General features: G+C 52.5%; 2 protein-coding genes across 8 annotated transcripts; both read left to right on the forward strand.

Annotated features, from left to right (window-relative positions):
• Positions 1-25,476: 25,476 nt before the first annotated feature.
• On the forward strand, positions 25,477-25,740 carry LOC124967585 (mitochondrial import receptor subunit TOM5 homolog). The gene has a single exon (XM_047530027.1). It carries the CDS (start codon positions 25,477-25,479, stop codon positions 25,630-25,632), a length of 156 nt encoding a protein of 51 aa, XP_047385983.1. The 3' UTR covers positions 25,633-25,740.
• Positions 25,741-32,261: 6,521 nt separating this feature from the next.
• Positions 32,262-44,744, forward strand: LOC124967313 (zinc finger protein 211-like). Of its 7 annotated transcripts, none has more exons than XM_047529473.1 (3): positions 32,262-32,735; positions 33,770-33,911; positions 40,289-44,744. In XM_047529473.1, exons 1-3 carry the CDS (start codon positions 32,457-32,459, stop codon positions 41,761-41,763), a joined length of 1,896 nt encoding a protein of 631 aa, XP_047385429.1. In that variant the 5' UTR covers positions 32,262-32,456; the 3' UTR covers positions 41,764-44,744. The 7 variants fall into 7 exon arrangements, with proteins under 7 accessions (XP_047385429.1, XP_047385425.1, XP_047385427.1 ...); XM_047529469.1 differs by having other exon boundaries at positions 32,442-32,735; positions 33,785-33,911; XM_047529471.1 differs by having other exon boundaries at positions 32,522-32,735; positions 33,790-33,911.
• The last annotated feature ends 18,325 nt before the right edge of the window (positions 44,745-63,069 follow it).

Consider the following 63,069-nt stretch of genomic DNA (forward strand, 5'->3'; position numbering starts at 1 on the left):
CTGGCAGAATGCTCCAGCCTTTTCTTCAGTTCGCAGAATGCTCACATGGCAGAATGCTCCTTCCTGTCTTCACATGACAGAATGCTCTTCCCTATTCTTCACATTCCAGAATGCTCCTCGATCCTCCATACCTGGCACAATTCTCCTCCTTTTGCTTCACATGGCAGAATGCTCCTCCCTGTTTTTTACCTGGCAGATTGCTCCTCCCTGTTCTTTACCTGGTAGAACGCTCCTCCGTGTTCTTCACCATGCATAATGCTCCTCCCCGTGCTTCACCTGGCAGAATGTTTCTCTCTCTTCTTCACCTGGCAGAATGCTCCTTCCTGTGCTTCACATGGAGGAAGCTCCTCCCTGTTCTTCACATGGCAGAATGCTCCATCCTGTTTTTCACATGGAAGAATGCTCCACCCTGTCCTTCACATGGCACAATGCTCTTCCCTGTTCTTCACCTTGCAGAATGCTCCTCCCTGTACTTCAACTGGCAGAATGCTCCTCCCTGTTCTTCACACGGCAGAATGCTCTTCCCTGCACTGCACATGGCACAGTGCTCCTCCTTCTTCTTCACATGGCAGAATACTCCTTTCTGGGTTTCAAAATGCAGAAAGCTCCTTCTGTACTTCACCTGGCAGAATTCTCCTCCCTTTTCTTCACCTGGCAGAATGCTCCTCACTGTTGTTCACAATGCAGAATGCTCCTCTCGGTTCTTCTTCTGGCAGAATGCACCTCCCTGCTCTTCACCTGGCAAAATGTTCCTCACTATTGTTCACATGGCAGAATGTTCCTCCCGGATCTTCACATGGCAGTATGCTCCTCCCTGTTCTTCACATGGAAGAATGCTCCTACCTGTTCTTCACATGGCAGAACGTTCCTCCCAGTTCTTCACATGCAGAAAGCTCCTCCCAGATCTTCACATGGCAGAATGCGCCTCCCTGTTCTCCACATGGCTGAAAGCACCTCCCTGTTCCTCACCTTGCAAAATGCTCCTCCCTCTACTTTACATGGCAGAATGTTCCTCCCTGTGCTGCACCTGGCAGATAGCTCCTCCCTGTTCATCACATCAGAATGCTCCTCCCTGTTCTTCACCTGGCAGTATGCTCCTCCTGGTTCTACACATGGCAGAATGCTCTTCCTTTTCTTCACATGGCAGAATGCTCCTCCCTGTTCTTCACATGGAAGAATGCTCCTCCCTCTTCTTCCCTTGGAAAAATGCTCCTCCCTATTCTTTCCCAGGCAGAATGCTCCTACCTCTTCTTCACATGGCAGAATGCTCCTCCCTCTTCTTCCCTTGGAAAAATGCTCCTCCCTGTTCTTCTCATGATAGAATGCTCATCCATATTCTTCACATGGCAGAATACTCCACCCTGTGCTGCACCTAGCAGAATTCTACTCCCTGTGCTTCACATGACAGAATGCTCCTCCCTGTTTTCAAAAGGCAAAATGCACCTTCCTGTTCTTCATCTGGCAGAATGCTCCCCCTGTTCTTCACATGGCACAATGCTCCTCCCTGTGCTGCACCTGGCAGAATGATCCTCTCTGTTCTTCACCAGGCAGCATGCTCCTCCCTTTTCTTTATATGGCAGAATGCGCCTCCCGGTTCTCCACATGGCAGAATGCACATCCCTGTTCTTAACATGGCAGAACGCTCCTCCCTGTTCTACACCTGGCAGAATGCTCCTCCCTGTTCTTCATATGGCAGAATGTTCCGCCTGTGCTTTGCATGACAGAATGCTCCTCCCTGCTCCTCACATGGCAGAATTCTCCTCCCTCTTCTTCACATTGAAAAAATACTCCTCCCTATTCTTAACATGGTTGAACGCTCTTCCCTGTCTTCACCTGGCAGAATGCTCCTCCCTGTTCCTCATATAGCAGATTGCTCCTCCCATTTCTTCACCTGCCAAATTGTTCATCCCCGTTCTTCACTTGGCAGAAAGATCCTCCCTGTGTTTAACATGGCAGAATGTTCCACCCTATTTTCACATGGCAGAATGCACCTCCCTGTTCTTCACCTGGCAGAATGTTCCCCCCCGTTCTTCACATGGAAGAATAATCCTTGCTGTTCTTCACAAGGCAGAATGCTCCTCCCTGTGCTTCACAGGCAGATGTTCCTCCCTGTGTTTCACATGGCAGAATGACCCTCCCTCTGCTTCACATGGCAGGATGCTCCTCCCTGTTCTTCACCTCGCAGAGGTTCTTCAAATGGTAGAATGCTCCCCCCTGTGCTTCACATTGCAGAATGCACCTCCCTGTTCTTCACAAAATGGAATGTTCCTCCCTGTTCTAAACCTGGCAGAATGCTCCTCCCTGTTCTTCACCTGGCCCAATGCTCCTCCATTTTTTCCCATTGAAGAATGCTCCTCCCTGTTTTTCAAATGGCAGAATGTTCCTCACTATACTTCACATGGCAGAATGCTCCTCCCTGTTCTTCACCGGGCAGAATGCTGCTCCCTGTTCTTTACAAGGCAAAATGATCCTCCCTGTTCTTCACAAAACAGAATGCTCCTCCCTGTTCTGAACCTGGCAGAATGCTCCTCCCTGTTCTTCACTGGCAGAAAGCTCCTCACTGTTCTTCACTGGCAGAATGCTCCTCCCTGTGCTTCACAATGCACAATGCTCCTCCCTGTTCTTCACATGGCAGAATGCTGCTTCCTGTTCTTCACCTGGGAGAATGCTCCTTGCAGTTCTTCACAAAACAGAATGCTCCTCCCTTTTCTTCACCTGGAAGAATGCTCCTCCCTGTTCTTCACCTGGCTGAATGCTGCTCCCTGTTATTTACAAGGCAGAATGAACCTCCCTGTGCTTCACATTGCAGAATGCTCCTCCCTGTTCTAAACCTGGCAGAATGCTCCTCCCTGTTCTTCACCTGGCCCAAAGCTCCTCCATTTTTTTCCCATTGCAGAATGCTCCTCCCTGTTCTTCACATGGCAGAATGCTCGTACCTGTGCTTCACAATGCAGAATGCTCCTCCCGGTGTTTCTCATGGCAGAATGTTCCTCCCTGTTCTTTACCTGCCTGAATGCTCCTCCCTATTCCTTACATGGCCGAATATTCCTCCCTGTGCTTCACATGGCAGAATGCTTCTCCCTCTTCTTTACATGGCAGAATGCTCCTCCCTGTTCCTCACATGGCAGAATGCTCCCTGTGTTTCTCATGGCAGAATGTTCCTCCCTGTTCTTTACCTGCCTGAATGCTCCTCCCTGTTCCTCACATGGCAGAATGCTCCTCCCTGTGCTTCACATGGCAGAATGCTTCTCCCTGTGCTTCACATGGCAGAATGCTTCTCCCTGTTCCTCACATGGCAGAATGCTCCTCCCTGTGCTTCACATGGGAGAAGCTCCACCTCTTTCTTCACTTGTCAGAATGCTCCTCCCACTTCTTCGCATGGCTGAATGCTCCTCCCTGTGTTTCACTTGGCAGAATGCTCCTCCCTGTACTTCACCAGGCAGAATGCTCCTCCCTGTGCTTCACAAGGCAGAAGGCTCCTCCTTCTACTTCGCATGGCAGAATGCTCCTCCTTGTTCTTAACAACTTAGGAAGCTCCTCCCTGCGCTTCAAATGCCAGAATGATCCTACTGTTTTTCTTATGGCAGAATGCTCCTCCCTGTTCTTCACCTAGCAGAATGCTACTCCGTATGCTACACCTGGCAAAATGTGCCTCCCTGTTCTTCACATGGCAGAATGCTTCTCAGTGTGCTTCACAAGGCAGAATGCTCCTCCCTGTTCTTCCCCTGGCAGAATGCTCCCCCCTCTCATCACAAGGCAGAATGTTCCTCCCTATCTTCGCATAACAGAATTCTTCTTCCTGTTCTTCACATGGCAGAACGCTCCTCCCTTTTCTTCACCTGACAGAATGCTCCTTCCTGTTCTCAAATGGCAGAATACTCCTCCCTGCTCTTCACCTGCCAGAATGCTCCTCCCTGTCCTTCACATTGCAGAATGCTCCTCCCTGTTCTTCAGATGGCAGAATGCTCCTCCCAGTGCTTCACCTGGCAGAATGCTCCCCCCTGTTTTTCACATGGAAGAATGCTCCTCTCTGTTCTTCGCATGGAGAATGCTCCTCCATGTTTTGCACCTCACAGAATGCTCTCCCTGTTCTTCACGTGGCAGAATGCTCCATCTTTACTTCCCCTGGCTGCAAGTGCCTCCCTGTTCTTCACCTGGCAGAATGCTCCTCCCGTGCTGAACCTGGTGGAATGCTCCTCCCTCTTCATCACAAAGCAGAATGCACCTTCCTGTTCTTCACATGGCAGAATACTCCTCCCGTTTCTCCACATGGCAGAATACTCCTCCCTATGCTATACCTGGAAGAATGCTCCTCCATGTCCTTCACCTGGCAGAATGCTCCTCTCTGCTCTTCACATGGAAGAATACTCCTCCCGGTTCTCCACATGGCAGGATGCTCCTCCCTGTTCCTCACATGGCAGAATGCTCCTCCCTGTTCTTCACATGTCAGAATGCTACTCACTGTAATTCACCTGGCAGAATGCTCCTCCCTGTGATTCACATGGCAGAATGCTCCTCTCTCTGCCCATTCCTGACTGAATATTCCTTCATGTGCCCACACCTGTGAGAATTCTCCTCCCTATTTCTACACCTGGGAAAATTCTTCTTTCTGTGCCCACATGTGGCATAAGGCTCACCCCTCTTCTACACCAGTCAGAATGCTCCTCCCTGTGCTGCACCTGGGTGGATGCTCCTCCCTTTTCCCACATCTGGCAGAATGCTCCTCCCTCTGCTGCACCTGCCAGATTGCTCCTCCCTCTTATGAACTTTTCCAAATGCTCCTCCGTGTACCCACATATGGCAGATCGCTCCAACCTGTGCACACACCTGGCAGAATGCTTCCGTCTGTGCTGCACATGGCAGAATGCTCCTCCCCATGCCTACACTTTGCAGAACGCTCCTCTCTGTGCCCACACCTTGCAGAATGCTCCTCCCTATGACCGCACCTGAGAGAATGTTTGTCCCTGTGCTTCAAATGCCAAAATGCTTCTCCCTGAGTCTGCACTTGGCAGAATGTTTGTCCCTCTTTTGCACATGGCAGAATGCTCCTCCCTGTACCCTCACATGTATGCATGCTCCTCCTTCTACCACAGCTGGAAGAATACACCCTGGTTTGTGCACCTGGCTGCATGCTCCTCTGTGTGCTGCATGTGGGAGAAAACTTTTCCCAGTGCCTGCTCCTGGCAGAATGCTTTCCCTGTGCTGCACCAGTCAGAATGCTCATCTCTGTGAACACATCTGGCAGAATGCTCCTACCTGTGCTGCACCTGGCAAAATGCTCCTCCCTTTGCCCCCACCTAGCAGAATGCCCTATCCTGTGACCACACCTGGCAGAATGCTTCGCCATGCCACACATGGCTGAATGCTACTTTCTGTGCCCACATCTGGGAGAATGCTCCTCGCTGCGCTGGCACCTGGCAGAATGCTCCTTCCTGTGACTGTACCTGGCAGAATGTTCCTCCTTGTGCACACACCTGGCACAATGCTCCTCCCTGTGCTGCACTTGGCAGAATCCTTTTCCCTTTGCTACTCCTGGCAGAGTACTCCATGTTCCCACAAATAGCAGAATGCTCCTCCCTCTGCTGCACAAGGCAGAATGCTCCTCCATGTACCTGCACCTGGCTGAATGCTCCTCCCTGAGCTGCATCTGGCAGAATTCTCCTTCCTGTCTGCACTTGGCAGAATGCCCCTCCCTGAGGTGCACTTGGCAGAATGCTCCTCCCTGTGCTGCACCTGTAGGTATGCTGCTCCCTGACCCCACACCTGGCAGAATTCTCCTATCTGTGCTGCACCTCTCAGAATATTTTTCCCTGTGCCTGCATCTGGCAGAATGTTCCTCCATGTGATTGCACCTGGAAGAGTGCTCCTCCCTTTGCTGAACCTGCCTGAATATTTCTCCCTGTGCTGCACATTGCAGAATTCTCCTCCCTGTGCTCAGCATGGCTGCATGCTCCTCCATGTGGTGCACCTGGCAGAATACTCCTCCCTGTGCTACATCTTGCATAATGTTCCTCCCTGTGATGCACATGGCAGAATGCTCCTCCTGTGCCCACATCTGGCAGAATGCTCCTTCTTGTGTCTGCACGTGGCTGCACACACCTCCTTGTACCCACACGTGGCTGCATGTACCTCCCTGTGTCTTCACCTGACTGCGTGCACGTCCTGCTTGAACAAGACGTGTACCACCTGGTACCTTGCTTTTATATATTTGGTCTGTTTCCCTCAACAGGAATCAAATTCCATGGAAAACATTGCTCCCATGTCTCCTGAATCCCAGCTGCTCAGAATAGTGCCTCACCTGCTGGGAGAGTGAGGGGACATTGAAGCACTCTTGGAGCAGTAAAAGGATATGTCCTTGTGTCACTCTGCCCACTTAAACCATTCTGGTTTCTCTTTCCACTAAATTCACATGCTGTCCACTGTTCATTTGGGCATCCTAGAAGTCCCCAGGGATTTGAGCAATCATACTTTGAAGCCCAAGTTTTCCACGAGGCTGAAATCCAGCCAGAGCCTTGTGCTCCATGTCCCCTCTCAGTAGGCAGGTCCCCGTGTGCTCTGATCAGCCTCCCCTGGGACCTCTGCTTATGACAATATGAAGCCTGTCCCACCTGCTTCTGCCCTTGAGGGGCTTCTCATGGGGAAGGGCTTGCAGAGACATGCACTGTCCTCGCCTCGTGTTCCCCAGATGACCTCCAGTCCCCATGCAGGTGCTGTCACTGCACCTCAGGTGAAAGGACAGACACTTCCCAGCAAGGTGGTGAGGTCATGGAGTCCCTGACCTTTATCACCTGCCCTGCCCACACCTGCACAATGCTGCCTGAGAACACTGACAGACATCATCATTCAGCTAAGTGTCCATGCCTTCATATCACTCCCAGATTCTGAGAAGGAGTCTTCCCCAAATGCAGTATCAGACACAGAAGCATGGATCCAGAGGGGGTTGGACATGAAACAATGACAGTGCTCTCTCCCTCTCCCTCTCCCTCTGCCTCTCCCTCTCCCTCTCACCCTCCCTCTCCCTCTCCCTCTCTTCTCCCCATCTCACTCTCCGCCCCCCACACACATTCACAACAGCTCTTTCAGGAAACAATTCATCTCTCCTTCCTGCTCTGATGTCCCTCTGAGATGTCCTCGCTGGTCCCTGACTAACACTCTCTGCTCATTCTGCAGGCTTTGCTCTGCAGACCCAGGTGAGCTTAAAGAAGGTGAGTCCCCAGTGGACCCTGGCATCCAGGTGAAGGTGTGGTTATGGGCATGGGCTCTTACTTTCCTTCCTTCTGATCCCAGGGAGAGGAGGCAGAGCCCAGGGAGACCATACTGCTAAGTCTAAAACTACTCTCCTTGGTAGAAGAACAACAAACAGTTGGTTAGAGAAAAGTTAAAACAGTTGTTTCCTGTGTCAAGGATGAAAAGGCAATTGGGGAAATGTGTGTGAACTGTGATGGGGACAGAGGGAGGGAGAGGTCAGCCGGACCCTTTAGTGCCCGAATCTGGCTGTAATACCACTGGGTGCTCCAGCCTGTAGACAGATTGTGAAGTGATATGCTGTTTTTCATCCCACTGTTAATCTGTTACTCTGAATAACCCCACACACATCTTCATATGAAAGAGGAAATCACACCCACTCTCACCAGGGAAGCTGTGGTTGGGCAGTTGGGTGCCCTTCCCTGAGGGCTCAGGGCATCTATTTAGATCCCATGTATCCACACATCCCTAGCATTGTTGGAAACTTCAAGCCATACTGTCCCTGTCAATTTCTGCAGCTATTTATCAGACAGAATGTTGAAAACAAACCACAGCCTCACGGGCCCAGGCTCCTGTTAGGGACCTGACTTCATGCCAGCCTGAAGACTCCTGCTGCAGCCTGACCCCCTGCTCCCTCGGATACACTGCAGGCCTGGTCTCTCAGCCATCCCTATGTTCTCCCTTCTGCTGTGCTCACTCTGCCTCACAGTTTCAGCCCTATCATGGGGCTGTAGTTCACTGATGAGTTTAAACTGCCTTCTGTCTTGCAGATGCTGTAAAGTGATCAGTTGTGACACTCTGCACAAACCCCCAAGCCCACGGTTGACGTGAGTGTATGTTCCGACTGCACTTCCCACCCCAGCGCTCCCAAGGCCAGCGTTTCTGGTGAGGCTCCTTCCAGATACCTTTTCCTCCATCTCAGACCTAGAGTAAGGTGTCTCCTGACTCACCCCTGCCTGACCAAGTAAGCAACATAATTTATTCCCCTCTGTCCCTTTGAAAGCAACCAGCAGCCCTGCAAGGAATAGGGCCAGACAGAAGGTGGGTCTCCTCTGCCCACCTCCAAGTTCCATTCCACACTGAGCAGCCCTTACCCAAGACTCCAATGCATTTGTTCAGTGTTCACATGTGAGTGTGAAGAGAAAAATGTTTTCTTGATGATCCTAAATTTAACATTTATTAAAGCATACCATTATGCTTAAATGACTATTGTGATAAAATGGGTGATAAAGCAAGCATGCCGGATTAGTGGGTTACAATGTCTAGATGTCTCACTGAAGAGAAATAGAAAATACAGATGTGTTCAAAACTTATGCACTGCCTGCACTAACTCCTCCAAAGTTATGTGGTTTTGAGTTACTTAAATTTTTATTCACATATTCTTGAAATATACTGAAAGGGTTGGTTGTCAGTTCTGTAAATAGACTTTATATATTTCAAATGAATAATGATAACACATTTGTAAACATGATTGTGGACCACAGCCTAATCTTCCTCTTCCAGGGCTATTGTTTTTATATATGTTTCTGTGTTTTATTTATCTGAAGCCTGGCATGGTGGCACCTTCCCATAATCCTGGCTACTTGAGAAACTGAGGCAGGAGGTTCACAAGTTTGAGGATGCCTAGGAAACCTACCCATACTCTGCCTCAAGTAAAAATATTAAGAGTGGTGGATGGGGTCCTGCCGTCCCCATGGCACTGCTGTTCCTAGTGGCTCTGCTGTCCCCAGCTAAAGGAAAAAAATCATTATTTGCACTATTTCTGGTAAGTATAAATGGAACACAGTGATAATCGAATGATTTTTTTCTTTAACTTTGAAAATGATTGATTTTGATATTGAAAGTGGTTACTATTTTTAAAGACTCATGGGAAATTACTTATGGTTGTTCTATTAAACACATATCAGATCACTTTAAGAAGTCAACATTTCTACCCTTCCACCATGGCTGGTCTCTGTTGAACATTGCTCTCTTTATATTTTAAATAAAATATGCTGTACATGACGGTGTCTTGTCACTGCCTGTAGAATATATGCTTGAGAACAACCCACGTAACCCACAGGGCTCTGCCTACTCTCCCTGCAGAGACAACTGCTTGGCACCCTCCCCCATGAAGGTGCACCCATGTCCCTGTATAGACCTCTGCCTCCTCTCCCTGAAGAGACACCTGCTAGGCACCCTCCAACCTGAAGATGACCCATGTCCCTGCACAGGACTCCCCCTCCTATTCCTGGAGAGACACCTGCTGGGCACCCTCCACCATGAAGGTGCACCCATGTCCCTGCACAGAGCTCTCCCTCACTCTCACGTTCACCTTGGAGTTGCAGACAGAGGCTTTGTGCAACTCAGGATTTAATTGTTTTTTTTTGGGGGGGGCAGTTTTTTTTTTTTTTTTGGCAGAAAGTCATTGTCTGTTCCATGTGAGGGTATTTAGTTTATGATAAGGGTTACATTGGGGCTCGTACTGATGGTGACACATTTACTCTCATTTGTTTATCCCCTCATAAACAAATGTCAAAATCTGCTCGTGTTTGAAGCTCTCTCAGGTCAGACTATCTGATCCTATGTCACATGAGGTGGCCATGTCTCCTCTAGCCTCAGTCCTAAGCCAGACTAACCATGAACATTGTGTACACAATTAAACAGGGATCCGTCCCTGTTTCCAATTAGTGAAGTTTAGGATATTTTAAAATAGTGTATTAGAAGAAACTGTTGAGTTTAAAGGCCAGGAAATTCTTTCCTTTAGGGCCTTGTGAAAACTCACTGAAGGTTTTTTGTCATTTTCTTTATAGTGTTTTAGTATCATTTCTTTTTAAATTAATTCTTTTCCCTTGGCAAATAATTATGTATATTTTGGGAAACAATGGGATGTTCTGATCTCTGTACACTTTGTATAAAGATTCAGTTACCTACGTGTCCAACATCTCAATAGCATCATTTATTTCTTGTGAGGATATTAAAAATCTATTGTTTCAAAAATCTTGAAATACACATTCCGTTATTATTTACTATGGTCATAAATCATTTTCCAAAGAATTTTTGAGCTCCACATTTTTGGCAGAGGGAAATAAACTGCATGATGGGTGAGAGGAAGTCAGGTGCAGCTCACTGGGTGGGCTGATTCTCTTGAACTTGGAGTGTAGACAGATGGAGTGAACAGGAGTAGAGGGGAAGGAAGATTCTGGGCCATCACTTAGGATAGCCAAGAAAATCTGAGTGGCTGTTTAAGGTGACAGACAGTGCAGGGATCCAATCCACATGCTGCAAATACCAGACCTCCTCACCTAGCAGTACTCACTATGCTGTGTGGTGGGCAGACCTGTAATTCCAGCCATCCTGACCAGCCATCCAAGTGCCAGTTCCAGGTCAGGCTGGGCAACTCAGCCAGACCCTGTATCCAAATGAAAATTAAAAGGGCTGGGGAAGCAGCTCAGTGGTAGAGCACCCTGGTTTTACAAAATTAAATAATTGAATTATAATTAAAATAGTTTCACGTGTTTCTACTAACAACACTGATAGTCTTGAAGACTAGGGTTTTATTCAAGTGCAGCGTGTGTTAGTTAGTCCTTAAAAGCATGATCAGTTTCTAATGGATAACATTGAGTCTCTGAACTCTTACAAAATGGCTCTTGCCTATTTTCACCCACATGAGAATTCTCATGCACAAAATTCCATAGAATAAACGCTGCTGTTTAAAGGTCTATCTGAAGAAGAGCAATCTCCTCTCTGCTAAAAAAAGAAAAAGAAAAACACTTATTTAATATTTTATCATCTGAAACTCTATTTTACTTCTTTTTAAATTTATGAACAAACATCTATAAATACAGTAATTAAAGTTCCAGTAGCATTTATTTAGTTAGTATAAAAATTATGAGCTTTCATATTTTACAACATCATCACACCCATTTTTATGCATCGCTCATTTTTTAAATAAAAACACATATTCTGTGACTATTTCTTGTTTACTTTAAAGGAACAGCGTATGAGGGAAATTGTCATTCACGTTACCCTATTTTACCAGATTTAAACTTGGTATATAGTTTATTGCTTTGCATCTCACATTTCTGAAGGTCAGACAAGGACCTGCATTGAAGGAGGACACATCAGTGACCCTCGCCTGAGGCTCCCCAACCCAGGGCCAGGACCTCCCTTCCACGCCACCCCCTTGCTGGTATTAGAGGAGTAAACTTCCTGGTGTAAACCGCAAGTGCCTGTGGAGAAGCAATGACATCCCGAGGGGCCTGCACAGGGACCCCAGTTCAGACCAGCAGTAACCAAAGGGAAGACTCCACACCTATCATGGGTATCTAAAACCCTGGAAGAAGTTTTGACCATGCACAATCAGCACTATGGGCAAGTCCAGGGACTTCCATCACCCTCACTCTGTCTAAGCCCCTCTGCACCAAGCTCACCCAGGTGGGGCTCAGAAGTGTCTGGGGGACACCTTGGTCTGTCCACTGCACCCTGCAGCACGTATGGCCAGTACCACGCCTTCCCTGCTTCTCCTCACCTGGTGTTCCTCTCCTGGCACAATGGGACATTGCCCTGTCACCCAGGTCCCACGACACTGAGTGTTCATCTGAGGGGAGACTCCTCTTGTCTGGTCTGTTTGTCTTGGTCATTTCCTTTCTAATCCAGCATTCCTGAACACTGTGTTGATCCTTCAGAAGGGATTCTGTCTGCACTTACAACTAAACCCTTTTCCACCTTCAGTTCAGTACATACTTCTTGAAAAGCATTTTATAAATTGCTTCAGGAATCCCGCAACCCCCAGGACACTGTTCCTTCCTCTGGGTGGGTTTATGTCCTCTCTGGAAAGTTTCAGGCTTCATGTCCTTCCTTACACAGGTGCCACTACCAACAGGGGGCCAGTGAGCCTGGTAGCCCCATTCGGTCCTCAGCACTTGGTTTTTCCTGTTCCTGCAATATTTTGTTGGCACTCCAAGAGGAGCATTGCAGCCTTGCTGTAGTCCCTGACCTCCTGCACCTTCCACACACTCCACATCTGATGCACCAGGTGGTCAGAGTGGGAAGGGGAAGCCCAGGCCAAACTCCTTAGTGGGGATTCCATAGGAGAGGCAGAGTAAGGGTTGGGATCCAATGGTGTGGTTTCCTGGGCTCTGGGGTTGGAGGTTGTCTCTGGTTGTCTGACAGTGTGCTGAGTCAGAGCAGGACCATATTGGATGTACGGAGGCATGACATGGATTCCCAGCCAGCACCTGAAAGGCAGCTCCTTGCAGGGGACAGGGAAATCATCAACTGTGGTTGTTTCCTATGGTTAATGGGCACCAACAGCAGAATCTAAAAACAGCACACAGGAAACTACTGGTGTCATGGTTATTTGGCATCATTTGGGGAAATTTTGAGGCGATGACTGTGGAGATTTTAAAGAGCAGGATGTAATTTCCCAGCAGCAGAGAGAATAGTTTGCTTCTCAGGGGAAGGTAGAAGCACAAAAGAAATAGAAGGAGTCCTTGAAATCCATTGTGCAAATGACTTTTCAAATTATAGAGCATAAGCCAGGAAAATAGAGCTGAAAAGTGGGGACCTGCAACAGTGGAGGATGGCAGAATTACAAAGGTGCTAAAGTATGGGTTCAGGTGGCCATGCTGTGATCCCAGTCACTCAGGAGGCTGAGCAGGACCCATTTCAAGACATGCCTAACACTTTACAAAACTAAAAAATATAAGTACTGTAGAAGCTGGGGATGTAACTCAGTGGTAGAGCATCCCTGAGTTCAATCCCCAGTACCAAAATAAAAAGTAAGAAGAAGAAGAAAGAAAGAGTCTGTAGACAGTTAATATCTACAGAGGAAATAGATGGGTTGATGAGTTGACCAATGATGGAGACAGAAGTGTGATTTTGCAGTGATTGCTGGTTTCTTGGGTCAGGCACAGGCCCACACATGTGTCCTGGGTCAAGTTTCTGCAACAATTCGTGGTATTTGTGTATAACCAAGAGGATGCAGAGGTCCTGGTTGGTTGTGGAACTCAAGAGTTTGTGATGGACATCTGAAAGCCACCAGGGAGTGAGTGGTCACCCCCTGGAGACTGAGAGGCTGACACTATGAGCAGGCATCTCTGGAAGCAGAGTTGTACCTCTAATGCACTTGCCTTTCATCCTGGGAGAGAGGGAGTAAGCCTCTGGCAGGGAGCCCATCAGGATCCTGGGAAAAGCAGATGAGACCTAAAACCGATATCTCCTCAGTCTCAAAGGAAGAAAGTCAGAGCCTCATTCAGTACATCAGGGACATGGAGGGGGGGGATGGGTTTATCTGGAGTAGAGTCATCTGCTGTGGGAAAATCTTGCACTGGGGAGTGGTCCTCTGGGTGCCGGACTCAGAGCATCTCTCCCATGTGAACATATATCCAGTCGGTGGGCCCAGGGCTCAAGGTATGTGGGTCTCAGGACTCACCTGGAAGAAGTTACCTGGCCTCTCAGATCCTCAGTCACCTTCCCTGTAAACCAGGAACAACACAGATTTGTTTTGAAGGAGTCCACCAGCTCTTGAATTTTAAAGTATCTCCTGAGCCCAGTGCTGAGGCCGGTATCAGTCTCCTTGCCAGAGGTTTGGACCTCTGGATTAGAAGACAATTAAAAACTCCCCAAACAACATGGCAGGACTAACTGGAGCCATAATGTATGCAGTTGCACTTGGTCTGTGTGGTGGTCTTAACTTTCTTCTGGATATTTAGGCTCAAACCAGTCCCATGTCAGATGAGTAGCTATTTGGTCCATAGGACAACCACTTTCATTGATCCCAGGACTCTAGAGTTCCTACTTCTTCAGTCCTTAGAAGGTAGGGGCACAATAGAAAATGTATTAAGTTGAAAGCTGGGGAAAGCAGAGACTCATTTAGAGAGGCATTGTCAGGTTGGATTTTTCAGGGGCATGATATTGGGGATTGAACCCAGGGGGCACTTTACCACTGAGCCACATCCCCTGTCCCTTTTGATTTTTTGGGACAGCATCTTGCTGAGTTGCTGAGGCTGGCTTTGAAGCTTCAATCCTACTACCTCAGCCTCCCAAGCCAATGGGGTTGGAGGTGTGCATACCCACACCTGGGTCAGGTTGGAATTTTGAAAGGACTTGTTGGAGGAGACCATGATATACCTCAGTTGCACAGGCTGTTTGGGACCTTTTGGAAAGGTAAGATGTGTGCTGGATTATTAGAATTGTCCACAATGGTCAAGGGGAGAAGGACAACCCTGGGGTGTTCTGGTCATGTAGTCTCTGCAGATGAGACATGTGTGTCTCCATGTGTATTTTTGTGTCTGTGAGGAAAGACTCCCACAGTACTTTTACTTATTGGGGGTATTTCAGGTGATGTCCCATCAGTTTATAATAAAGAAGAAGATTGGTCTACTTTTTGACTGGATTCCAAGCTTTCAAGAAATTTCAAGAATAGCACAAGAGATCCTTATACCCAGCTCCTGCCCAACCCCAGCCCCAGCCCAGCCCAATCCAGCCCAGCCCAGCCCAGCCCCGGCCCCAACCCAACCCAGCTCCACCCCCAGCCCAGCCCCAACCCAGCCCCAGCCCAGCCCAGCTCCAGCCCCAGCCCAGCCCCAGCCCAGCTCCAGCCCAGCCCCAGCCCAGCCCCAGCCCAACCCAGCTCCAGCCCAGCCCCAGCCCAGCCCCAGCCCAGCCCCAGCCCAGCCCAGCCCCAGCCCAGCCCCAACCCAGCCCAGCTCCAGCCCAGCCCCAGCCCAGCCCCAGCCCTAGCCCCAGTCCAGCCCCAGCCCAGCCCAGCTCCAGCCCAGCCCAGTCCCATCCAAGCCCCAGCCCAACCCAGCTCCACCCCTAGCCCAGCCCCAGCCCCAGCCCAGTCCCAGCCCAGTCCAGTTCCAGCCCAGCCCAGTCCCATCCCAGCCCCAGGGCAGTCCCAGCCCAACCCAGCTCCACTCCCAGCCCAGCCCCAGCCCCAGCCCAGTCCCAGCCCAATCCCAGCCCAGCCCCAGCCCAGCCCCAGCCCAACCCAGCTCCACCCCCAGCCCAGCCCCAGCCCAAGCCCAGTCCCAGTTCAGTCCCAGCCCCAGCTTAGCCCCAGCCCAGCCCCAGCCCCAGGCCCAACCCTGTCCCAACCCCAGCCTCTGGAGCCATTTCCATAGGCCTTTATTATACACAGGCCAGACAAAGAAGGCACAGTGTGACAGGTGACATCAGTGGATTCATGACACAAGATGTTTATGATCCTGAGTACACAGGCTGACTCAGCCAATTTATGACCTTGGCTGCATACCAGAAAGAGATGGAAGGAAGCCTCATGAGGGTCCTACCTGCAGCATCTGCCCTGCACCACCACAAGGGTCACACTACACTGATGACAGAAAGCAAGTTTTCACTCACCCAGAATTACACCAGGAGACCTTACACTGAAGTACACTAGACAAGGGACAAGGGACAAGGGACAGTTGTAAATATTAACATCAAGAAAACCTCCTTTAAACAGGTACCCAGTCACTCACCCATCTCTCATGGAGTTGCATTTACAAGATAATGTGAGTGTTCAACTTCACTGATTGCTGTATTTCTAACATTACTAAATGTTTTCATTAATTGCACATCAATAACCAAATGATGAATCAAAAATATTCTAACACTGACAAACATTATCACTAGAACTTTTTCAATAAAAACAAAAATTTGAAGTGCAAGGAAGTATCTTCGTGTGATTAATCCAAAGCTTCTGATGAGAATATCATAACATGTTTACATAAATGGGAGTGGGAGAAGGGAGAGAGATTTTGAGGAGTTGGAAAGTCCATGTGCTACAGGGTGGTCAGGCAGCTGTGGACACAAGAAGAGTCAGAGATCCCAGTGGTGGCAGCATCTGCCCAGGGTTCCCAAGTCTCCTTCTGAGGTCAGACATGAAGCACCTCTGGCCACCAGATACTCCTTCTGCTGGAGGCACCAATTTGCTTCATGTCTGACCTCATGCTGGCCCCTGTCGTGGGCCCACAACCCTCTGCTGCTGCTCCACTCCACACCCAGCCTCGCCTGAACCCCTCTTCCCCAGGACTGGGTCTGAAGTCTCCCAGCACTTCCAGTCTGACTACTTTCTCCCCTTCAACTCTGACCATTTTTAGCTCATAGTTGTCCTAAGTATGACCCAGAAGAGTCATTCCATCCTGACACAGTGTACTTCTGACTGAGGTCTGCCTGGCCTCTGGGATGGAGGAATGCAGTCTCTCATCTGACAGTAAATCCCCTGCAGCATACAACACTGGCATGGCTTCAGGCTTCCTAGGCCACTCTGTTCCTTCCACATCATCTCCAGTCCCACTTATTCCTGATTCCTGTGGGGCCTGGCAGTCCGTCCCACCTCTAGGACACTGATCTAGTTGCAGGCCCATTCTGGTTAACCTGTGTCTACAGAGGAGACCTTTGGTGGACACCCCAGCCCGTGGAATCTCACCACAACTGCTACCATCCATGTAGCCCCAGAGCTTGGATCTCTAGCACTGTGATGTTCATTCTCCAAGGAGACCATGGAGAGAAATTGCATCAGTGTCTGCATTATGACTCAGGCACTGCCAGGATCCCAGACTCCTTCACAACCAGTGATGGATGGGACCTTCTGCAATGGGCACATGTCCTGAGGAGCTCTTGCTGGGAATATGACACCATCCATCAACCAGAAGAAACAGGAAATTGAAGGAGGTCAGGAAGCATAACCCTTAGAGCTCTCTGACTGTGCCTGGGCAGCTTGTCAACTGACAGCAGCATCCAGAGTAGAGCCTGGAAACTGAGGTGTAGTGACTAAGGAGCAGAAAGGGACAGAAGGCTGGGAAACATGTGGCCATTGCCACATTGGTGTGGACCAACCACCTCGTGGCTCCATCCAGGAGAGCCATGTATGTGGTCAAGATGGCGGAGGTCGAGTACGAGACAACAAAGCTGCTCACCAGGGCAAAGATGCTGTGGGTGGCCCTGCTCTCATGGACAGACCTGGAAGGCAAGGACCTGTGGATGTGCTGGACCCTCTTCTTATGCCTGGACAGGACAAACACCATGGAGCCACTGGCCCACATCATGAGTCCCAAACACAGGATATCAGTGGAGGGCAACAGGGCTGAATATAATGTAGCAAATTGTCTCCTGGGACTGCTGACAGCACAATAACCAAAATCCCTCATCCCAGTGATATTTCTCCCGCCCCTTGTGTCCATCACGTTGATGGGAATGAGGATGTTCACCAGAATGTGCAGGACCCAGCACAGGCACAGGGAGGGCCGAATGACCTTAGGGGCTCTGACCTTGAGCTGCGCCCACTTGGAGTTACTGGGGCTGATGGTGATGGCCTGAAAGATACTCAAGAGGCATGTGGAGCCAAGAGATACCCCCCCTGGCCACTCTGTGGAAATAGAAGACAAGTTTACAAGCGATGTCATCTAGGGAATGATCCAGGTCGAAGGCCGCCATTGTCTGAGGGACTCTTTTACAGAGGAGAGTCATGAAGTTGGCCCAGGCCAGGTTCCTGAGAATCAGATCTGTGGGTTTCACCCTGTTCCCAGTGAGGTCACTGAGCACAGCACAGCAGAGGAAGGTAGAGTTGCCCAGGATGCCCACTGCAGTCTGGGACAGGAAGAAGAGTCCCACGACCACTTCTCTGGAAGCCATCTGTCACGTTCCTGAGGAACATCCCTCACAGCCAGGGTCAGAGGACCCCTGACACACTCACAGTCTGGTTTTCTCAGTTGTGTGTGCAGCACTGTGCTCCCCAACAGCCAAGGCCTCCCAGTCACCATGTGGCCTGTCTTTCCCACAAGTTGCCTGGCCCAGAGTGCCCTGCTGTGGGGATACACCTGGCTCAGGGGCCACTGTGGTGAAAGCCCTTCTTACTGGGAGCTGGCACTTCCCCCAGGGCTGCTGGGACAGCCCCTGATTTGAATCTCATGGAAGCCCTAAATAAGAGGCCCAGCTGGTGAGACCTCCTTCAGGTGAACGTCCCTGTGTCCCCAGATGCTAAAGAATCCCCAGTCCCAGTGCTGGTCAGAAGCCAGGACTTGGCAGAGCCCAGGCTGTCCAACTCAAGGAGCACAGTTACCCCTGCGCACATGAGGGCAGGTGACAGCCCCCCTGCACATCCTTTTCTCAGCATGTGGCAAACATGTCCATCTTGCCATTTTTCTCTGCAGTCTATTTTCTGTTCTGTTAATTTTCTGTTAATCCTGTTAAAAGTTCTATAGGCCTATATTAATTATGCACAAAATGCAAATAGCATCTAAAAACAAAAAAAAAAGAAGAAACTTACCTTAATATTGAAATACTGGATGATCTAGTTGTGCCGTGTTAGGATGGCATTAGAAGACCCTTAACCAATTTGTCATGAAATAAAGTATAATTATTAATATCTAGAAAATAGTCAACAATATTGCATCTGTCTGAACATGCCAGGCACAGAGTGGAGCTCACGTGAATCCTTGTAAGTAGCATGCTTCATTTGGAGGTAATGTAATCTATGCTGTACTACTGTTTGCTAACTGACAGGCCAACAATGGAAGGGACAATTCTGTCAGATACCCAGTCTCCAGGTGAGCCCAGAGGGACCTGGGAGAAATGGGCTTTCTCTTCTGTGCAAATGCAGCAGCAGGGATGTGGGTGAAGTCTGGGAGATATTAGAGAGACCTCATTAAGGCCTCCTTAATTGGAACTACAGGTATCTGATCCTTCTGTGTTTGATGCACATAATTATGAGAAACACCTCCTATTACTCCTGCTGTCTAAGAAAGGAAAACAGCCTCTCACTAGCCACTGGTGCACCGAGACAGAAACTCTCACCTCCCTCTGAACCCAGAGTCACAGTGTGAATATGCACATCATGAGAATGTCCCTCAGCTCTGTAGATATTGCCCTCAAGATTCCCTACATTCTGGGATAAGTGACAGCTTCCCACTGAGCAGCCTGAGTTTGCGGTGGGAGGGGGGAATGGAGAGCTGTTGAATTCTGAGATGGTCAGGGGCTTGCTGGGAGGGAACCACAGTCAGCTGTGGGCAAGAGCCCAGGAAGGGGGGCTCAGGCAGCCTCTCACCACAGGCACCCTCCAGCCTTCCCCAGCCTCAGCAAGGGTCCTCCCCCTGTGTGCACTCAGCCCCTGCTGCTCCTGGGCCCTGGAAGGGAGGAGACCCCTGAAGACTGCAACCTGGCCCAGATGGTGGGACACAATCCTGCCCTCTGCATTCTGTGGACCTGCAAGAAAGGAACTCACCTGTACAGACAGTTCCCCTGTGTGACGCTGGCCCCCAGGCAGTGCATGGTCAGAGGGACAGAGGACAGGCCCACAGGTCAGAGGAAAGCACAACCTGAGGGGAAGTCTTGATATCCTCCCACCTCACCCCACAAGAGAGCAGACTGAGCCTGCTCAGGATCTGGGCTGACAGGATCTGCTCAGGGAGTTGAGGTCATCCCTGAAAAGCACTTGCTCCTGTCAGCTAGCAGGACAGATTTGTAACTGAGTCTGAGCCTCCCCAGAGGGCCAGGCTGGAAGCGTGGAGTGCTCCCCTCTCCTGGGAAGTGTGGCCGAGTGGAGCCCAGGGACAGGCATAGGAGCCCTGGGGTTCTGAGGAGAGGGGCTGAGAGCAGAAGGCAGCTGCTGCACTGCCTTCCTCAGAATCCCCAAGGTTCAGCTGAGGATCTTTCCACACTTCCTGATAGATGCACATGCTGGGAAGGAAGGGGAGGGGAGGGAGACAGCCATTCTGTGGTATCCTGCAGAACCCACCCCTGCCTGGAGGGTCTGAAAGTGACCACGGCTGCCTTGTCCAGGGCACGTGTGATGGGGTGTACTGGCACTGCAGAGTGGGAAGAGGAGTGATGGAGCCAGCCAGTCAGCTCTACAGCAGGGCTGGGGTGGTCAGCCTGCTTACTCAGGGTCCTCCCTCCCTCTGCCTTTGAGCACTGCTGAGTGGTGCAGCTGCACAGTCTGACTCCTCTGAGGCCCCTAGGGTACACAGGCAGTCTGGCCTCAGGCCTCCTGAGTCCTAACAGACCTGCCTTTAGTGCCTCAAGTGACTTCACCTTTGTGTGCCTCAGTCTCCCCTGCAGCAGTACTGGCAAGTGACCCAGGTGTGGGAGCCCAGGGTCCACTCCTGGCACAGAGCAAGTTCTCTGAACATGCAGTGGCTTTCAGCTGGGAGGAGCGTGCAGGTCCAGAGCTTGCTGAGCTGGACTATGTGGGTGATGGTATGGAGCACCAATTAAGAACAGACCGATCACCACTGAGAAGTTCAAATTTGAGTCTTTATTAAGCTGGCCGACTGACTGTTTCACACAATGCCCCAAAAATGGCTATTGGGAGAACAGCCTCCATCAAGGGTTGTAGGGTCTTATACAAAAAATCACATTAATCATAAGTATCTGTTGCTATGATTTGAAATTACAAACTAATATCATGAGATCATCAGCAGAGGGGGAAGTGGGTCAGAATGACCCTTACCTAGGTACAAACTAAAGAATGGTTGCTAACATCCACACAATCACTGTTCACATGGTACATTGTTTAGGAGCAATAGAGATCAAAAGAGAGCAATTTTTCTTTTCAAAGGAATTGCCATTTTGTATTGTTAAACATGTCACACTAAGTAACTGATGATGGGGACAGAGGCGGGTGTTCCCATGGGAGAAGCTTATTTCCTACATAACATGGAGTCTCAGAGCAAACTGGAGTCTGTTTAGAGTCTGTTTAGTCATTTCCCTTAGAGTCTGGCCTGTAACATTCTCATGGAGCCAGATCTGTAAGCCCATCACATTCCCCACTGGTTTTACATAATCAAATCAATTCATTAGTACATGGGTGATTATAGTGAGTGTGCAACACCATAAGCTTAACAGACTGGATTCTATCTCTAACATATTTAGTTGAACAGTTTATCATGCATGGCCAGATTACAAGTCCCAACATACTTAGGATGAGAGGGTTCACCATTGTGGTTATTAGAGTAGTTAACCAGGGGGAGCATGAGAACAGATTTGGGTATCAATTTTTCTCAGGTTTTTAGCTTTTTCTCACTTTTTTTTTTTTTTTCGCCTTTTCCTAATCAAAGATACACTATTACGAATTACACCTGAGTATAATTATAGTGGTTATTATAGAAACAATAGGTCTCCCCTAAGGCCATACATAATTTTTTTATTTTAAAAACAGTAAATTTAACCCTCTTTTGTTTTGTAAAACTACCTCAGCAGGTGAATTTTTAATTGGCTTACAGAGTTTTTTTTTTTTTTTTTTTTTTTTAAGCTTAGATCTCTTTGTCTACTTAAGGTTTTGAAATTTTGGTGTCTTGTATTGAGTGTAGTGGTCCCTACAGCTGTGGAGCTGGCTTAGGGGAGGAACTAAGACAGGGGCCACTCATTTAGATCAATGCGTGAGTCCCATATGTTTCCTTTTTTCCTCCCCATCATAATAGTACACCTGGGGAAAGATGTGAACAGTAACACAGAATTCATCCCATTTTGTAATCTCAAAAAGTTGAAGGACCAAGCATGAAGTTATTCCTGACATAGTTCAAGCAAGAGAAAAAACATGATTAACACTTTTTGAGTCTTATCTTTAGATGATGGTTGAGGTTTCTCAGGGCTGTCCATTTTTCTGTTGCCATAACTCAGATGTGATGAGTCCATGTTGTGAGTAAGGTCCCCTCCATGGGAATTTGCCTTTTGGAGTCATTTGATGTAGACATAGCCTTTTGACTGAAATAGGCGTTGACTGAAATGGTCTCTTGGGGCTGGTTCTCTCATAAGTTGAACCTGTTGGAGAGACTTAACAACAGGTTGAAACAGGAGTAGGTTCTTGGTAAGGGTGGAGGAAGGGCTCTGGAAGCATTAGCTCTACCTCTGAGAGGACTCTGGACCACATGAGCTCCCAATCAGGGAAATTGATTAGAGCACTAGAGGATAAAAGGCCAATCAGTGCACCTGTTGCAGAGAAGGGTCCTTGGAAAAGGGAGATATCCCTAATTCTCTCAGAGGTCATTTGCCTCCAACTTTCTGGACCCAAACTGGCCCTTATTTTTGTAATTTAACCCAATTACCTGTCTATATTGACTGTCTTTAAAATATTTATTATTATCCCTCAATTTTAGGGACTTTTTACTGCTGTAAGGAAAAAGGGTGATGACTGCTCTTGCAGCTTCCAGGTGAGAAGGGATGATGTGGGGTGGGGCAAGCAGTTAAAAATTCCATTTAGAAATCAGGTCTTTTTAGGGGTAAAAGTCTTGTTCTATGAAAAAAACAAAAACCATGAGTACAAAATAACATGGAACATGTCATTGAATATCATGAAAATGATAGAAATTAATAATCTCTACCAGGAGGTAGAAGAGCTCAGACATTGTTCACATAAAAAGGCGCAACAAAGTCTAACAAGGCTGGAGAGAATAAGGACTTAATTGTAAACCTTTAACATTGTTGGAGTTATCAGGAATGTAAACACAACATTTAATTAAGTTACCTAATGCCATATGATTTTTGTAAAATATCTTTTTATTGGCATAATCTCTTTGTTTAGTAGAGATCCCTATATTTTTGTACTTAGGGCTAGAGAATCATACTAGCAAACATTGATTAAGTCTACCTGTATCGGAGGTTAGAAAGATCTGTAGGCCTTAAACTGATTAAAAACTTATAACTCTAGCAGTTTTTCTTGATAGTTATCAGGCATTTTTGTCTAAGAATCTTCTTTGTCACCTCCAGTTTTACTTATTTTGGGGCTAACACAAGTGTACATCTTCAGTTACATTAAAATAACTACTGTTTTGTTTTTAAAATGTCCAGGAATGACTGTGTTTTGGTTTTAACTGTTTGCTAGGTGTTTAAGATCAAGCTGGTCAAATTGACCTTGTTTCTATCTGTTGTTAAGAGTCAGCTGAGTTCCCACAGGGGTCACTCTTGGGGAACTTGAGAGCAGCTTCTTCGCTCCTTTAGTGCCATTCACTAGGTGGGGTCTCCTTGACAAGGTGTCTTCCTTTGGAAGAATTAGGGATATCTCCCTTTTCCAAGGACCCTCCTCTGCAACAGATGCACTGATTGGCCTTTTATCCTCTAGTGCTCTAATCAATTTCCCTGATTGGGAGCTCATGTGGTCCAGAGTTGCAAACTCCTTAGAGAAGTTCTCTTGTTCCCTGAGTTAGGCTGACTCTGAGGGCAAGAGCCAAATACTGATTTTCTTGGTCCCTTTATTTTAATTACAATCTTTACATCTTGATCTTAAACATCTAGCAAGTCAGTCTCCCCAGTCATACAGTAAGAGTACTGGGTTTTATGTCTATGACATATGGGTTTTATGTCTATGACATTATAGTCATTACCCATTTTTATTTAATTAGGGTCTATATTATCTGTCCTATAGATGACAGCTTATTATCTCATTAATTAATTTAGATTGTTCTTGAAGCAGTACCTCTGTAAAACATTAATCAGTCAACAGTTACAGAGTTTACAAGGAAAATACAAAATGGAATCAACAACAGTGAAAGCATATTTCGTTGTGTAATAGCTATCTTGAATTTTGGCTGAGTTATGTATTATATCCCATTTGAGATCACAGTAATTTTATCCCATTTGAGATCACAGTAATTTTATCCCATTTGAGATCACAGTAATTTTATCCCATTTGAGATCACAGTAATTTTATCCCATTTGAGATCACAGTAATTTTATCCCATTTGAGATCACAGTAATTTTATCCCATTTGAGATCACAGTAATTTTACAACCAAAAAAAAAAAAAAAACAATCTTTTGAATGTAACTTTAAATGAGTTGAAGTCTGGCTTATTCTGGAGCCACTGTAACATATAGTAAGGTGGGAGGCAGGGCCTTAACTCATGTAAAGGGGGCTCTTCATAAATCTTAGGTAAAGTGGTCAAGTTCTGAAAGCTGGTCTTTATCTTCTTTTTAAATACCATTTTATAAATTTTTCATATATTGTTTCCTAAGTCTATATGAATGTTAGTTAACACAATATGATATTACATCTAAAAAGCTGAGAGTTTTAACTTTCCTTTTGTGTAATAAAGTGGTAAAATGTTTCATGATATTAACATCTAAACATATCAGGCTCTCATTATCTATTAGAAATACATTTACATTTTTGTCCCAGTGTAGAAGGTAACATAAGGTTCAGGTCCAATTAGAATCATAATTGCCTTGATGTTTTTATATTAACCATATTTAACTTTTAAATAAAATTTAGACTTTGTAATGTAGTACAACACTCTAAAATAACAGTTGCTGTTTAACCAGAATTGTACAAACCCCCATTTTTTAAGACTAGTTACTCTAGAGAATAAAACTTAACAGACACAATGTTAAGAGTTAATGTTTTAAGAATTACTGATCATTTTGGCATATATACTGAATTTTGGGTTATATCAGTACATTAATATTTGACCTTAGGAAAAAAAGACCTTGAATAGTTTTAACTGCTATGTTATTTATATATACAAATAAACCTTTTAAAATTTACCTTTAATTTACACTTCTTTAATCTCTTAATTAGACCCTCTTGCTATTTACTTAGATGTATTACAACTTTATTTTATAATATAAAGACATTTTTACCTAGAAATGTTTTTTACTAAATATATTTTATATCTAAAACTTTGTAATGTTTTAATCTGCTGATCCCCTTCTTAAAATTTATATTCTGAAACAACAAAAAAAATTAAATTTCTGAATTTATATAAATTACTCCATTTTAATCCAATGAAATACTTTGTTACTTATAGAACTCTATTTAAATACAGTTGAAACTTTTGGACACTTTATATAGAATAATACCTGTTAAGACATTTAGTAATAATGTTTTAGTGGTAACACAAAGTAAATTTAAATCCTCTTTTTATTTACCAATTTATAAAAACACCAAAAATGTTTTAAGTATGTTACCCTGTGGATTTTAAGGAGTTAAGAATACTTGATGTTATATTTGACAGTTACCATTTTAGCTCTATAAACCAATCAGATGTCTCTAACAAACACATCCATGATCAATCCCCTATATGTTAAATCTAATTTAGTTATTTTTAAATTATCAGTGTATTGGGGCATATCAGTCATTTCTTTCCTGTTGAAGAAAAACCTAGAAACAATGGATATTAGACATTTTATAAAATTAACAATTTTTTTGACCACCTGGAAACAAAACTGTGTTAGTAACTTGAAAGCCGCATTTTTGAGTAAGGAGGGGAGAGCCGAATGCTGCGGCTGGAAGCTGGTGAGGCAAAGCGACGATGTTCCGGATGGAGGGCCTCCCGCCGAAGCTGGACCCGGAGGAGATGAAGCAGAACATGCGTGAGGACGTGATCTCTTCCATATGGAACTTCCTCATCTACGTGGCCCTGTTGCAAGTCACTCCATTTATCTTAAAGAAATTGGACAGCATATGAAGATTGGACATCACGTACATATGCATGATACAAAGAACCTGGTTACAGTTTCTCTCCTCCTTCCTGCAAATGAATGGGCCCCGAATGGCATAAGAGACTCTTTCATTGAATGGACATAAAAATTCTACTTGTTAAAAACAAGTCGGGCTATGGTAACTGACCTTCACAGCTAAAATATACAACTATTTGGAAAGTATGAAAAGACATCTTGTAATTATAGTGTGCCCTTATGCTTATGATACTTGGCCTCTGTGAATGTTGGTATGATTGTAAATAGTGTCAGACTCCATTTTATTAATTATAAGGGGATTATGTTTGAAATGGCACTGTCTTGTCAGTCATTTCTGTTTACATTTTTACTTCTGTCCAGAGTGTATTTGCGAAGAATCCCTTACAATTATGTTTATGAAGTCAGCACCCACAATGACATTTTATCACAGAAGTATTAGTCTGTATTTTTAATAAACATAGCAATTAAGAAAATTTAAAAAAAAAGAAAGCCGCATTTTTGTTTACCCAATTTAAAAACCTTTTAAATCATGTAAATCAAAAGCATTTAGATCCATTTTTTTATTTTAATTTTTGAGCTCACATGTCAATTTGGTACCAAATATATGTAGACATGATAATACACCAGTGTACATATACATAAAATAAACAGATGGACAAAGACCTTGTAGTCATTTTTTAAAACCCATTACATTGAGAGTTAACCCTTGTAAACTGGCCTATGAATGAAACAAAGCATTAAGAAAACTTTATAGTTGGAAAAAATAGGTCTGATCAAAAATTAACATAGGCACACCAGATCAAAATGATGAACTCAAAAAAAACTAGAATTTTAAGTCTTTTTGGCCTGATGTGGTCCCGCTCATCAGAGATAAAAAGAACTAAGAGAACATAGACAAGGTTGTGCCCTATCCCTCCCTGAAGGAGATTCCTGAGGAGACAGCAAGGGAGCTGCTTCCACTGGTCTCCTGGGAGAGCCCCTCAGGGTGGGGTCTTGTTCTACCCGGTTTTCCTGGTCTCTTGGATGGCAGCCATCAAAATGTTAGCCTGGCACTTTGGTTGACCAACTGCAATAGTTGGAAGTTTCTATTGGCAGCAGTTTACATTTTAATGTAAGCTTTAGTGAACATGGTTAAAAACCTTTCTTAACCTTTTATTTTTTTCCAAATTTGACTATAAAACATTTGATCAGGATGTCCAGGCTGCCCAAAGACAATTTGGTGGTCCCCCGAGGAGGCCATCTGACCTCGAAAGCTGGCCACTCTCTCTCACAGAATTGAGGGACAGAAAAGATGTCACAGCGGGTCCTGTGGACTCGGCCCTTCTCTGGAATTCTTAGAAATTGGTCAATATGCGTTGAAGGGTGTGTAGGACCAACACGAGGGAGACCGACCCATGTCCACACTCAAGGCAACAAAAAACAGAAAAAGACAAACACAGAACAGGTAAGACGCCAAAGACAATTGTAAGTGCCCACTCCTGATTCCTGCCCAGAGGGCCTGGGCAACGTCTTGCCAGTCCCAGACTCGGGAAGTAATGCTGCGTCCAGCCTTCCTCAGAGTCCCCAGATGCGGGTCCACCAGAAACAGACTGATTGGTCCCGGGGGGGCAGAAACAGGTGACTCTCTTGAAGAATTTAGTCCAGTCCTGGGACAGGGTTCCACACACCATGCAGCCTGGGGCTGAGGAACGTCTCTCAGAGACCTTCCCCTAGGAGCACCGCTGTGGCCTCTCCCCTCCGCAGGAGTTCCCAGGTCAGGGGTGGGCAGTGGTTGGCCACCAGGCAGCGAGGATCTTGCTGGGGCCTCCAAATGTTATGGGGTCAACTTAAGAACAGACCGATCACCACTGAGAAGTCCAAATTTGAGAGTCTTTGTTAAGCCGGCCAGCTGACTGTCTCACAAGATGCCCCCCAAAATGGCTATCAGGAGAACAGCCCTGACCACAAGGTTTTAGAGGTTCTTACACCAAAAACCACATCAATCATAAGTGTCTGTTGCTGTGATTCAACATTACAAACTAATATCATGAGATCATCAGCAGAGGGGGAAGTGGGTCAAAATGACCCTTACCTAGGTACAAACTAAAGAATGGTTGCTAACATCCACACAATCACTGTTCACATGGAACATTGTTTAGGAGAAATAGGAATCAAGAGAGCAATTTTTCTTTTCAAAGGAATTGTCATTCTGTATTGTTAAACATGTCACACTAAGTAACTGATGATGGGCACAGAGGCGGGTGTTCCCATGGGAGAAGCTTATTTCCTACATAACATGGAGTCTCAGAGCAACATGGAGTCTGTTTAGTCATTTCCCTTAGAGTCTGGCCTTTAACTTTCTCATGGAGCCAGTCCTGTCAACCCATCACAGGTGAGTCCCCCACCTTCCATGGCCTAGTGAGGTGGACGGTGTTACTTACCCTTGCTGGGTCCCAGGCATCCTCTTCAAAACAGGAAACGGAAACAAGTGGCATAGAGAGGCACTCAGATTTAGTACCTACAGCACTTAGGTCAAGCCTGCCCATGGTAGGTACCGACCACCGTCTCTGAAGACAGACAACACCAAGTACATTCCTGAGAAACAGCCACTCCCACACATACTGGCACCAGCTTCCCCAACCCTGCCCTGCCTACTGTAGATTGGTTGCCAGGGGCAGCCCTAAGTGCCCAGAAAGGGTAGCCAGGATAGTGACTGTTAAATGATACCAATTCTCTCTACCCAGCCTGATGCTGAAAAGGAAGCAGACCCCTGCCTCCAGAAGGGGAGGGAAGCGCTTAGTGAATTTGGATCCCCCTGGGAGCAGGAGTGGACATTCCCTCTGGGTCAGTAGCCAGGCAGGAGTCACAGTTGCTCATGGGAGATGCCCACAGGAGAACTCCCCAGAGACCACCTCAACCTGGTGCAGCTGCTCAATGGGCCTGCCTTTCTTATACCGATCAATAGGGGCTGAGCCCGGGGTGCTCTACCACTGAGCCACACCCCAGCCCTTTTTATTTTATATTTTGAGATGGGGCCCAAGTAAATAGCTCAGGGCCTCACTAAGTTGCTGAGGCTGGCTTTGAAGCTGTGATCCTCCTGCCTCCGCCTCCTGAGCTGCTGGGATTCCAGATGTGCTCCACCATTCCCAGCAGATGATATATTTATTTCAAACTCCATAATCCATGCACCTGACCCCATTTCAAGGAAAACCACTGACAGTGTTTGTTGCCAGTGATAAGATGTCGGGGTTTCTGAGACCCCCAGCCTTAGGCATGGTCAAGATGGCGCCTGACGCTGAGCCAAAAGCGGCCAGCTATATAGTAAACAACCAGCGAATTCCAATGATTGGCTAGTTAACGATGTGACTAGAGCATGCCCCCCTCGTGTACCCATCCTATGCTTGCAGCTGTCCGCGTTTATCTCGTGTACTCTCCCCTGATTGGTTGAAGTGTATATAAGCCTGGTGGGTGGGAGAGTAGGGAGAAGCTGAGGAAGAGGCAGAAGCGGCGGGGGCTGAAGAAGAGGGAGAAGCGGAAGAAGCGGCGAAGGCGGAGGTTGAAGCCAAGCTGGAAGCTGGGAGTACGCGGGAGCTGGAAGAAGCTGGGAGAAGGGAAGCTGGGAGTGCGCAGAAGCTAGGAGTAAGAGAAGCGTAGGAGAGGGACTGTGCACAATAAACTTCCAAAGCTTCAGACATTTGTCGTGTCTCTCTCTGCGGCCAGAGGGGACGCGATAATAAGACTTGAACTTTTCCCTCAGAAATTAGAATTTTGGAAAATTTACATTCACCACCATGAACGTGACAATTCCCCGATACTTAAAGACTTTTTAGTTAGAAAATTTTCTTAGAAAGCAATCATGAATGTTAGATCCACTTGAAGTGCAAGAAAGACCAAGGGGCTTCACTGAATTTAGGGAGCTGGAGCTGGAGTAGGGTGGGCATCTGGGTCTCTGTGAAGGACTGCACTGTGTGAATGAGCCAAAATCGCCCGAGTTTGGCTCTTCCCATGCAGGTTGATACTTTAGCTCAAAAGCCAGCATCAAAGTGCAGCTTTACACATTGCACTGTTTCACACATAGCCCAATGGAGCAGGTTCTTATCCACGTATGGCTTGCATGCTTTGTGCAAACCCTTAGAAACTCACCCAACTCTTGCTGCCCCTTGATAAGCCATGCCCTGTGGTTGTAAGACTCCTATTGCTGCTGACTCTTGGGGCTCTCAGACCCAGAGACTGCTTGCCCTGTTGCTAAAAAATCTCCTCTCAGATCCCCTAGGCTCCTGGGAGTTCCCTTGTCCTCCTCTCTGGAGGACGGCTCCCTGGATTCTCAAGCTCGTTGGTGTGCTCTGAGCATCCCCTGGTCGTATCATTTTCCTTGATCGGCACCGAAACCCCGGGATAACTCCAGGATGAATAGAACAGTGGCTCTCAGATGAGAGAGTTACTAACCCCGAGTTACTCTATTTTATACAGAGTGGTTTGCTTTGAGCACCTCCATTCTGTGTACAAGCGCCAAGGTAGAATGCGTACCTTGTTTGTACAAGTGAACAACCACAATCTGCCAGGCATAAACATAGGCATTAACTGATAAATTAAACTAATAAAAATAACCACCTGTGAACTTAATCAGAAGCACATGGATCACAGGAGAATCAAATTCATGTCAGACAAACCAGACCCATGAGCTTACTGAATGCACCAGACCACCAAATGAAGCAGCCCCCACATTTGAGGCCCATTAAAGGAAGACTGGACACAGCAGTACACTGACCTGAGTCACCTGGTCACTCATCACAGGCCTTACCCAGGAAAGTCACCACAGAGATGAACTGCAGAATCTCCCCCTCAGAATTTCCCCAGGCTCCAGCAGAGCCCAGTTTCCCCTGCCCATGATGGCCAAGCTGACACTCGAAACGCAGTGCACCTGGACCCTGGCCTAGAGTAGGGTCCTGGGCTGTGCAGCAGCTCTGAGCCCTGACACCAGTTCCTGGGCTGATTTGTAATCTAACCAACTGCAGTGGCCCTTTGCACATGTACCTGCTGAGGGATCCCGGGACTCGGTGCCCAGGCAGCGCCACCGGCGAGAAGATGGAGGTGATACCGAAAGCTCAGCCCCTGCCCCGGTTGCTGATCTGACGAGAACGAGGCTTTGAGAACAAGGAGCTTCATTGCTTCCTAACAAAGGAGAAAGGCCAGGGACTCAGCTCCAGCACAGGGCTGCCATTCTCTGCCAGCGGATCAGGGCGCTTTCAAGGGGATAGGGGGCTGTTTTCCAGAAAGTGTTAGTAGATACAATTAATGTTCAACTCTGTCCTTAGAGAGTTTTTCCCAATCCCGGGCCGGAGTTTCTCTGCTTAGTGGGCAGTAAGCGGAAGGACTGGTAACCGGCGGAGTCAACCAACCTCTTTCCTCCGCTGTTGGGGAGCAGAGGAGCGAGAAAAGGAAAGGAAAAACAGTTTAAAAATAAGCCTCCAGTGTTCCAACAGCAAGGGTTATGATCAAATCATAAAGGGACCCCGTTACACGAAAGGGACCTAATACAGACGCGATCGGGTACGACCTGGCGTGTGGAAGGGCCCGTCCAACCCAGGCCTGCGTTGGCACCGAAGCCGCGGCCTACCGGCCGCTCGCGGGGAAGCCCCGCTGGGCTCCAGGGATACAATTGGGCTGAATCAGCCAGGTCGGTCCCGCCGCCGCCACCTGTCCTCTCTGGAGCCGCGACCTGCCGGCGAGAGCTCCGGCGCGGCCAGGGCGCACCCGGGCTGCGCCACGCATTCCCGAGCCCTGGGAGAGGAGGGGCAGCCTACCGGTGCAGCGAGCAAGGTGCCCCGGGTGTCCAGGTGCTCGCGGCCACCGAGGCGAGCTGGAGACCCGCCGCAGGTAGGCGAGGTCTTGCCCAGCGGGCGCAGGTGGGACGCGGGAGGGATGACGGTGGGATTCGAGTGGAACCGGTGGGACGCGTGTGGGATCCGGGTGGGCGCACAGGCTGAGGGCGCACCCGGTGCAGTCCTGGAAGACGCGGCGCCGCAGACGTGAAGCGGTGAAGAGACTTCCCGCTGTTTTGTAATATAGAGTGTGATAGTCCCCTGATAAACAGCGGTGAACTCGGTTTTATGCCTAGAGACTCCGGATGGGAACGGGGGGCACACGGGCGTGGACGCAGACTTCACTCCGGATGGGAACGAGGGACGCACGGGCGTGGACGCAGGCTTCACTCCGGATGGGAACGAGGAGCGCACGGGCGTGGACGCAGGCTTCACTCCGGATGGGAACGGGGGGCGGCCCACGGGCGTGGACGCAGGCTTCACTCCGGATGGGAACGGGGTGCGCACGGGCGTGGACGCAGGCTTCACTCTGGATGGGCACGGGGGGCGCACGGGCGTGGACGCAGTCTTCACACGCCGTGGTCGCACACACTTCACAGCGGAGATGCTTCCGGGCAGGGAGTAACTGCCCTGGTCGGTGTCTCGGGCGGCTTCCGCCTCGCCCCTTCCGTGCTCGCAGGGATCGCCGTCTAACCGACGATGCTCCAGGCTGAGCGCCTTTGAGGAGCGAGCGGTCGTGCGTGCGCTTCCCGCCAGCGCCGGGCTGCACGCGCGTCGGCTTCTGACACTTGAGTGGTGCGTCGCACGGAGCCCGGGGCTCCCCGGACACCTGTTGCGGCCCCTCGGGCAACGAGCGCGGCCGGGGTGAGCCTCGGACCTCTGCTCGCCCTGGGTCGGCGCCGCGGGACTTCTCTCGCGAGGTCGCGGTTCCGCGCTCCCCGGGGCGCGGCCGGCGCTGCCGCGGGACTACATTCCCCAGCAGCGTTTGCGTCCAGTGGCAGCGCGCTAACCCAATGAGGGTCCAGGAGAGGGGCGCTTCCGGCGGGCGCCTCCCCTGGGGCAGCGCTTCCGGCGCCTTCGAGGCTACCTCTCCGGCGGCCCCCGGGGTGGTTCTGTCAGTCCTGTGTGAGACGCTGGAGCCCGAGCGACGCGCGAGGAGGCGCGGAGGCGGGCCCGCGGGTCGGGGCACCGCGGCCCATGACGCCGGGCGAGGGCGGCGGCGCCCGGTCGCCGCCCGGGTGCCGCGCCGGGAGAGTCCGATGGAGGCGGCCGCGCCGCGGGGCCCGGCCGGGGTGAGCGCCGTGTCCTGGGCCCCGGTCCGGGCGGGCGCGGGCGCGGCGGACGGAGGGCGCGGGGACGCGGGGTCCTCGCCGTCCTGCAGGGCACAGGCTTGGCCTAGACCCGCGCCCGCAGTGGCCGGCCGCGGAGTGGCGCCCGGGGCCGGGGCGCTGGGCGGAGGCGTCCCGAACGGAGGCGCCGCGCGGGCGGGCGTGGAAAGCGGACCCGAGGCTGGTGGGTGGAGGAAGCGCGCGTCCGCCCGCCGCGCCAGGGATGCAGCCCGCCCGAGGCCGCGCGGCGGGGCGGAGGTCGCACCGGGGCCAGCGGTCAGCGGAAGTTAGTGGCCAGGCCCTGGGCGGGGCGGGGAGACCGGGAAGCCCGTGCGGGAGGCGCGCAGCCGAGGTCACGGCCGTCCGCGGCGGCCCCTTCCCCAGGTGGCCACCGCTGCGCCAGACCTTGTGGAACCTGCGCAGGTGAGTGGAGGGTGCCCCAGGCGTGTGCGCCTGACTTCCACCCCGTTTTCTCCGGATTCGGGGTGTCCCGGGACACCACCCGCCTTTTCCCCAGCCCTCGGGCGCACCAGGGCGAGGGTCCCGCATCGGCGTCGGCAGTTACTGGAGGGCTTCCCATTTAGGACCAGCCGAGCCAGGAGATGCGGAAGCCCATCGCAGGCGCAGATCCAGCGCATGGAGCTGTCAAGGCGAATGTGTGCAGGGAACGACGGGCCCCCTTTTCTTTCTGGGGCAACAAACTCGGGGAGGGGGAGGCAGGAGCTTGGCTTGAACGACAGGCTCCGTCTTCGTGGAGACAGTGGGAGCTGGGGTTTAGAGGAGGGAGGTTGTCTTACCCGAGCCTTGGCAGGTTTCCGAATGGAAACCAGAACGAATGGAGGCAGTGACGAATGGGAGCACCAGGAAAGCAGGCACGAGTGGCATCAGGGTCTGGGTCCCCTCAGAGATGAGTAGCCTGGGAGGAGGACAGACGAGGGGCAGATGTGCGGGACATGGCTGGTGGGTCTTCCCGAGTGAGCTGTTCATGATTTCATCAGCCCCCGTCTTGCCAGGGCAGTGTGACCTTTGAAGACGTGGCTGTGTACTTCTCCTGGGAGGAATGGGATCTTCTTGATGAGGCTCAGAGACACCTGTACCTCGATGTGATGCTGGAGAACTTGGCACTCACGTCCTCACTGGGTGAGCCCCTTACACCCCGTCGTGCCCTGGGCTGGACTGCCTTCCTCCATGCCCGCAGGCGCAGCTCCGTCCTTCTCAGATCTGATCCGTGGGCACTGCTGCCTTCCCCAGGTCCCTGGGGAGCTGCTGTGGACTGAGTGCTTGCCTTTTTCCCTCCCCTTATCACCCAACACCTGCTGCCGCAGAGCGTCATGGATCAGTAATCTTTGTAGCTGGCCTGATAGAGCCACCTGGCTTGTCTCCGCCCTGGCTGGTGACTCTCTGGGTCCACGCACGTTTCTCTCCCTTCTCAGACCTGACACCTATCTGTGTCCAGTGTGCCACGAAATAGAGTCATTGAGATCGTCAGTACTTGTGCAGCCTGTTTTTACAGACCCTCCCCCAAGGTGTCATTCATTCACTTATTTGGTGAGATACATGTGACACTCTATTATTCCAACCATTCTGAGGTGCATTTCTAACGGTTAGGTGCACATGGTTATGTAGCTGTCACTGCTCTTCCAAAGGCCTTTTCATCCTGTAAGGTTGAAACTCTCCGTGTGACAATGATTCCCTCCGTCCCTTGGCAAGCACCATCTGCTGCTTTCTGTCGCTGAGAATTTGAGCACTCTAAGTATCTCCATGAGTAGTCATGACAGTATTTTATCTTGTGCGGCTAGCTTATCTCAGCACATTCTGAAACTCCGTCCATGTCATATCAGGTTTCTTCAAGACTGAATAGCATTCCCTGTGTGGAGCGCTGTGTTTTGTTCATCTGTGTTGGTCCACCAGCCTACACTTGGAGTTATTGTGATCATGCTGCTGTGAACACAGCTGTACAAGTACTTTTTGTGTCCCTGCTCTTAATGCTGTGGACACATACCCAGAAGTGGAATTGCTGGAACCTGTAGTAATTCTGTTTTTAATTTTTAAGGCACAGCCATACTGTTTTCATTGCAGCTGACCATTTACATTCCTACCAGTGATGCACACAGGCTCTGGTTCGTCCATGTCCTTGGCAACGCTTATTTTCTGTTATTTTGATAACAGCCATCCAAGTGGTATGAGGTGATACCTCACTGTGGCTGTGATCTGCATTTCCCTGTCAGTTGGTGATCTTGAGCATTTTTTCATGCACCAGTCGGCCACTTGTCTTGACCATTTCTTTATCTTCTTTGGAGAATGTCTATTCAAGCCCTTTGGAACTCTGTATGTTCTTGACATGCCCTGAATCATGCATGTGCTCTGCAGGAGTCTCTCCCTTCTGTGGGTCGTCTTCGAGTGTGTTGACAGTCCCTTTGAAGCAGAATGTTTTGCTTTGGTGAAGTCCAGTTCACTGCTCTCTTACTGCTTATCCTTGGGTTTCATACCCAGTGTCATGAAGCTTCTTCCCTGTTCTTAGAGTTTTAGTTTTAGCTCTTCACATTTAATCTGTGGTACATTTTGTTTTGTTTGTTTGTGCGTGTGTTTGTTTTTGACACAGTGTTTCACAGTGTTGCCCACACTGGTCTTGAACATGTGGGTTCAAGTGATCCTCCTGCCTCAGCCTCCGAACGCAGGGCTACAGGTGTGTGCCGTGCCCAGGTTGGTCCATATTAGTTGATGTTTGTATCTGATGTCAGGTAAAGGTCTGGCTTTATTCTTTCACATGGAGGTATCTGGCTTATCTAGCATCAAGTATTGGAAAGTCTGTTCTTTCACCATCTGTTTGCCTTGACCTTCTTGATAAAAGTTATTGGCCACATATTCAAAAGTTTATTTCTGGACTCTCTCCAGGTTGGTCTATATGTCTGCCTTCCTGCCCCCCCAGTACTGGGGATTGAACCCAGATGTGCTTTACCCTGAACCACATCCCCGGCTCTTTTTATTCTTTGTTTTAAGACAGGGTCTTGCTAAGTTGCTGAGGCTGGCTTCAAACTTGCATCCTCTTGCCTCAGCCTCCCCAGCCACTGGGATGACAGGTGTGTGCCACCGTGCCCAGCTATGTGTCTGTCTTCATGGAAGTGTGATACTATTTTAATTTCTATAGCTTTGTGATAAGTTTTGAATGTGAGTCTTCCAACTTTGATCTTCAAGGTTGGTTTACCTTATTTGATGACCCCAATAATCCACATAAATTTTAGGATTTTTTTTCTGTTTCTGGAAAAAAAGTCATTGGGATTTTGATATTATATTCATTCCATAGATCACTTTGGAGTGGTATAAATATCCTAAGATCAAATTGGCCAATCCATGAATATTCATGTGATTTCTTCCCTTTATTATTATTATTTGTTTTTGTTTTAGCAATATTTGTAAGACATACATGTCATACTTCCTTGGCTAATTCAGCTCCTTAGCATTTTACCATTTTTTTTTAATACTGGGGATTGAACACAGGGATGCTCTACCACTGAGCTACATCCCCAGCCCTTTTTATTTTTTATTTTGAGACAGAGTCCTACTAAGTTTCTGAGGCTGGCCTCAAACTTGGGATCCTCCTGCCCCGGCCTTCTGAGTCATTGGAATTATAGGCATGCACCATTGCACCCAGCTGTTTTATTCTTTTTGATGCCATAATAAGCACAGTTTTTAGTTTCCTTTCCTGCTTGTTTATTATTAGTATATATAAATGCAGCCAATTTTTGTATCCATCTGTTTGCTGAATTTGTTTATTAGCTATAAGTTTTCTTAGTGAAATCTTTAGGGGTCTTACATATGTCATCTGTACACAGAGATGATCTTTCTTTTTCATTCTGATCCTTTTTATTTCTTTCCCTCTTGCCTAACTGCTGTGATTGGAACTTCAGTAATATGGTGAGTAGGAGGAGGAAGCCTTCTCTTCTTGCTTTTAGAGGAAAAGTTCTCAGTCTTTCGCCATCGAGTATAAGTTTAGCTGTGGGTCTTTTGTATGACTTTTATAATGTTAAGGTAGTTTCTTTGTTCCTGGTTTGCTGAGTGTTCTCCTCATCAAAAGAGGTTTCATTTCATCTCATGCTCTTTGTGCATCAATTGAGATGATCTTGTGCTTTTTGACTTTCTTTGAATCATCATTGCATTACAGGAATACATTCTGGTTGGTCATGGTGTGTAATCCTTCTTGAATGGTACAGAATTAAGATATTTGGTGATATTTTACTGATGATTTTTGCATCAACAGTCATCAAGAATATTGGTTAGTCTTTGTCTGAGTTGGAATTGGTAACGCTGGCCTTAAAGAATGTGTTTGGAAGTGTTCACATTTGGGGGGAGAGTTTAAAAAGAGTGTTCTTCATTAAATGGTGGTAGAGTTCACCAGGGAAGCCATCAGGTTCAGAGCTTTTTGTTGGTCAGTTTTTGGTTATTAGGTTAATGTCCTAACTACTTATGGGCCTGTTCAGGTTTCCTGTTTCTTCATTTTTTAGTCTTGGTAGGTTTTGTGTACTTGGGAATTTTCAGTTCATCTGTTTTACTACAACTTTAATGCTATCTTTTTTTTTTTTTTTAGTGCTGGGGATTGAACCCAGGACCTTGTGCTTGTGAGGCCAGCACCCTACCCACTGAGCTGCATCCCCAGGCCAATGCTATTTTTGAAGATTGATAATCCCCTGCTTTCATTTCTGATTTTAGTAATTTGATTCTTTTTTTTTTTTTTTTTTTCTTTATCTAGGTAAAGGTCTGTCAGTTTGGATGACCTTTTGTATAAATTACCTTTTGGTTTCATGATTTTCTCCATTTTATCTCATTTCTCATCTTTATTAATTTCTTTTCCTTTTTTCTTTTTCCTGCTAGCTTCAGCTTTAGTTTGTTGTTTGTCTCTGTTTTGTTTTGTTTTTTGTGGTATTGGGGATTGTTTTTTGTGGTATTGGGGATTTTATTTTGAGACAGGGTCTTGCTAAGTTACCCAGGCTGACCTCAAACTTGCAGTCCTCCTGCCTCAGCCTCCTGAGTTGCTAGGGTTACAGGCGTGTGCCACCACCTGGCTGTGCTTCATTTTGAAGTTCCTCAGGATGTAAAAGTAGGCCCATGAGTAAAGGTCTTCTTCTTTTTTAATATAGGTATTTATATCCTGATTCCCCCTTATTACTATTTTTGTTACATCGCGTAAGTTTGGGTATGTTGTGGTTTTGTTTCCTAATTTCCTTTGAGATTTCTTTGTGTAAGATCTAAGATCATGCTGTTTAATTTCTACATGTTTATAAATGTTCCAGTTTTCTTCCTGTGGTTTCCAATTTTCTCCCACTGTAGTTGGAGAATATTCTTTGTCTGATGTCCTCTGTCTTTGAATCTAGGGACTTAGCTCACCACCTACGCGTTTCATCCTGGGGAGTGCCACAGGAGCACCTGAGAAGCCTGGTCATGGTTTTTTTTACATTTTAAATGGGAATAATTTATTTCTATGAATATGATTTTAATATTGTTCCCTAAGCATTTAGTAATTAAGGCTTTTTCAGATCCAGTTTGCACATATGTGTGTGTGTCCATATATGTACATGATTTTAATATTTCTGTAATTTAGTCTTTAACTTAGGACGCAGTGCCATAACACATGTTGGTAGTGTTTGATAAAGGGTTTTCAGGGCAATTAAGTTTCTTGCAAATATAAATCAAGCTTGCTGCAATTCTACAAGAACTCCACCATGGTCTTTAGGATGAGAAAAATAACTGGTTTTCTTTTTCCATGTGCTCCTGTTTTGACCTCTTTAGTTAGAATGCAGAGCCTTTTTTTTTTTCCTCCCCCAAAATCATCACCACTGCGTTTATATCATCCACCTTGGTGCAGGTGTGACGCAGTCCTCCAGCCTTGTTTTTCTGCAGAAAATGTGCAACTTGGACTGTCATTTCCCACTGAATGGAGCAGTTCCATCTTGGTATTTCCCAGGTTGACAGAAACAACAGATACTCCATTTTGGGAAGAGGAACCACCTCACTTACCTGGGCCCCCAAAATATTCCTACGAACTGCTGTGGCCGTTTCCAAATCTGGCACCACGGTGGCTACGTGCCTGAGTTGACCAGGGCTCCGTAGGACCTGCCACCTATGCGATGACTAGTGCAGAAAGTTCTCACAGCCAGAACTGGAGTCTGGAATCTTGAAAAGAAGTCCTGTAGCTGTCAACATGCAGGCCTGCTTGGGAAGCCCCTGCAGGACCCCGCTGGGCCGCAGAGCCTGGGGGGAGAGTGGCGAAGGGCCATGGTTCATTCTTGTTGAGCAGAGGCCTCACCGTATGGCTGTGAGGTTGCCTTGGGTTAGGTTGCTGTTCACCCCGTTTTCTTTCTTCTCCGGGTGGTCTGCTGTTGGATCTGAGTGTGCATGTTCCCAGCTGTTGTTGTAAAGCTGTCTCTTTCCCTTCAGTTTTGATGGTCTGTCTTTTGCTCAGAGTCTGATCTACTTATGTTTAGCATGGTCACTTACAAGGAGGGACTGGTTTGTCATGTTGCCATTTGTTCCCTATATGCCTCATAGCTTTTTTATTTCTAATTTCCTGCATTAATTCTGTGTTCAGTCGATTCTTATACGAAACTTTAATTCCTTGTCATTTCTTTCATGTACTTCTGTGACTCTTAATGTATGCGTAGTTATCATGGACATTGCATTTATCATCATAGTACAGTATTTGAATTCATACCAGCTTGATTTTTCTGTGTTCTGCTACGTGCTGAATTATTCTGGGCCTTCATTAGCTGCTCACATGTCCTGTCTTCCTTTAACACTTGTATCCTCCTGGTCCCATGCAGTTCCTCACCTGGGGTTAGGGGGAGAACCCTCCATGCTTCACAGGATGTTGGCGACCCCAGTCCTAGCAGGACAGGTTCAGAGAGGGCCTGGCCAAGGGGCAGGGATGGCATCAGGTCACACACAGGTCGTGCTGGGACCTGGCTCTTCGACCTGTGTCTTTGATGTCATTGCCTGTGACAGCTCACTTTTTCCTTCCCTTGTGCATTCTTGACATTTTACCTTCCTTTCCTTTCTACAACTGCTCATTTTTGTTCTGAAATCCAGCCCAGTGCCAGTTCCTGTGTCTCCAGATTCCGTGTTTTTAACTGTTCTCACACTGCCTCCTCAGTGTGCCTTCCAACGTGTTCTGAAGTTACATGTATCCTTTAGCAGAGCCTAAACCAGTTACTGTTCCCGTCCAGTTCTCCTGGGCCTCAAGGTGCCCTTCCCAGCACACGTGTCACCAGCAGGTTTGGTCCTGCTAGGAGCCATGACAAAAGGGATGAGTTGTAGAACAGGCCTCTCCTTAAGTGCTCAGCGGGTAAGACCTGCTCCATTCTGTGACCTTGGGGCCCAGGAGTGCATAGCAGCTGCCTCTTCGGCCTGAGAACAGCTGCACGGGCTGGTTCTTTGCTTGTTGGGTGCACATTTGTGATTGTGGTGCCCCGTCCTAATCCAGGCAGCATGCCCTTCACCGGTGCTCCTCTGGTGTCTGCTTTCAGGCGGTCTGCGTGGAGTAGAGCGTGAGGCGGTACCTTCTGAACCCAGCGTTTCTGTAGGATTGCCAGGTGTCATGACTCTCAGAGAAGACTTGTTGTCCCAGAACGCCTGCCCCTGTGAAATGTGCGGCCTGGTGTTGAGCAACACGCTGCAGCTGGCGCAGCACCACAGAACACACCACAGGCAGAAGCCAGGCACACGTGGAAGGCAGTTCCACTTCACTGCAGATCTTCTAGAGCATCAGAGGCAGCACATTAAAGAGGCGTCCTTTGGAGGTGACGTGGACAGATCCTCATTTATAAAGAGCTGCATGACCCATGAGTCAGGGAAGCCTTTTACTTGCAAGGAGGTTGGGAAGGGCTTTCTGCCCAGCACGGGATTTCCCCGTCACCAGGCCACTCGCACAGGGGAGAAGCCAAACACCAGTGACAGGTGTGGGGCGACCTTTCACGGTGGAAAACGTCACCACCCCTGGGGAGACTGCAAGAAAGCCGCTGGCCACACAGACGCACTCGTTCAGGACCAGAGGGGCCTCAGGAGGGAAGGACTTTTTGAGTGCAGTAAGTGTGGGAAAGCCTGCACACGCAGATGTAACCTGGTCCAGCACCAGAAGGTCCACAGTGAAGACCGGCCCTTCCAGTGCAGTGCCTGCGGGAAGCTCTTCGCCTACTGCTCCAGCTTCACCATCCACCAGCGCGTGCACACTGGAGAGCGGCCGTACGAGTGCGGGCAGTGCGGGAAGGCCTTCAGCCAGGTCTACAGCCTCAACAGCCACAGGAAGGTCCACACTGGAGAGCGGCCGCACGAGTGTGGGGAGTGTGGAAAGTTCTTCAGCCAAAGGTCCAACCTTATTCAACACCAGCGCGTGCACACTGGAGAGCGGCCGTATGAGTGCCGCGAGTGTGGCAAGGCCTTCAGCCAGAACTTCAGCCTCATTTACCACCAGAGGGTCCACACTGGAGAGCGGCCGCACGAGTGCGGGGAGTGCGGGAAGGCCTTCAGCCGCAGCTCCAGCCTCATCCACCACCGGAGACTTCACACTGGCGAGAGGCCCTATGAGTGCAGGGAGTGTGGGAAATCCTTTAAGCAAAGCTCCAGCTTCAGTTCACATCGGAAAGTCCACACTGGGGAAAGGCCTTATGTATGCGAGGAATGTGGGAAATCCTTCAGCCATAGCTCCAACCTTAAGAACCATCAGAGGGTCCACACTGGAGAGAGGCCTATTGAGTGCCGCGAATGTGGGAAATCCTTCAGCTGCAAGTCCAACCTCATTAAACACCTGAGGGTTCACACTGGAGAGAGGCCTTACGAATGCAGCGAGTGTGGGAAAGCCTTCAGCCAAAGTTCCAGCCTCATTCAACACCAGAGGATCCACACTGGAAAAAGGCCTTATCAGTGCACTGAGTGTGGGAAATCCTTTGGCTGCAAATCTGTCCTCATTCAACACCAGCGAGTTCACACTGGAGAAGGGTCTTAGCTGAAAAGGGAGTATGCACTTTTCCTTTAGTGGAGTCACTGGGGAGACCACCTGTGAGCTACCTACCCAGCTTGAAGCCCAGCATCTGAAGATGCGTGGTGGGGAGCTTCCCGTAAGCTCAGGTACGTGGAAGCTCCGAGGAGCTGCGTTACACTTCCTTGGCTCCACAACTGTGCAGTTTATGTCTCCGAAAGCCTCAGAAGCCATGGCACCTCCACTTGCCAAGTCCAGCTGCACCAGTCACCATGCCAGCATGTTCAGGGAAGCTGATTGTGCTCTCCCTTTGCTGGGGGTACAAGTGGTCAGCCCACATTCCCTTCTCCCTGACAAGCTGGGGCATGAACCTAACCCATTTTGCACCAGGGATCCTGATAAGAGTGGACTCTTTGAGGAACACATTTCTTGTGACACTATCAGGTTTTTTTCCAGCCTCTAGGACACTAGCCTGGGAACTACCTGCCTCACTTGGTTTGGTTTGAGGAATGTTATTTGTTTTCTAAGCCACCTGTGATCTTGGGATTCTATTCACAGTGTGAGATGGCTTGAAAATGAAATTGGTCTCTGCCAGCATTAAACAGCTATGGTGTGGGGTGGGCAGGGGGTGGCATACCCTCAAGCCTCAGAGTCAGGGTGTAATGAAAGAGGACCACTCCCTTCCTAGCTTTGGCCTTATATGAATTATCACCCGGGCCCCCGAGGCAGAGCTCCAGGGTGTATGGCTCTAACTCCTGGAGCATGTGACACGGTTTTCCGTGGGCTTGGACACCCTGAGGCAGGAAGTCCCACCACTCCCAGTGCTTCTGGGAACAGCATGAACGGTTGCACCACAGAGCAGTCTGCACTCTAGGTGCAGCACAGGAGTCGAAGACCTGGTCCCCACCGTTCTGTAGGCTCGTGCTGCTGTCATCACAGGGCCAGGGGGAACGTGGCTGGGACAGAAACCCTGGGCCGATGGGAAGTAGAGGAGGTCGCAGCAAACCAGAGGACACTGGCTCCTTGGACGTGTTCCAGTGCTGGTGTGGGGTTGAGGCGTGCAGAGATGCTCCGGGTCCCCGGGTCCCAGGGCTGTGTGTCCACCACTCCAGCAGCCTTTCCGGAGTGTTCACCTAAAGGCCGTTGCTTTATAGGCCAGGAGAACCGGCACAGAGGGAGGGAGATCCCGTGCTCCAACATGGTGGCTTCGTGACCAACCGTCTAGAAGTGGTCACTAATGTTTTCTGCCATTGAGGCAAGATTGTCCCCCCCAAGGTCATCACAAAAGAGACAGAGTTAACACAGGGTTACCAGACCTCACCGTAAACCACTAGACTGCCGCTGCGGTCGTTCCGTGAGCATGCTGGTCACTCTGATCTACCTCATGCCCTCTGCTAGCCCAGCTCCTGCCCCTGGCCTTCAGGTGGCCTTTGCTTTGCCTCCCCTGATGTCTTAGGTGTATTGTCAGGACTTCACATGACTTGATTCACAAAATGTTTCCTAGTTCCATTCGTAATTATTTTGAGATTCTTCCTTGATAGGTGAGCTGTTCATTTTTATTGCTGAGTAGTATGTTCCCTGAGTATACGCCATCCGTCCACTCCTAGGTCATTCTGGGTTCTGGCTAATGCAAGTAGAGCTGCTGTGAGCCTGTACAATACGCAACGTATTCATGTTGGCTTCTTTTGTGTCAGTGACTCAGATGAAGTGCTGAGACACAGGCTGTGAGCCCGGGTGGCCGTAGGCTTTGCCTAGACCCCGGGTCTGCGGGGATTCCATTCTTCCACATCCTTGCGGGTGTTTGCTGTGGTCCTTCAGGATCTGCCCCATCAGCAAGTGTGGAGTTCGAGCTGCGTTTCCCTGCGCATTTGTGATGTTGACATTGTTTCGTGTGTTTGCGACCTGTTTTCTTTGGTGGAATCCTGTTCATATCTTTTGCCTGTTTTCTTTGTTAAGAAAGAAAGAACATGAACAGTTATGAACTGTGTCTGTTGCCCTTTTCATTAACAAGCAGCTGATTTTTTCCCACCACTTTTTTCCTGCCATTAGCAATGAATGACCACCTACACCACACACTTTCAAATCTGAATTATTCAGTGTGTTCTCTGCTATGTTAAGTCTAGACAGCTCCACAGTATTATAAATCAGTATTATAAATCCACGGTTTGAAGTGTTTGCTGGTTTTCTTGGTGTATATTCTCCAATCATAGCCAATTTCAACTGTCAAAATGAAGTCCCTGGACAGGAGCTGGGCGGGTTGCCAGGAACGCGCTCTTCTGCTCCCACCACGGTTCCGGAGGAGCGGCACATAACCTCCAGGACCAGATGAGGGAACAGTGAAGTGATGGAGAAGGGGGGGTCTTAATGCCTGTTTTAAGAAGCGTAAAGTAGTGTCACTGACAAAGCATAAACATTTGAAGTGTTTAGATGTCTTGATAGATGTTTATACCTGAAATTTTAAAAATCCATTGAAAACAAAATGTGTGATATTGGCAGTAATTTGGTTAGGTTGTTTGAAATTCAAGCAGTTCTTGAAAAGAAAATCATGAACTTCAGTCAGGTGGTGCGCGTCTGTCACCCCAGCAACTCTGAAGGCTGAGGCAGAAGGATCACAAGTTCCAGGCCAGTCTCAGCTACTTAGTGAGACCCCGTCTCAAAATAAGAAATAAAAAGAACTGGGGTGGTAGCTCAGTGGTAGAGCACCCCTGGGTTCAATCCCCAGGAAAGGAAGGAAGGAAGTCATAGACTTTAAAGGTCTTTTTCTCACAAAGGATCAGAAAGAATGATCAGATGAGATTAAGATGTTCTGTGTGCTGTTGCACAGGAGGATCTAATTGTATACGCATATCCTAAAAAGCTAGAAAAAAGGATTTTGAATGATTTCATCAAAAAGTGATAGATGATGGCCAGCCGTGGTGCACACCTGTAATCCCAGAAGCTTGGGAGGCTGAGGCAGGGGAATTGCAAGTTCGAAGTCAGCCCCGGGCTGGGGGCTGCGGCTCAGTGGTACAGCGCTTGCCTAGCACATGTGCGGCACTGGGTTTGAGCCTCAGCACTGCATAAAAATAAAGTATTGTGTCCATCAACTGCTACAAAAAAAAAAAAAAAAAAAAAAGCCTCAGCAACTTAGTGAGGCGCTAAGCAACTCAGCAACACCCTGTCTCTAAATAAAATACAAAAAGGGCTGGGATGTGGCTCAGTGGTCAAGTGCCCCTGAGTTCAATCCCTGGTACCAAAAAAAAAAAAAAAAAAAATGATAGAGATGATTGTGTTTAAATTGAGACCACAGTGTTCATGTTTACTGAAATACACAGCAGCCCACAAAGATGTACAGTCTTTCTGTTTTTATGTATCAGGTTAAATGTAAATTAAGCTTTAAAAGAATGCCACTGAAGGAGAAGAGATTTGCCGGCGTCTTATTTTGAGCCAGAGTCCATCATTCTTGAGTCCTGGTGTTTCCTGTTTTGTTCTCCATGACAGAAAAGCCTTAAAGTGACAGTGCACAGTGTGAGACTCCGTGAAGTGCTGAGCACGGCCTACACTTGCACCCTCAGGACGTCTGTAGAGCCCTGTGCCTGGACGGTGGTCACGTGCCCAGGCGCGGCCTCTGTGCACATTCAGGCCACTGGCGGCCACGTTTCAGTTGTCCGTTTCTCACGCTTGGTACATCCTGTGACCCCAGAACACAAGCCCCACAGCATCTGGGCAGGATCAGCCTCCCCCTGCCTGTGGCCGCCTGCGCTGGCTGGGTCTCAGCATGCCCTACCACTCACTGCCTGGCAGAGTAGACCGTGAAGCCTCCTGTGAGTCCCTTCCACCCTGGGTGCGGGCGGGCCGCCTCCTGATCCAATGTCTCCTGAAGCAGCCCCTGGACACGTCCACGCTGGACATTCACTTCCAGAGTGAACTCAAGGTCACAGCATTCAACCCAGACTGCCGAGCAAAGACCTCAGACTCTGCTCTTGTTGACTCTGCCCCTCCTGCTAGGACAGACTGGGGTCCCGCTGCCACTTGGATTGTGCTGCATCAAACAGCCCAGGTTTTGAAACCACCCTCTTGTGGGGTGGAGAGGTGCACATCTGTGATCCCAGTGACTCAGGAGGCTGAGGCAGGAGGATGGCAAGTTCCAGGTCAGCCTCAGTAACTTAGCAAGGCCCTAAGCAACTCAGTGAGACTCTGTCTCAAAATGAAAGAGATATAGGGCTGGGCTCCCAGCCACTCATCAGACTGAGGCAGCAGGATTAGAGTTCAAGGCCAGCCTCCGTGATTTAGCAGGACCCAAGCAACTGAGACCCTGTCCCAAAATTAAAAGGGCCGGGGCTGTGACGCAGTGCCACAGTGCCCCTGGTCCATCCCCAGTAAAGTCGGGAGGGGTGTGGGAGTCAGTCCCAGCACAGCGCAGGGTGATTGGTGGTGGCTTCATTGATATTTGTAGGCCTAGGCTCCGCATAGTGGCGCACACCTGTAATCCCATCGACCACAGGTCGAGGCAGGAGGATTCCCCGTTCAAAGCCAGCCTCAGCAGCTTACCAAGCCCCTGTCTCAGAGCTTTTAAAAAGATGCTTTCAAAAGGAGGGCCTTTAAAGTGTTAAAGCATGTCAGTCCCCAGTACCTCAAAAATAAACGAAAGAATAAAATACTCGTAGGTCCTAAAAACACGTAGAGTCCGCCGTGAGGATGAGTAGGGTGCATGATAATGGGCAGCAGTGCGTGAACTACGTGCCACCAAATCAACCAGGATCAGCCCAAGGGAGCTCAGCATCTGAACACCGACCAAAACGCAAGTGTGGGCCTCACTTTTTTTTTAAGTTTCCAGGTTTGAAAAGATTCGCTGAAAACACTTCCATGTTTCTTAGCATGGCTAAGGTTCTAAGGGAGATGCTTCTGTTTACTTCTCCCTACTGGACCTGGGGTCCTGGCCCACCGCCCAGCTGCGTCCCCAGCTCCTCCTCACGACCCTCTCACCGCCCTGCGCACTGACCGTGCCCTCGGGGCAAAGCGACACGAAAACAAGGAACTGAACTACTCCTGTGACCCACGAACCCAAAGGAGGAGGCCAGTCGGTGCGGAGGGGCTCCCAACTCTTGGAGGTGTTGAGAACCCAGTCAGTGCGGGAGCCTGCGAGGGGCGGAGGGGATGCTCGCAGCAGCAGACACCCTGCGCTCCCTGGGCCAGGGAGGCGGAGGCCCCGCCGGACCGCCTGCAGAGGTTGTGCCCCGGAGGCCGCTGTCCTCCACCGCCTCCACCGAGGCCTCCGCGCTGCTGGCGACCTGGGTGGCGCGGGGGATCCCAAGGCGCCCCCGGCCCCGCGCCAGCCCCACGTCACCTTCCTGCCCTTCGCCAAATCCCGGGCGGCGTGGCTCAGAGAGCAGGGCAGCTCGCTGCTGCCCAGGTCCTCGGTCGCACGCGCTTTCCTCGCGAAGCCCTGGGAATTCCCTTCAGCAGCGAGTGGACGCCGCCCTGGAGACAGTCGGCTGGGGTCCCGCGGCCCCGAGGGCCTCGGACTCCTGTCCAGCGACAGGGACCAGGAGGCCCCATAGGCGCTGAACGCGGGTCGGAGTCCACAGAACGAAGCGCCTGCAGGGACCCAAGCTGGACAGAAGGCAGCAGGCCGACCACCCAGGGACCGGCCGGCCACAGGGCCCCGACAGCAAGGAGGCCCAGGTGCCTGACCCTCCCCTTGGTTCTCTCGCGACCCACCCAGGGACCAGGAATTCCCCTCCTTCCTTCCCACCCTGGAGCAGGTCACCGATGTAGCCAGGAATTCCCCTCCTTCCTACACTGGTGCAGGTCCACGCTGAAGCCAGGACTTCCCTACTTCCTTTGCACCCGGGGGAGATCCACCATGCAGCCAGGTCTTCCCTCCTTCCTTCCCACCCTGGGGCAGATCCACGATGCAGCCAGGACTTCCCCTCCTTCCTTCCCACACTGGGGTAGGACCACGCTGGAGCCAGGACTTCCCTCCTTCCTTCCCACCCTGGGGCAGGTCCATGATGCAGCCAGGACTTCCCTCCTTCCTTCCCAGCCTGGGGCATGTCCACACAGGAGGCAGGACTTCCCCTCCTTCCTTCCCAAGCTGGTGCAGGACCACGTTGGAGGCAGGACTTCTCTCCTTCCTTCCCAACCTGGGGCAGGCCAACGATGGAGCCAGGACTTCCCTCCTTCCTTCCCACCCTGGGGCAGGCCAACGCTGGAGCCAGGACTTCCCTCCTTCCTTCCCACGCTGGGGCAGGCCAACGCTGGAGCCAGGACTTCCCTCCTTCCTTCCCATGCTGGGGCAGGTCCATGATGCAGCCAGGACTTCCACTCCTTTCAACCCTGGGGCAGGCCAATGCTGGAGCCAGGACGTCCCTCCTTGCTTCCCACCCTGGGGCAGGACCACGCTGGAGGCAGGACTTCCCCTCCTGCCTTCCCACGCTGGTGCAGGACCAGGCTGGAGGCAGGATTTCCCTCCTTCCTTCCCACCCTGGGGCAGGCCAACGCTGGAGCCAGGACTTCGCTCCTTCCTTCCCACGCTGGGGCAGGTCCACGATACAGCCAGGACTTCCCCTCCTTCCCACCCTAGGGCAGGCCAACGCTGGAGCCAGGATATCCCTCCTTCCTTCCCACGCTGCGGCAGGTCCACGATGCAGGCAGGAGTTCCCTCCTACCTTCTCACGCTGGGGCAGGCCCACGCTGGAGCCAGGACTTCCCTCCTTCCTTCCCACCCCGGGGCAGGTCCACGATGCAGCCAGGAGTTCCCTCCTACCTTCTCACGCTGGGGCAGGCCCACGCTGGAGCCAGGACTTCCCTCCTTCCTTCCCACCCTGGGGCAGGACCACGATGCAGCCAGGACTTCCCCTCCATCCCAAACTGGGGCAGGTCCATGCTGGAGCCAGGACTTCCCTCCTTCCTTCCAACCCTGGGCAGGTCCACGCTGGAGCCAGGAGTTCCCCTCCTTCCCACACTGGGGCAGGTCCACCCTGGAGCCAGGACTTCACTCCTTCCTTCCCACCCTGGGGCAGGTCCACGCTGGAGCCAAGAGTTCCCCTCCTTCCCAACCTGGGGCAGGTCCACGCTGGAGCCAGGACTTTCTTCCTTCCTTCCCACGATGGGGCAGGTCCACACTGGAGCCAGGACTTACCTCCTTCCTTCCCACACTGGGTCAGGACTATGCTGGAGCCAGGGATTCCCCTCCTCCCTTCCTATGCTGGGGCAGGTCCACGCTGGAGATAGGACTTCCCTCCTTCCTTCCCACCCTGGGGCAGGTCCACGCTGGAGCCAGGACTTCTCTCCTTCCTTCCCACACTGGTGCAGGACCACGCTGGAACCAGGACTTCCCCTCCTTCCTTCCCACACTGGTGAAAGTCCACGATGCAGCCAGGACTTCCCTTCTTCCCACCCTGTGGGAGGTCCACTCTGGAGCCAGGAATTCCCTCCTTCCTTCCCACCCTGGGTCATGTCCACCATGCAGCCAGGACTTCCCCTCCTTCCCACCCTGGGGCAGGTCCACGATGCAGCAGGAACTTCCCCTCCTTCCTTCCCACCCTGGGGCAGGCCCATGCTGGAGCCAGGACTTCCACTCCTTCCTTCCCACCCTGCGGCAGGCCCAGGCTGGAGCCAGGACTTCCCTCCTTCCTTCCCACACTTGGGCAGGCCCACGAGCAGCCAGGACTTCCCTCCATCCTTCCAACACTGGGGCAGGACCACGCTTGAGCCAGGACTTCCCTCTTTCCTTCCCACCCTGGGGCAGATACACGATGCAGACAGGACTTCCCTACTTCCTTCCCACTCTGGGGCAGGTCCCCGATGCAACCAGGTCTTCAATCCTTCCTTCCCACCGTGGGCAGGTCCACGATGCAGCCAGGACGTCCCCTCCTTCACACCCTGGGGCAGGTCCACGATGCAGCCAGGGCTTCCCTCCTTCCTTCGCAACCAGGGGTAGGCCCACGCTGGAGCCTGGACTTACACTCCTTCCTTCCCACCCTGCGCCAGGCCCAGGCTAGAACCAGGACTTCCCCTCCTTCCTTCCCACGTGGGGCAGGTCCACGATGCAGCCAGGACTTCCCCTCCTTCCTTCCCTCCCTGTGGCAGGCCCACGCTGGAGCCCGGACTTCCCTCATTTCTTCCCACTCTGGGGCAGATCCACGATGCAGCCAGGACTTTCCTCCTTCCTTCCCACGCTGGGGCAGGTCCACGAAGCAGCCAGGACTTCCCCTCCTTCCCACCCTGGGGAAGGTCCAGGCTGGAGCCAGGACTTCCCTCCTTCCTTCCCAAACTTGGGCAGGTCCATGATGCAGCCAGGACTTCCCCTCCTTCCCACCCTGGGCAGGTCCACGCTGGAGGCAGGACTTCCCTCCTTCCTTCCCACACTGCGTCAGGACTATGCTGGAGCCAGGATTTAACCTCCTTCCTTCCTACGCTGGGGCAGGTACACGCTTGAGATAGGACTTCCCCTCCTTCCTTCCCACCCTGGGGCAGGTCCACGCTGGAGCCAGGACTTCCCTCCTTCCCACCCTGGGGCAGGTCCATGGTGGAACCACAACATCCCTCCTTCCTTCCCACACTTGGGCAGGACCACGCTGGAGCCAGGACTTCCCCTCCTTCCTTCCCACCCTGGGTCAGGTCCTCGCTGGAGCCAGGACTTCCCTCCTTCCTTTCCATCCTGGGGCAGGCCCACGATGGAGCCAGGACTTCCCTCCTTCCTTCCCACATTGGGAAAGGTCCACGCTGGAGCCAGGCCTTTCCCTCCTTCCCACCTTGAGACATGTCCACGATGCAGCCAGGATTTCCCTCCTTCCTTCCCACCCTGGGGCAGGCCCACGCTGGAGCCTGGACTTCCCTCCTTCCTTCCCACATTGGGGCAGGTCCACGATGCTGCCACGACTTCCCTCCTTCCTTTCCACCCTGGGGCAGGCCCACGATGTAGCCAGGACTTCCCTCCTTCCTTCCCACGCTGGGGCAGATCAACGCTGGAGCCAGGACTTCCCCTCCTTCCGTCCCACCCTAGGGCAGGTCCACGCTGGAGCCAGGACTTCCCTCATTTCTTCCCACCCTGGGGCAGATCCACGATGCAGCCAGGACTTCCCTCCTTCCTTTCCACGTTGGGGCAGTTCCACGCTGGAGGCAGGACTTCCCTCCTTCCTTCCCACGCTGCGGCAGGACCAAGCTGGAGCCAGGACTTCCCTCCTTTCTTCGCACACTGGGGAAGGACCTCGATGCAGCCAGGACTTCTCCTACTTCCCACCCTGGGGCAGGTCCATGCTGGAGCCAGGACTTCCCTCCTTACTTCCCACACTGGGTCAGGACTTTGCTGGATCCAGGATTTCCCCTCCTTCCTTCCTACGATGGGGCAGGTCCACGCTTGAGATAGGACTTCCGCCCCATCCTTCCCACCCTGGGGCAGGTCCAAGCTGCGTCCAGGACTTCCCTTCCTTCCCACCCTGGGGCAGGTCCATGCTGGAGCCACGACTTCCCTCCTTCCTAGCCAGACTTGGGCAGGACCTCGCTGGAGACAGGACTTCCCCTCCTTCCTTCCCACCCTGGGTCAGGTCCTCGCTGGAGCCAGGACTTCCCTCCTTCTTGCCCACCCTGGGGCAGGTCCACGATGCAGCCAGGCCTTTCCCTCCTTCCCACCCTGGGGCATGTCCACCTTGCAGCCAGGACTTTCTTCTATCCTTCCCACGATGGGGCAGGTCCACGCTGGAGTCAGGACTTCCCTCCTTCCTTCCCACACTGGGGCAGGACCACGCTTGAGCAGGACTTCCCCTCCTGCCTTCCCACGCTGGGTCAGGTCCATGATGCAGCCAGGACTTCCTCTCCTTCCTTCCCACCCTGGGGCAGTCCCACGCTGGAGCCCGTACTTCCCTCCTTCCTCCCACACTGGGGCAGGAACAAGCTGGAGCCAGGACTTCCCCTCCCTTCTTCCCAAACTGGGGCAGGTCCACGCTGTAGCCAGGACTTCCCTCTTTTCTTCCCACACTGGGGTAGGTCCACGAAGCAGCCACGACTTCCCCTTCTTCCCACCCTGGGGTAAGTCCATGCTGGAGCCAGGACTTCCCTCCTTCCTTCCCACCCTGGGGCAGGTCCACGATGCAGCCAGGACTTCCCTCTTTCCTTCCCACGCTGGGGCAGGTCCACGATGCAGCCAGGACTTCCCTCCTTCCTTCCCAGCCTGGGGCATGTCCACACTGGGGGCAGGACTTCCCCTCCTTCCTTCCCAAGCTGGTGCAGGACCACGCTGGAGGCAGGACTTCTCTCCTTCCTTCCCATGCTGGGGCAGGCCAACGCTGGAGCCAGGACTTCCCTCCTTCCTTCCCACCCTGGGGCAGGCCAACGATGGAGCCAGGACTTCCCTCCTTCCTTCCCACCCTGGGGAAGGCCAACGCTGGAGCCAGGACTTCCCTCCTTCCTTCCCATGCTGGGGCAGGCCAACGCTGGAGCCAGGACTTCCCTCCTTCCTTCCCATGCTGGGGCAGGTCCATGATGCAGCCAGGACTTCCACTCCTTTCCACCCTGGGGCAGGCCAATGCTGGAGCCAGGACTTCCCTCCTTGCTTCCCACCCTGGGGCAGGACCACGCTGGAGGCAGGACTTCCCCTCCTGCCTTCCCACGCTGGTGCAGGACCAGGCTGGAGGCAGGATTTCCCTCCTTGCTTCCCACCCTGGGGCAGGCCAACGCTGGAGCCAGGACTTCGCTCCTTCCTTCCCACGCTGGGGCAGGTCCACGATACAGCCAGGACTTCCCCTCCTTCCTTCCCACGCTGGGGCAGGTCCACGATACAGCCAGGACTTCCCCTCCTTCCCACCCTGGGGCAGGCCAACGCTGGAGCCAGGATATCCCTCCTTCCTTCCCACGCTGGGGCAGGTCCACGCTGGAGCCAGGAGTTCCCTCCTTCCTTCCCACCCCGGGGCAGGTCCACGATGCAGCCAGGACTTCCCTCCTTCCTTCCCACCCTGGGGCAGGACCACGATGCAGCCAGGACTTCCCCTCCATCCCAAACTGGGGCAGGTCCATGCTGGAGCCAGGACTTCCCTCCTTCCTTCCAACCCTGGGCAGGTCCACGCTGGAGCCAGGAGTTCCCCTCCTTCCAACACTGGGGCAGGTCCACCCTGGAGCCAGGACATCACTCCTTCCTTCCCACCCTGGGGCAGGTCCACGCTGGAGCCAAGAGTTCCCCTCCTTCCCAACCTGGGGCAGGTCCACGCTGGAGCCAGGACTTTCTTCCTTCCTTCCCACGATGGGGCAGGTCCAAGCTGGAGCCAGGACTTCCCTCCTTCCTTCCCACCCTGGGGCAGGCCAACGCTGGAGCCAGGAGTTCCCTCCTTCCTTCCCACGCTGGGGCAGGTCCACGATGCAGCCAGGACTTCCCTCCTTCCTTCCCATGCTGGGGTTGGCCCACGCTGGAGCCACGACTTCTCTCCTTCCTTCCCACGCTCGGGCAGGCCGACGCTGGAGCCAGGACTTCCCTCCTTCATTCCCACACTGGGGCAGGACCACGAGGCAGCCAGGACTTCCCCTCATTCCCAACCTGGGGCAGGTCCACCCTGGAGCCAGGATTGCCCTCCTTCCTTCCCACCCTGGGTCAGGTCCACACTGGAGCCTGGACTTTCCTCCTTCCTTCCTACGCTGGGGCAGGTCCACGCTTGAGATAGGACTTCCCCTCCTTCCTTTTCACCCTGGGTCATGTCCACAATGCAGCCAGGACTTCCCCTCCTACCCACCCTGGGGCAGTTCCACGATGCAGCCAGGGCTTCCCTCCTTCCTTCCCACCCAGGGGTAGGCCCACGCTGGAGCCAGGACTTCCCTCCTTCCTGCCCACCCTGGGGAAGGTCCTCGCTGGAGACTGGACTTCCCCTCCTTCCTTCCTACCCTGGGTCAGGTCCACGCTGGAGTCAGGACTTCCCCTCCTTCCTTCACACACTGGAGCAGGACCATACTGGAGCCAGGTCTTCCCTACTTCGCACGCTGGGGCAGATAAACGATGCAGCCAGGATTTTCCTCCTTCCTTCCCACAATGGGCAGGTCCACGATGCAGCCAGGACATTTCCTCCTTCCCAACCTGGGGCAGGTCCACGCTGGAGCCAACACTTCCCTCCGTCCTTCCCACACTGGGGAAGGACTATGCTGGAGCCAGGACTTCCCCTCCTTCCTTCCCACCCTGGGACAGGTCCACGCTGGAGCCAGGACTTCCCCTCCTTCCCACCCTGGGGCAGGCCCATGCTGGAGCCAGGACTTCCCCTCCTTCCTTCCCACCCTGGGTCAGGCCCACGCTGGAGCCAGGACTTCCCCTCATTCCTTCCCACGCTGGGGCAGGTTCACGCTGGAGTCAGGACTTCCCTCCTTCCTTCCCACACTCGGGCAGGACCACCTTGGAGCCAGGACTTCCCCTCCTTCCTTCCCACCCTGGGGCAGGCCCACGCTGGAGATAGGACTTCCCTCCTTCCTTCCCACACTGGGGCAGGACCACGCTGGAGCCAGGACTTCCCCTCCTTCCTTCCCACCTGGGGCAGGTTCATGCTGGAGCCAGGACTTCCTTCCTTCCTTCCCACACTGGGGCAGACCACGCTGGAGCCAGGACTTCCCCTCCTTCCTTCCCACCCTGGGTCAGGTCCTCGCTGGAGCCAGGACTTCCCTCCTTCTTGCCCACCCTGGGGCAGGTCCACGATGCAGCCAGGCCTTTCCCTCCTTCCCACCCTGGGGCATGTCCACCTTGCAGCCAGGACTTTCTTCTATCCTTCCCACGATGGGGCAGGTCCACGCTGGAGTCAGGACTTCCCTCCTTCCTTCCCACACTGGGGCAGGACCACGCTTGAGCAGGACTTCCCCTCCTGCCTTCCCACGCTGGGTCAGGTCCATGATGCAGCCAGGACTTCCTCTCCTTCCTTCCCACCCTGGGGCAGTCCCACGCTGGAGCCCGTACTTCCCTCCTTCCTCCCACACTGGGGCAGGAACAAGCTGGAGCCAGGACTTCCCCTCCCTTCTTCCCAAACTGGGGCAGGTCCACGCTGTAGCCAGGACTTCCCTCTTTTCTTCCCACACTGGGGTAGGTCCACGAAGCAGCCACGACTTCCCCTTCTTCCCACCCTGGGGTAAGTCCATGCTGGAGCCAGGACTTCCCTCCTTCCTTCCCACCCTGGGGCAGGTCCACGATGCAGCCAGGACTTCCCTCTTTCCTTCCCACGCTGGGGCAGGTCCACGATGCAGCCAGGACTTCCCTCCTTCCTTCCCAGCCTGGGGCATGTCCACACTGGGGGCAGGACTTCCCCTCCTTCCTTCCCAAGCTGGTGCAGGACCACGCTGGAGGCAGGACTTCTCTCCTTCCTTCCCATGCTGGGGCAGGCCAACGCTGGAGCCAGGACTTCCCTCCTTCCTTCCCACCCTGGGGCAGGCCAACGATGGAGCCAGGACTTCCCTCCTTCCTTCCCACCCTGGGGAAGGCCAACGCTGGAGCCAGGACTTCCCTCCTTCCTTCCCATGCTGGGGCAGGCCAACGCTGGAGCCAGGACTTCCCTCCTTCCTTCCCATGCTGGGGCAGGTCCATGATGCAGCCAGGACTTCCACTCCTTTCCACCCTGGGGCAGGCCAATGCTGGAGCCAGGACTTCCCTCCTTGCTTCCCACCCTGGGGCAGGACCACGCTGGAGGCAGGACTTCCCCTCCTGCCTTCCCACGCTGGTGCAGGACCAGGCTGGAGGCAGGATTTCCCTCCTTGCTTCCCACCCTGGGGCAGGCCAACGCTGGAGCCAGGACTTCGCTCCTTCCTTCCCACGCTGGGGCAGGTCCACGATACAGCCAGGACTTCCCCTCCTTCCTTCCCACGCTGGGGCAGGTCCACGATACAGCCAGGACTTCCCCTCCTTCCCACCCTGGGGCAGGCCAACGCTGGAGCCAGGATATCCCTCCTTCCTTCCCACGCTGGGGCAGGTCCACGCTGGAGCCAGGAGTTCCCTCCTTCCTTCCCACCCCGGGGCAGGTCCACGATGCAGCCAGGACTTCCCTCCTTCCTTCCCACCCTGGGGCAGGACCACGATGCAGCCAGGACTTCCCCTCCATCCCAAACTGGGGCAGGTCCATGCTGGAGCCAGGACTTCCCTCCTTCCTTCCAACCCTGGGCAGGTCCACGCTGGAGCCAGGAGTTCCCCTCCTTCCAACACTGGGGCAGGTCCACCCTGGAGCCAGGACATCACTCCTTCCTTCCCACCCTGGGGCAGGTCCACGCTGGAGCCAAGAGTTCCCCTCCTTCCCAACCTGGGGCAGGTCCACGCTGGAGCCAGGACTTTCTTCCTTCCTTCCCACGATGGGGCAGGTCCAAGCTGGAGCCAGGACTTCCCTCCTTCCTTCCCACCCTGGGGCAGGCCAACGCTGGAGCCAGGAGTTCCCTCCTTCCTTCCCACGCTGGGGCAGGTCCACGATGCAGCCAGGACTTCCCTCCTTCCTTCCCATGCTGGGGTTGGCCCACGCTGGAGCCACGACTTCTCTCCTTCCTTCCCACGCTCGGGCAGGCCGACGCTGGAGCCAGGACTTCCCTCCTTCATTCCCACACTGGGGCAGGACCACGAGGCAGCCAGGACTTCCCCTCATTCCCAACCTGGGGCAGGTCCACCCTGGAGCCAGGATTGCCCTCCTTCCTTCCCACCCTGGGTCAGGTCCACACTGGAGCCTGGACTTTCCTCCTTCCTTCCTACGCTGGGGCAGGTCCACGCTTGAGATAGGACTTCCCCTCCTTCCTTTTCACCCTGGGTCATGTCCACAATGCAGCCAGGACTTCCCCTCCTACCCACCCTGGGGCAGTTCCACGATGCAGCCAGGGCTTCCCTCCTTCCTTCCCACCCAGGGGTAGGCCCACGCTGGAGCCAGGACTTCCCTCCTTCCTGCCCACCCTGGGGAAGGTCCTCGCTGGAGACTGGACTTCCCCTCCTTCCTTCCTACCCTGGGTCAGGTCCACGCTGGAGTCAGGACTTCCCCTCCTTCCTTCACACACTGGAGCAGGACCATACTGGAGCCAGGTCTTCCCTACTTCGCACGCTGGGGCAGATAAACGATGCAGCCAGGATTTTCCTCCTTCCTTCCCACAATGGGCAGGTCCACGATGCAGCCAGGACATTTCCTCCTTCCCAACCTGGGGCAGGTCCACGCTGGAGCCAACACTTCCCTCCGTCCTTCCCACACTGGGGAAGGACTATGCTGGAGCCAGGACTTCCCCTCCTTCCTTCCCACCCTGGGACAGGTCCACGCTGGAGCCAGGACTTCCCCTCCTTCCCACCCTGGGGCAGGCCCATGCTGGAGCCAGGACTTCCCCTCCTTCCTTCCCACCCTGGGTCAGGCCCACGCTGGAGCCAGGACTTCCCCTCATTCCTTCCCACGCTGGGGCAGGTTCACGCTGGAGTCAGGACTTCCCTCCTTCCTTCCCACACTCGGGCAGGACCACCTTGGAGCCAGGACTTCCCCTCCTTCCTTCCCACCCTGGGGCAGGCCCACGCTGGAGATAGGACTTCCCTCCTTCCTTCCCACACTGGGGCAGGACCACGCTGGAGCCAGGACTTCCCCTCCTTCCTTCCCACCTGGGGCAGGTTCATGCTGGAGCCAGGACTTCCTTCCTTCCTTCCCACACTGGGGCAGACCACGCTGGAGCCAGGACTTCCCCTCCTTCCTTCCCACCCTGGGTCAGGTCCTCGCTGGAGCCAGGACTTCCCTCCTTCTTGCCCACCCTGGGGCAGGTCCACGATGCAGCCAGGCCTTTCCCTCCTTCCCACCCTGGGGCATGTCCACCTTGCAGCCAGGACTTTCTTCTATCCTTCCCACGATGGGGCAGGTCCACGCTGGAGTCAGGACTTCCCTCCTTCCTTCCCACACTGGGGCAGGACCACGCTTGAGCAGGACTTCCCCTCCTGCCTTCCCACGCTGGGTCAGGTCCATGATGCAGCCAGGACTTCCTCTCCTTCCTTCCCACCCTGGGGCAGTCCCACGCTGGAGCCCGTACTTCCCTCCTTCCTCCCACACTGGGGCAGGAACAAGCTGGAGCCAGGACTTCCCCTCCCTTCTTCCCAAACTGGGGCAGGTCCACGCTGTAGCCAGGACTTCCCTCTTTTCTTCCCACACTGGGGTAGGTCCACGAAGCAGCCACGACTTCCCCTTCTTCCCACCCTGGGGTAAGTCCATGCTGGAGCCAGGACTTCCCTCCTTCCTTCCCACCCTGGGGCAGGTCCACGATGCAGCCAGGACTTCCCTCTTTCCTTCCCACGCTGGGGCAGGTCCACGATGCAGCCAGGACTTCCCTCCTTCCTTCCCAGCCTGGGGCATGTCCACACTGGGGGCAGGACTTCCCCTCCTTCCTTCCCAAGCTGGTGCAGGACCACGCTGGAGGCAGGACTTCTCTCCTTCCTTCCCATGCTGGGGCAGGCCAACGCTGGAGCCAGGACTTCCCTCCTTCCTTCCCACCCTGGGGCAGGCCAACGATGGAGCCAGGACTTCCCTCCTTCCTTCCCACCCTGGGGAAGGCCAACGCTGGAGCCAGGACTTCCCTCCTTCCTTCCCATGCTGGGGCAGGCCAACGCTGGAGCCAGGACTTCCCTCCTTCCTTCCCATGCTGGGGCAGGTCCATGATGCAGCCAGGACTTCCACTCCTTTCCACCCTGGGGCAGGCCAATGCTGGAGCCAGGACTTCCCTCCTTGCTTCCCACCCTGGGGCAGGACCACGCTGGAGGCAGGACTTCCCCTCCTGCCTTCCCACGCTGGTGCAGGACCAGGCTGGAGGCAGGATTTCCCTCCTTGCTTCCCACCCTGGGGCAGGCCAACGCTGGAGCCAGGACTTCGCTCCTTCCTTCCCACGCTGGGGCAGGTCCACGATACAGCCAGGACTTCCCCTCCTTCCTTCCCACGCTGGGGCAGGTCCACGATACAGCCAGGACTTCCCCTCCTTCCCACCCTGGGGCAGGCCAACGCTGGAGCCAGGATATCCCTCCTTCCTTCCCACGCTGGGGCAGGTCCACGCTGGAGCCAGGAGTTCCCTCCTTCCTTCCCACCCCGGGGCAGGTCCACGATGCAGCCAGGACTTCCCTCCTTCCTTCCCACCCTGGGGCAGGACCACGATGCAGCCAGGACTTCCCCTCCATCCCAAACTGGGGCAGGTCCATGCTGGAGCCAGGACTTCCCTCCTTCCTTCCAACCCTGGGCAGGTCCACGCTGGAGCCAGGAGTTCCCCTCCTTCCAACACTGGGGCAGGTCCACCCTGGAGCCAGGACATCACTCCTTCCTTCCCACCCTGGGGCAGGTCCACGCTGGAGCCAAGAGTTCCCCTCCTTCCCAACCTGGGGCAGGTCCACGCTGGAGCCAGGACTTCCTTCCTTCCTTCCCCACGATGGGGCAGGTCCAAGCTGGAGCCAGGACTTCCCTCCTTCCTTCCCACCCTGGGGCAGGCCAACGCTGGAGCCAGGAGTTCCCTCCTTCCTTCCCACGCTGGGGCAGGTCCACGATGCAGCCAGGACTTCCCTCCTTCCTTCCCATGCTGGGGTTGGCCCACGCTGGAGCCACGACTTCTCTCCTTCCTTCCCACGCTCGGGCAGGCCGACGCTGGAGCCAGGACTTCCCTCCTTCATTCCCACACTGGGGCAGGACCACGAGGCAGCCAGGACTTCCCCTCATTCCCAACCTGGGGCAGGTCCACCCTGGAGCCAGGATTGCCCTCCTTCCTTCCCACCCTGGGTCAGGTCCACACTGGAGCCTGGACTTTCCTCCTTCCTTCCTACGCTGGGGCAGGTCCACGCTTGAGATAGGACTTCCCCTCCTTCCTTTTCACCCTGGGTCATGTCCACAATGCAGCCAGGACTTCCCCTCCTACCCACCCTGGGGCAGTTCCACGATGCAGCCAGGGCTTCCCTCCTTCCTTCCCACCCAGGGGTAGGCCCACGCTGGAGCCAGGACTTCCCTCCTTCCTGCCCACCCTGGGGAAGGTCCTCGCTGGAGACTGGACTTCCCCTCCTTCCTTCCTACCCTGGGTCAGGTCCACGCTGGAGTCAGGACTTCCCCTCCTTCCTTCACACACTGGAGCAGGACCATACTGGAGCCAGGTCTTCCCTACTTCGCACGCTGGGGCAGATAAACGATGCAGCCAGGATTTTCCTCCTTCCTTCCCACAATGGGCAGGTCCACGATGCAGCCAGGACATTTCCTCCTTCCCAACCTGGGGCAGGTCCACGCTGGAGCCAACACTTCCCTCCGTCCTTCCCACACTGGGGAAGGACTATGCTGGAGCCAGGACTTCCCCTCCTTCCTTCCCACCCTGGGACAGGTCCACGCTGGAGCCAGGACTTCCCCTCCTTCCCACCCTGGGGCAGGCCCATGCTGGAGCCAGGACTTCCCCTCCTTCCTTCCCACCCTGGGTCAGGCCCACGCTGGAGCCAGGACTTCCCCTCATTCCTTCCCACGCTGGGGCAGGTTCACGCTGGAGTCAGGACTTCCCTCCTTCCTTCCCACACTCGGGCAGGACCACCTTGGAGCCAGGACTTCCCCTCCTTCCTTCCCACCCTGGGGCAGGCCCACGCTGGAGATAGGACTTCCCTCCTTCCTTCCCACACTGGGGCAGGACCACGCTGGAGCCAGGACTTCCCCTCCTTCCTTCCCACCTGGGGCAGGTTCATGCTGGAGCCAGGACTTCCTTCCTTCCTTCCCACACTGGGGCAGACCACGCTGGAGCCAGGACTTCCCCTCCTTCCTTCCCACCCTGGGTCAGGTCCTCGCTGGAGCCAGGACTTCCCTCCTTCTTGCCCACCCTGGGGCAGGTCCACGATGCAGCCAGGCCTTTCCCTCCTTCCCACCCTGGGGCATGTCCACCTTGCAGCCAGGACTTTCTTCTATCCTTCCCACGATGGGGCAGGTCCACGCTGGAGTCAGGACTTCCCTCCTTCCTTCCCACACTGGGGCAGGACCACGCTTGAGCAGGACTTCCCCTCCTGCCTTCCCACGCTGGGTCAGGTCCATGATGCAGCCAGGACTTCCTCTCCTTCCTTCCCACCCTGGGGCAGTCCCACGCTGGAGCCCGTACTTCCCTCCTTCCTCCCACACTGGGGCAGGAACAAGCTGGAGCCAGGACTTCCCCTCCCTTCTTCCCAAACTGGGGCAGGTCCACGCTGTAGCCAGGACTTCCCTCTTTTCTTCCCACACTGGGGTAGGTCCACGAAGCAGCCACGACTTCCCCTTCTTCCCACCCTGGGGTAAGTCCATGCTGGAGCCAGGACTTCCCTCCTTCCTTCCCACCCTGGGGCAGGTCCACGATGCAGCCAGGACTTCCCTCTTTCCTTCCCACGCTGGGGCAGGTCCACGATGCAGCCAGGACTTCCCTCCTTCCTTCCCAGCCTGGGGCATGTCCACACTGGGGGCAGGACTTCCCCTCCTTCCTTCCCAAGCTGGTGCAGGACCACGCTGGAGGCAGGACTTCTCTCCTTCCTTCCCATGCTGGGGCAGGCCAACGCTGGAGCCAGGACTTCCCTCCTTCCTTCCCACCCTGGGGCAGGCCAACGATGGAGCCAGGACTTCCCTCCTTCCTTCCCACCCTGGGGAAGGCCAACGCTGGAGCCAGGACTTCCCTCCTTCCTTCCCATGCTGGGGCAGGCCAACGCTGGAGCCAGGACTTCCCTCCTTCCTTCCCATGCTGGGGCAGGTCCATGATGCAGCCAGGACTTCCACTCCTTTCCACCCTGGGGCAGGCCAATGCTGGAGCCAGGACTTCCCTCCTTGCTTCCCACCCTGGGGCAGGACCACGCTGGAGGCAGGACTTCCCCTCCTGCCTTCCCACGCTGGTGCAGGACCAGGCTGGAGGCAGGATTTCCCTCCTTGCTTCCCACCCTGGGGCAGGCCAACGCTGGAGCCAGGACTTCGCTCCTTCCTTCCCACGCTGGGGCAGGTCCACGATACAGCCAGGACTTCCCCTCCTTCCTTCCCACGCTGGGGCAGGTCCACGATACAGCCAGGACTTCCCCTCCTTCCCACCCTGGGGCAGGCCAACGCTGGAGCCAGGATATCCCTCCTTCCTTCCCACGCTGGGGCAGGTCCACGCTGGAGCCAGGAGTTCCCTCCTTCCTTCCCACCCCGGGGCAGGTCCACGATGCAGCCAGGACTTCCCTCCTTCCTTCCCACCCTGGGGCAGGACCACGATGCAGCCAGGACTTCCCCTCCATCCCAAACTGGGGCAGGTCCATGCTGGAGCCAGGACTTCCCTCCTTCCTTCCAACCCTGGGCAGGTCCACGCTGGAGCCAGGAGTTCCCCTCCTTCCAACACTGGGGCAGGTCCACCCTGGAGCCAGGACATCACTCCTTCCTTCCCACCCTGGGGCAGGTCCACGCTGGAGCCAAGAGTTCCCCTCCTTCCCAACCTGGGGCAGGTCCACGCTGGAGCCAGGACTTTCTTCCTTCCTTCCCACGATGGGGCAGGTCCAAGCTGGAGCCAGGACTTCCCTCCTTCCTTCCCACCCTGGGGCAGGCCAACGCTGGAGCCAGGAGTTCCCTCCTTCCTTCCCACGCTGGGGCAGGTCCACGATGCAGCCAGGACTTCCCTCCTTCCTTCCCATGCTGGGGTTGGCCCACGCTGGAGCCACGACTTCTCTCCTTCCTTCCCACGCTCGGGCAGGCCGACGCTGGAGCCAGGACTTCCCTCCTTCATTCCCACACTGGGGCAGGACCACGAGGCAGCCAGGACTTCCCCTCATTCCCAACCTGGGGCAGGTCCACCCTGGAGCCAGGATTGCCCTCCTTCCTTCCCACCCTGGGTCAGGTCCACACTGGAGCCTGGACTTTCCTCCTTCCTTCCTACGCTGGGGCAGGTCCACGCTTGAGATAGGACTTCCCCTCCTTCCTTTTCACCCTGGGTCATGTCCACAATGCAGCCAGGACTTCCCCTCCTACCCACCCTGGGGCAGTTCCACGATGCAGCCAGGGCTTCCCTCCTTCCTTCCCACCCAGGGGTAGGCCCACGCTGGAGCCAGGACTTCCCTCCTTCCTGCCCACCCTGGGGAAGGTCCTCGCTGGAGACTGGACTTCCCCTCCTTCCTTCCTACCCTGGGTCAGGTCCACGCTGGAGTCAGGACTTCCCCTCCTTCCTTCACACACTGGAGCAGGACCATACTGGAGCCAGGTCTTCCCTACTTCGCACGCTGGGGCAGATAAACGATGCAGCCAGGATTTTCCTCCTTCCTTCCCACAATGGGCAGGTCCACGATGCAGCCAGGACATTTCCTCCTTCCCAACCTGGGGCAGGTCCACGCTGGAGCCAACACTTCCCTCCGTCCTTCCCACACTGGGGAAGGACTATGCTGGAGCCAGGACTTCCCCTCCTTCCTTCCCACCCTGGGACAGGTCCACG

The sequence above is a fragment of the Sciurus carolinensis genome, chromosome 16 (genome assembly GCF_902686445.1).
Source record: "Sciurus carolinensis chromosome 16, mSciCar1.2, whole genome shotgun sequence".
Taxonomy (NCBI): Eukaryota; Metazoa; Chordata; class Mammalia; order Rodentia; family Sciuridae; genus Sciurus; species Sciurus carolinensis.

Bases quoted from the DNA above. Each gene is read 5' to 3' on its own strand.
- LOC124967585 (XM_047530027.1), top strand. From the start codon at position 25,477: ATGTTCCGGATGGAGGGCCTCCCGCCGAAGCTGGACCCGGAGGAGATG.
- LOC124967313 (XM_047529473.1), top strand. From the start codon at position 32,457: ATGAGGGTCCAGGAGAGGGGCGCTTCCGGCGGGCGCCTCCCCTGGGGC. The intron at 32,736-33,769 runs GTGAGCGCCGTG...TGATTTCATCAG, and splicing joins CGCCGCGGGGCCCGGCCGGG to CCCCCGTCTTGCCAGGGCAG. The intron at 33,912-40,288 runs GTGAGCCCCTTA...GTCTGCTTTCAG, and splicing joins GGCACTCACGTCCTCACTGG to GCGGTCTGCGTGGAGTAGAG.